The sequence below is a fragment of the Gossypium raimondii genome, chromosome 7 (genome assembly GCF_025698545.1).
Source record: "Gossypium raimondii isolate GPD5lz chromosome 7, ASM2569854v1, whole genome shotgun sequence".
Taxonomy (NCBI): Eukaryota; Viridiplantae; Streptophyta; class Magnoliopsida; order Malvales; family Malvaceae; genus Gossypium; species Gossypium raimondii.
In genome coordinates, this window is record NC_068571.1 from 3,696,359 (window position 1) to 3,768,447 (window position 72,089).

General features: G+C 32.7%; 6 protein-coding genes across 7 annotated transcripts; 2 read left to right on the top strand and 4 right to left on the bottom strand.

Annotated features, from left to right (window-relative positions):
• Window positions 1-7,558: 7,558 nt before the first annotated feature.
• On the bottom strand, window positions 7,559-10,064 carry LOC105766652 (auxin-induced protein AUX28). The gene is made up of 5 exons (XM_012586191.2): window positions 9,565-10,064; window positions 8,489-8,709; window positions 8,268-8,403; window positions 8,115-8,176; window positions 7,559-8,037 (listed from the first exon to the last, which is right to left on the bottom strand). The coding sequence occupies exons 1-5, from the start codon at window positions 9,867-9,869 to the stop codon at window positions 8,000-8,002; spliced, it is 762 nt and encodes a 253-aa protein (XP_012441645.1). The 5' UTR covers window positions 9,870-10,064; the 3' UTR covers window positions 7,559-7,999.
• An 11,864-nt stretch (window positions 10,065-21,928) lies between these two features.
• On the top strand, window positions 21,929-23,318 carry LOC105766644 (auxin-induced protein 22D). The gene is made up of 4 exons (XM_012586182.2): window positions 21,929-22,246; window positions 22,345-22,550; window positions 22,664-22,763; window positions 22,869-23,318. The coding sequence occupies exons 1-4, from the start codon at window positions 22,071-22,073 to the stop codon at window positions 22,939-22,941; spliced, it is 555 nt and encodes a 184-aa protein (XP_012441636.1). The 5' UTR covers window positions 21,929-22,070; the 3' UTR covers window positions 22,942-23,318.
• An 812-nt stretch (window positions 23,319-24,130) lies between these two features.
• Window positions 24,131-26,082, bottom strand: LOC105766636 (protein OSB2, chloroplastic). The gene is made up of 5 exons (XM_012586169.2): window positions 25,575-26,082; window positions 25,343-25,481; window positions 25,142-25,226; window positions 24,932-25,038; window positions 24,131-24,568 (listed from the first exon to the last, which is right to left on the bottom strand). The coding sequence occupies exons 1-5, from the start codon at window positions 25,946-25,948 to the stop codon at window positions 24,383-24,385; spliced, it is 891 nt and encodes a 296-aa protein (XP_012441623.1). The 5' UTR covers window positions 25,949-26,082; the 3' UTR covers window positions 24,131-24,382.
• A 5,534-nt stretch (window positions 26,083-31,616) lies between these two features.
• LOC105766628 (NADH dehydrogenase [ubiquinone] flavoprotein 2, mitochondrial) lies at window positions 31,617-34,796 on the top strand. The gene is made up of 10 exons (XM_012586158.2): window positions 31,617-31,749; window positions 31,856-31,888; window positions 32,027-32,092; window positions 32,427-32,543; window positions 33,423-33,500; window positions 33,593-33,698; window positions 33,815-33,861; window positions 33,997-34,074; window positions 34,190-34,255; window positions 34,390-34,796. Exons 1-10 carry the CDS (start codon window positions 31,684-31,686, stop codon window positions 34,495-34,497), a joined length of 765 nt encoding a protein of 254 aa, XP_012441612.1. The 5' UTR covers window positions 31,617-31,683; the 3' UTR covers window positions 34,498-34,796.
• Window positions 34,797-34,841: 45 nt separating this feature from the next.
• On the bottom strand, window positions 34,842-37,510 carry LOC105766618 (transcription factor UNE12). Of its 2 annotated transcripts, none has more exons than XM_012586147.2 (6): window positions 37,038-37,510; window positions 36,728-36,835; window positions 36,366-36,431; window positions 36,051-36,116; window positions 35,608-35,685; window positions 34,842-35,522 (listed from the first exon to the last, which is right to left on the bottom strand). In XM_012586147.2, the coding sequence occupies exons 1-6, from the start codon at window positions 37,368-37,370 to the stop codon at window positions 35,289-35,291; spliced, it is 885 nt and encodes a 294-aa protein (XP_012441601.1). In that variant the 5' UTR covers window positions 37,371-37,510; the 3' UTR covers window positions 34,842-35,288. The 2 variants fall into 2 exon arrangements, with proteins under 2 accessions (XP_012441601.1, XP_012441593.1); XM_012586139.2 differs by having other exon boundaries at window positions 36,728-36,850; window positions 37,038-37,506.
• A 1,833-nt stretch (window positions 37,511-39,343) lies between these two features.
• LOC105766603 (uncharacterized) lies at window positions 39,344-46,756 on the bottom strand. Its single transcript, XM_052633774.1, is given in 17 exon segments — window positions 39,344-39,784; window positions 39,901-40,172; window positions 40,589-40,801; window positions 41,288-41,545; window positions 41,659-41,826; window positions 42,283-42,348; window positions 42,436-42,455; window positions 42,561-42,620; window positions 43,072-43,132; window positions 43,227-43,280; window positions 43,343-43,447; window positions 43,843-43,900; window positions 43,982-44,099; window positions 44,172-44,210; window positions 44,342-44,411; window positions 45,008-45,110; window positions 46,326-46,756. Coding segments are annotated over 17 exon segments (1,896 nt in total). The 5' UTR covers window positions 46,415-46,756; the 3' UTR covers window positions 39,344-39,642.
• Window positions 46,757-72,089: the final 25,333 nt, after the last annotated feature.

The window sequence follows — 72,089 nt, forward strand, 5'->3', positions numbered from 1 at the left end:
ATTTGAGCCTTAACTTTATATGTCCATTCGATCCTTTCGCTAGCTCGTTGAAACCAGAAATGAATTGCTTGTTTGAATAAAAATAAATCAAATGAATAGAAAAAGAGAAATGGGAAACATTCAGGAATGATTATGGTTTTCTCCGAAATGGAGAAATGAAATAATTTGGAAATAAATGTAAGTTTCCAAAAATAGAAATGGAAATGAAAATGGAAATTTGCAATCCTATATAGGATTACTTAAAAAATTATGGAATAATGACTTTATGTTTTTGGACTGTTTTGAAGCCCAAAAATGAAAATAAATCATTTGGTCATAGCGAGCATATTGAGTTCTGACATATTGAACAAACTTTCTCGAAATTTTACTAGGGGTATAATTGTCAAAATTTTATTGAGGGGTAGAATCGTTAAAATTGTACTAGAGTAAAATTGGGATGAGAAAACTATTTAATATGTAACTATTAAAGTTTATTTTAGAAAATAGAAAAATTGAATCGGGTTGGATCATATTACAAAGTACTAGGTAAAAAAGGCTCAAGAAGTACTTGTAATTAGACTCGATGTGAGAGAGACCCAAAATGCCTCATAAAACTTGAAGGGTGCGGGAACCCTAGTAGAAATACAAGGGTGAATTGTTCTCCCCTCTCCTACTTTATGTAGAATGTTCTTTTTCTATTTGAAATAAACCTCTACAACTCTATAAGGGTTCTATCTTCTCTGTCTCTAAATAGATGCACCAGTAAAGTTATGAATAAAACTTTTGAGAGATTATTATTCTGCCGAAATATAAAGAGAATTTATTCTCAACTTATAAACATGTTTTTCAGAATAACAATTTTACTGGTTTCTATTAAAGAAGAGAGAATTTTCGTTTTCACCTAAAAAAAGAATTTTTTTTTCTAGTTCTGTGTTTTGATTCAAATTGTTTGAGCACACACTCAAAGTAATTTGTGGTACAAGAATAGCGGAGAAGACCGTTTGGTTGAAAGCCGAAAAACATCAAGGATCTGTTTATCCAAAAACACATTTACGTTTTCGGTCTAAGGTTTATTGCTATAAATATCACAGACCAGGTCGATTTTCAAAATTTTTATTTTGAGCTGTGCTAGAAAATCATTTTCAAATTGAATTTTTTTTTCCAACAAGAAAGACTTGGCAATTAGTGCGTTAAGACACTCTCACATTAAGGTAAAGAAGTGTTCATTAAAAGTATATTGCAAGCAATTCTGACTTATGCTATGTCATTTTTTTGTTACCAAAGTCGTTATGTAATGATATGGAACAAGTTATTTGTTGATTTTGGCGGCAAAAGCAGAAGGGGAAGAGGGGAATTCACTGGTGTGATTGGAAGAAGTTATGTGAGTCTAAGAAGGATGTAGGTTTGGGGTTTAAAGATTTATCCAAATTTAATTTAGCCCTTCTTGCAAAGTAGGGCTGACGTTTGATCAAATTTCTCGACTCTTTATTGGCAAGAACATTAAGAGAAAAATATTACTCAGATGGAAATTTTATGAGTTCTGGCTTATGAAATTACCCTTCATATACTTGGAAAAGTGTTTGGGCAACAGAGAAGCTTTTGCAAGAAGGCATGTGCTGGAGGGTGGGTATGGGCAACCTAATATCTATTTGGCAAGATGTATGGATTCCTAGACTGCAGAATCAGAGAATTTAGAGTACTATTAAAAATCAAAATATAGATAAAGTGGTTGATTTAATTCAACCGAACCTAAAACAGTGGAGGGAAAAGTATATTACCAGTATTTTTCAAATGAGGATCCAAAACGAATTTTGAATATTCCTTTGGCAAGGTACCCGTAGGAGGATAGGATGGTCTAGAGTGTTGAAGCAACAGGAGAATACAATGTAAGAAATGATTATAGAAGACTCTTGAAGGAGAATTCTAGCCCTAGTTTTGACACTAATGGAAATATAGAAAAATTCTTCCTAAAAAATCTATGGCAGATAAATCTACCAAGGAAAATCAAGATAACAAACTAGAGGGTATACAATAATTTCATTCCATCAAATAGCAATCTACATTATCGAAGGATAAAACTTGGCATTATGTTAGGGGTTCAAAGGGTTTAGGGGGATACACATAGTAATTACGACAGTGGATAAGATCGATGCTTACCAATGCTTTGATTTCTCAACAAAAGATTGTCATTTGTGCCATATGGGATATCTAGGGAGGTAAGAACAAGGCCCTGCATGAAGGAATACATCAGTCATCACATGGTACTGCAAGTTTCATCCAATCATACATAAGTGAGTTGGAAATGGTTAATAGGAAATTACTTGGTCAGAGGATTGGGGAGGAAAGATAGAGACCGCCGAAATCGCCTTTGATTAAAATCAAATTTGATGTTGCCTTCAACAAGCAGTTGAATAGATCAGGGTCGGGGGTTGTGTGTAGGAATTGTGTGGGGGAGGTACTAGGTTCGAAAATGGTTGTCAACAATTGTGTACAAACCCTTTTCGTGGTAGAGGTGTTAGAGTGTTTACAAGCAGTATTGACAGGGCTCGGTTTGGGTCTTAGACAGGTGATTATCGAAGGAGACGCTCTCAGTATCATCAGGAAAATACAAAATCAAAAGGAAGATGGGTCAATTTTGAGTTCTTGCATTTCATATATAAAATAGTTTAGTAAAGGTTTTGCGCAATGTATCTTCAAGAACAGATCAATGAAGGCAAATGTAACGGCTCATGTAGTAGCAAAAGGAGGATTACAGAGAAACGAATTGACTTACCTGGATGGAAGAGTATCGGGACCGAAGAAGTTTATAGTGGAATAAGACAGAAGAATATTATATCTACAGGGGTAGTAATTGGAAATGGAGGAAATGGTAAGGAGAATAAAGGTAATTGGAAGATCGATCAATGAGATGAGGAGTATAATCGTCAAAAAAGGGTCCTGGTTTCTAAAACAGATGTGTTGCCCAATGGAAGGGGAGATAACTCAATTCAATGGCTAGTTCTTGATAATTGATCTGCCACAAATTGATTTGGCAAATTAGGCTTTTTTGATACACTTAATGAGCTTTTTCTCGAGCAAAATGGAGTTTTCAGCTTAGTTTTTCGTTATTTTCGTATTTTTATATTTTTTGGGTAATAAGTGAAAATCTTTTGCTTTTGTCTGTTTTTTACCCAAATTGGTCGATAGTGCCATTGGGAGGTCTAATATGTGTTTGAGTAAGGTAGGGACATGTCGGAGGTCAAAAACGACATCTAGGGCAAATGTATCACGATATCCAACCCCTGGAATTGCGATACCTTCAACAGTATAGAAGACCAAAAAGACTCTTCAGTGGTATCGCGACATCCTCCTTGCGAATCGTGATATCCACCTCTCAAGGAAGACCCCAAGTTCAATACTACTCGAGATATCGCGATATCACATTTGTCAGAGGGACAAACTTGGACAAAAAGGGAAACCTTTGTCTACTCAACCCACCAATCATACAAGGCATGTGTAGGGGAAATTTTGGCATCAAAAAGTCATCAAAACACCCTTCAAAACAGCCAAAAATTGTTGAGGAGAAGAGAGACACATTTAGCTTAGTTTTAGGTTTAGTTTTTTTTTTTTAGTTTTTCTCTGCACTTTTCTAGGATTTTTATTTTTCTTTTCTTCTACCTTAGATTAGAGTTTATTTTTCTATATTTACTTCTTGGTCTTAATGTTAGTTAAGTTAGTTAACACTGTAGCTAAGGTTTATTTACATTTCCAGTTCCTATACCTTTTTTTCAAGACTCTTTAAGCTTTAGTTTAATTTATTTGAGTTTATTTCACTTCAAATATGTTAAAGCTTGTTCCTTTTATGTTTCTTGCTTTAGATTTCTTTGTTAAATGTTGTTGGTTTCATGCTATTTAAGTTTTCTCATATAAAAGTCTCAACTTTCACATTTTTCTTAAGCTTTGCTTTCATGGCTGTTTTGTTTTCTATTGTTATGTTTATTTTCTTGACTTTAAGCATATGTAGCTAAATCCTTAAGGAGGTTGGTTGGTGGAGATGTGGATAAACTAAAATCTTTGGACAAATGACTAAATCGTAACAAATTGGACTAATTTGAATCAAACTAAGAACTTAGGTAGTGATGCCCCTAAGGGAATATTAAGATAAAGTGAGACCGGAAGGTAATCTTGTCGCACACCTATTCGTTAGTCATAGATTAACCGGTGAGATCGGAAGATAAACCAGACTTAATTCATCTAAGTCAGTAAAATTGAGATCGGAAGATAAAATGGAGCCACTTGGTAATTTACGTGATTTATGTCCCTTGTCCAAAATTTGGTGAACCACATCGAAGTCAACCAACCTCTAAAGGTGAGCAAAATTCGATTCGACTCAAAAAAATCAAAAAAAAGTTTTGAATTTCGAGTTAAACAAATCGAGTTATTCGAATTAATTGAATTATTCGAGTCAGCTCAAATTTTTTTCGAATTCCGAGTTCGAATCAAGTTTAGTTTTCAAATTTGAATAACTCGAATAATTCAAATAAACTAAATACCAAACTATAATATTTTACATTTTTACCCCAAACTCTCAAACCTCTTTACTTTCCCCCAAAATTTTTACTCCCCTTCCATCCCACCCTACCCTCTTCTACTCCAAACTTATCCCCTCCCAATTTTTTTGAATATTCCCCCCATTTACCTCCCCCAAAATTTTACTCCCTCAACCCCAAAATTTTACTCCAAACTTATCCCCTCAAAACTTTTACGTCTTACTTTTTACCCCTAAATTAAAAATTAAAATCATCCAAAAAAATCTCTAAACCTAAATAGTAATACTTTTATTTATATATACTATTTATATTATTAAATTAAATTTCACATTTTGTACTATTTATATTATTGAATTGTTTAATCATATTAAACCTTTATAATTTTTGTTAAAATTGAATTATTAATGATGCTATAAAATATTTGTGTTAAAATTTTATGTTAGTATCAATTTCACATTTTATCTTTAAGATAACTTTTATTAAAAAATCACATTTTTTACATTTAATATCTTTTTAATTTCAAAATATATAGTGACAAGAATCGAAGATAATTAAAGCAACTAAGTAAGCAAAAAAGTTAACATGTATATAAAAGATTAATAAATAAATTATGAGGGGATGAAAGTTAATAACAAATTTAATTATAGTGAGCAAATTTGATTACGTTGGGTGACAGTGATTATAAGGACCCAAAATCATTTTTTTAATTTAACTCGAACAAATATATTCGATTCGAATCGATTCGAATTACATCTCACTCGACTCGATTCGATAAAATTTCAAATCCTGTTAGGATTGATCAAATATGATTCATTAACTCGATTAACTTGAAATTTTTTTCATTCGATCGAACGCTCACCCCTACCAACCCCCATTAGTCATTTGCTAGATAGTCTCTCTAGTTTACATTTCTTGCAATTTAGTCCCTAGAGTAGATTATTGAATTTTCTCTGCAAACGTATCTTTTATGAATCGCCGTAATATAAAATCATAATAGTAGTCATTTAGCCTCTATTGTGTATGCTAGTTATTGCTCAATCACCTCTTCTTTTAGGTTCGATTCTTGGAATACTCAAGTGTTTTATTATAACACTATAAATATTACAATTGACCTATATGCTTGCAGTAAAACCGAAATTTAAAAATTATTTCATAAATTAATTATTTTAATGCGCACGGCCGCAGCCGATCAATAGTATGGAAAATGGGGGTTCTTTTGTTTTCAGTTCTTTAATTTGCTGATTTCATTTGTTTATTGTTTTTTTTTGCTTATTCTATTTTGAATTATTGTTTCATTGTAAGGTCGTTTTGAATTTTTTGACCCATTAATAAAGATTCAACTTTATTTCAGAAAAAAGAAGAAGAAATAAAGGTCAAAATAATTTTTATTTTTAATTTTAATTTTAGGAATAAGTTGTTAAATAATTTTAAATTTTAAAACTTCAATTTTATAAATAATATATATCTAATAATTTTAAATTTTAGAAATAAAGTTTTAAATATTTTTTGATTTTTTAAATTTTAGAAATAAAAGTTATAAATCATTTTAGAAATAATATATCTAATATATTTTAATTTTAGAAATAAAGTTTTAATTTTTAAAACATTTAAAATTTTAATTTTAAATAACTTCTAGAGTTAATTTTTTAATTATATACAATACTTTTTAATTTTAGAAATAAAGTTTTAAATAATTTATTTTGGAATAAAATAAATTTTAAATAATATAAAAATATAGATTTAACTTATGAAAAAAATAAAAAAATAGTTCACTAATTTTTGCTTGTGATATGGATAATGTTGTAGGTAGAAGTGTGAAATATTTAAAATTATTACAAAATTAATTTTGAAGTCTTGACTTGAATGGAGTGGTGGTTAAAATTCTTATTAGACACCCATTTAGTACAGATTTGAACCGTGTTACCATCATTTCCTACCCCATTATTGTATAAAATAAATCAATTTTGTATATAAAATAATTTAACTATTATTAAGTTTATTTTATAGTAAACACAATTTAATTGCAATCTAGTAAATAACATATATAAACTTACACTTTAAACTTAGAAAAATTAATCATTTAATAATTATGATTATAAATTTATAACATTGCTTATATTTTTAATTTTTTAGTTAAATTCATTAATAAGTTGACATATTTATACTTTAATTGCAAAAAAATTCTACCCAGGGCTCGGTCTGTTTAAAAAATGGGCCATCTTTTTTGTCCAAGTCCATTTTTCGAACCTATATTTTTACCTAAATTCTTCCACTTTTTAAATGAGCCTTCAAGCCTAAGCGAGTGACTCGATCCATGATCAGGTCTAAACAAGAGACATATACTATTTTCCTTATCCCTTTTACTTCTTCTTCTTATAATTATAATTAAAATACTATTTTAATACAAATTAAAATGATAATCAAAATATATTCCGATATTATCCACTTAAATAAAAATAAATTTTAAAAGAACTAAATAAAATAACTTCAAACTTTCAATCTCAATAACTCCCATAACTAACCTCGTTATTATGAAATTGATTAATTTCCCTTTCTTTATTCAATCTTTAAACTAAGGGTGGGTTTGGATGGGCGATTGGGTGCGGTGCGGTGCGTTTAGTTTACTTTTTGTCTCATGCTACAGTGTCTAATCTCACCGCCACCGCTGTTTTTACACTAACCGCAGGTAAAGGCACCGCCCATCCAAACTCACCTAAATAATTAGAAGTCAAATATTATTTGCATTGGACACACATCAATTTTTTTTTCATTTTAATAATAATAATTTTTAAAAATTTCAGATGAAAGAAGCCAATGTGCATGAATAAATGCCCACCTTATATTGTTCCCTTCACATTACCAAATTAATAACTCTCTTTCCTACCTTTACCCTCATCAGTTCCTTCACTTCTCTCCATAAAAATAAAATACGAGCGTTATTGTGATTGTAGGAATATATGAATTCGAATGCGTTGAAGCGTATTATCCTCTTATTTATAGATTAAAATAAGACATTATATTTAAAAATATATTTGAATCAACAAAAGAAAAACTACAAACACATAGATTATTTATTTATAATTGTATATTAAGCAAAGTCGTAATCAATAATAACTAATACCAAAGCTTAAACACACAAATGAAGAAGCAAAGACAACATGCCAAGTTCTTGCCACAGACATACAGTAATATTTCATGTTCCTTTTTTTTTTTGTTTTATGTCTTGTCCATATTCCATAACAAAGTAGTCATCAAATACTTAATTACTATTATTTTATCTCACATTATAACTTTTATAATATTTAAGAACACAAAAACACCCTAATAGTAATAACAAAGCCAAACTGCTCCATCCATCCATGCATCCATCTGCTGGCTTTGCAATAATTTTTCATCACATCATGATGATGATGATGATGATGTGCATGCATGCAGCAGGCGACCCACAAGATCAAAAGAGCAGGTTGCTCTATTAACAACTCCTACCTCCTTCAGCTTCTCTTCTTGCATTTCTCCACAGCTTTTGGTGCTGCAATTATTAACATATAATTCTCTTTGTTATTTTATATATAGGTGCTTAATGATTAATTATATAAAAATACTAACCGAGTCCGATTGCTTCTGTTCCTTTCATTATGCGTAACCTTTTGCATGATTCGACGAACATCCTGATTATTTAAAAAATCACCAGATTATTTATATAATTTTAACAATTTTGGAATTTCGGAAAATTGAAGTTAATTAGGGTAAGGGGTATACTCCCAAGGGACGTCACCAACAAGCATCCAGTCACCATCCTTGTCCTCATAGGTAGGAACATAATCAGAGCCATTAAGGAGATCCATCAGCTTACTCTCATTCATGAAATCCTTAATTCCTTGAGATCCACAATTTCCTTCATTTTTCATCAAAAATAATTAATCCATCACTACCATACCAATAAATTAACACTTTATCCCAAAATTCGTATATTTACTAACCGATAGTAAAAGAACTGAACATTTTGGCTAAAGCATCGGAGAGTTGGTGGTAACTTGTGTACATCCTCAAGTCCACCTTACGGAGGTAAGGCGCACCGTCCATGCTCACCTTCACCAGCGCCGCCTTCTCGCCGCTCTCCTCGCTGCTGCTCTTCTGTGTGGTGGCGGCTAACATGTTCTTTCGGAATGATCGGACCGGTGGCCATCCCACAACTTGCGCTCTATAATCATTTAAGTATTTTTCTTGAATCAAAATATTGAAGGGTCTCTTTTTTAACCACTAAAACAACTTCATTATTGCTTTCATCTATTTCTAACATGATATGTCTATTCAAGTATCAATAATTGAGTTGTAACTTGTAATCCATTCTAGTATTCCTTTCTATTAATTGTGCTCCTAATTTTACAAGTTTGAACTTTCAACATATATATATATAGTCCTACAAATAGTTGTTTGTACTAATTTTGCATTGCTTTTTTTAAATCTATATAAAGGTAGCTATTTAACAAGTAGAAATAGGATAATTAATTGGATATATGGAATATACCGCTGCTTGAACGCATATCGTACAATTTCTTATTCCCAGAAAAGAATAATTTTAAACCACATCTTTCTTTGGGTTTCAATGGACAGTAGGGTGCGGTGTGTTTAATTTACTATTTGTCTCACGCTATAGTATCGCTACAATATCTAATCTCATTTTCACCACTGTTTTTATATTAACCACATGTAAATACACTGTCCATTTGTAACTTAGATGCTTGTATTAACCAACAGCACATCCCATTCCAAAATGAGAACATAATTAATATATATAATTAAAACCCAACATATCTTTATATATATATAATAAAATTGCCTAAGCTTACACAATGATATATATATACTTCAAAGATCCAAAGTTGTTGGTGATAATATTAACATCAAAGGGGTAATTGTGGAAACTACTTCTCGTCCTCCTTTTTCTCATATAATTATGTAAAATATGGTTGATTAATACCTAATAACCCTACATATTTCCCTAAACAAAACCCGAAGTTACTTTTAACAAAAACAAGAGCAAAAAGGAACTTACTTGGCAGGAGGCTTAGCAGGATCAATGGCAGAAAGGAGAAGATTCTTCTCCTGGTGCAAGCCTTTCACTTTCTCATCATTGGGATCGATCCCAGAGGTGTCTTGCTTGGAGGAAAGGTTAAGCTTCAAATCAACAGTTTCAGAGAAGCCTCTTTTCCTCACAACTTCACCGTCACCACCACCACCACCACCACCAGGCAACCCTAGCCTCAGCTCAGTCTCTTCAAACCCCATCTTCTCTTTGTCGCAACCTCCAACATGATCTCCTCCGCCTCCTTTCATCGTCATCTTTAAGCCAACTTCCATAGCTTCTTTCTCTAATTGTTTCCTTTTTTTTGCAGTTTGTTGTAGCCACGCTTTCTGGGTTTGATGATTTGAACTGAAAGGTGAAAAATAAAGAAGAAAAAGGTTTTGTTGTAATAAGCAAAGGATTGAGAGAGTGATGATAAGAATAGGAATAGGAATATAGGAAGGTTTAGAGGAATAGGAGAGAGTTGGAGGGGAGGCATAGGAGGGTATTTAATATAACGTAAGAGTGCATTATCGGTTTTTACTGTTGGTTGATGAAGCTGGGGATGTGGACACGTGGCAAGACCTGTGAGCTGGATTATCCTAACTTGTTGGGATAGGTGACGACAAGGTGAGGTTAGCATCCTATGATTGTGTTATTTCTGTGTGCAAAAAGAAAGAAAGAGGGAGTCGACAACCCTTGTTGGCTGCCGCTGCTCTCCCCATTTTAACTAGGGTTTTGTCCCACCCCTATTTAATTAAATTCCCCTTTCTTTTCTTTTATTAATAATTGGGAAATGAGATTAGTTTGTCAATCATAAGTAAAAAATTACTCCTTTAAATTTGATTATTTTTAGATATAATTTAGTTACTAAAAAAACTTTAAAAAACAATTTATTTTATAATTTAGATATCTTCATATTCGTTTTATGATCAATGAAGATAAACCTTTCAAGTTACGAGTTGTTTTTAAAACAATGTTATCTTTAAAGTTCAAACTCTCAGTTTTACCACAACACCCAATATCTAAATTAAAATAAATTAATATGTAAAAATTTATAGCTTTTTGACTTTTTCGGTAGGAATACATAGACAAACAATCTGTTTACTATATAATTGAGCACAATATAATAATAAAAAATATCGATTGAATCTTAGCTCAATTGGCATACTTAGTTCGAGTGCACTGAAGTGGATTATACTCCTATTCATGGGTTAGGGAGAGACTATGGGTAATTTTAGGCATTATGTCAAAAAGAACAGACATGATCAAAACCAAAATTAAGGATGAATTGCATACTTGGTATTCAAGTATAATATTGCACGTTGAAGCGAATATGGGTTTAACTTAATGGCAAGATTAAAGCTTTAAGAACTTTAAGATATTAAGTATTCACATATAATACTGTATGTTGAAGCCAATAATGCTAAGGTTAAAACCATGTAAATAAGTGATAGAACTGTAAAGTTTTTTATACAAAACTTAAAATCATAAATCAGGATCTGTCATGTCAAATTATTAATAATAAATGAAGAATAAGACTAAATGCGGAAGCGTATCTGAATCCATTGATATCTTGAAATCTTCGGATCTTGCGGTTTTAATCTTCCAAATTAACACATAAGTAATTTAGAGAAGGTGGCTCTCTTTTCTGAAGATGAGATATCAGAAAAGTTACATATGTGTAATTTGGTGACAATAGCCCTAATATATAACGTTTGTCCATTAACCTTAATTTCTAATCAGCCCATCATCAATAGAAATTAGTTACGAAAGTATCTACACATATTTGACTCATACTTTATTTATTAACTAAAGCCCAATAAATTTTAACCAAATTAGATCACTTCTAACTTGGACTAATATTTTATGATAGTAATAATAACATGTAATTATCTATAATGTGATGTCCATATTTTTCAACAATCAAAATTTGAGTCTCACTTTTATAAACTTCTCGATTTAAATTTAATTTTATGCATAAATGTATTAAATTCGTATTTAAGTTTATGAGTCTAATTACGTCAAACTTCATATTATATCCATGTACATCCAAGAATAGAAAAATTAGTGCATAGAGAGATGGAAAGAAAAAAAAGCATATGTTGGGGGTTGTGGGTAGTGTTTACAGTAATTAGACTGCCTTCCAAAATGAAATGCGGGCTCAAAAGGGGAAACCATGAACAATAATTTGACTATGGCATTGGCACTCACAAAATGGCTTAATTTTCCCATCTTTAATATATTGCAATCTGATACATATTATATTATATGATCGTGTTTGGTCAATACATGTTTCAAAATTGCATATACACATGGAGGCCACGATCCCGTTTCATAAAATCTCCCACCACCATTCTTTGGTACGTAGTTAAGATCTTTATAGTAAGAATAACGATATTGCCTAGGATCTTCTTTTCTTGGGGATGTTAAAAGATATTTCTAGTTTACTCAACCAAAAAATATTAGCAACTTGTTACTTACATTAGTTACTCAAACAATAGAATTTTAAGACCACTAGAGAATAATAACTACAACCTCGTACTGCTTAGGACCACTTGCACCTCACATACACTATTCCAGTAGGTCCGCTATCCATTATAACAGCTTGTCATGTCACACTATAAGATAAGTGGACCTCTCCTATATATACCCTCCCAACGAGGAAGAAAAGATCAACCTTTTAAGCCCTAAATTTACTCTGAGCAATCTCCCTCTCTTCCAACAATCAACCTGTCCACTTGTCTATTTCCAACTCTTCGCCTCTCTAGGTGAATCGGCCTCCTTAACATCACCATATACTCCTTATTCTCTCCTTCCTACCTCTTCCCTAGAAATAAAAACTGACCAGATCAGGACAAAAAAATTTAAGGTGTTAAGTTCCATTTTCATTCGTAGACTTTTTTCACATTTATTTATGTTTTATCGTGATTATAATCATCCGGATCATTATTTGTAATTGCAAAATAATATATTGATACTCTAGATGTTTCATTGGTCATTATAATTTAATAAATCTTTTTATTATTAATAGATGCGATGATTTAATTTATTTCATAATTATTGCGATATCTTCTATCAATAAATTTTAATTTTATATGTAATACTAAATAAATGAAATTAGGTTCTGATCATATATGCTCTTTTTTTGTCAAAATGCTTAGAACTACTCACAATCCCTCTCCAACGAAAGATAATGTACTTCAACGCACTCAAACTCACATCTTTCTGCATTGACAACAATATTATACCAATCAAACTAAAACTCAATCCACATATCGATACTCAATCGATTGATATGCTAAGTAAATCTTTATGCCGTGAACTTTAATAAAAGAGAAAAAGGAAAATCTTGATTAGTCCAAGAAAAAAGTTATTAATCTATGCAATCATTCATATCTTTCTAGATAGTAAGTAAAGTTCCATATCTTTTTGAATCGTCAACATAATATGGACCTTTTTTCCATCATAAATATCACCTTTTAACTTTTCTAACTTCTAACGTATAGTTATATAGTTTTTATGGGGGGAGAAGGTTGATATATTTAATGTATACATTATTAATGTATATATATATATAAGTGATTTTTCCCAAACAATCTCATTATAAGTTTTAATTATATCTGTTCTTTTTGACATAATTATTAGAACTATACATAGTTCTTCCCCAACAAATAAATAGGAGGATAATTCATTTGAGTACACTCGAACCCACATCCTCCTATATTAGGAACAATGCCCATGTCAATAGAGCTAAGACTCAATGGACATTATTAGTGAATAATATACGTCATTATAAAAAAAATTGTAGACTTTATTTTTAATGATGTGGTAACTCTGAATTTTTTTAACTTCATGCTCTTCATTAATTAAATCCTAATATAAATATAATGTATATAGTTATAAAAATTAATTAAATGAAATAACTTGAATTATAAAAATTTGTTTGGTTTTGTTATTGAAAATTAAGTGCATGCATGATTTTTTTAAAGTACATAATTCAAATTCACGTCCTCCCGTATTAACAATAATGTTAATGCCAATCAAGTTAAGGACTGAATTAAAATATTTTATTATTAATTTTAATTTTTTATTGAAAAATATTTGATAAAAATACTATTATTTAATTAAATTTGATGAATAACGGTTGGTTGAGAAAGTGGCAGCCAAGTGTAAGAAAAAAGCATGTGATAAGATTCATTGGAGGGGGAAAAATTTAGGGGGACCCACAAAGTGGCCATGTGAACTTGTTTGCTTATGGTTCTCTGTGTCGCCTTTGTCTCTAACCCTATCCCATGTGCGCCGCTACAGGGCATCCCACTTCCTTCTAAATATATATATATATATATATATATATAAAATTTAATTGAGCATTTTAAAAAAAAAAAATTCATCATATCCTTAAACATAACCCACCCTAATCAAGTCTTAATTAGTAAGTAATTATATACATATATTGCATAATAAATACCAATTTTCTTTTCTTTTCCCTTTTAATAGCTATTTATATTAACAGTTCATTTTAAAATCAATTAATTCAACTCAAACGACTCGATTAATTAACTCAACTCATAGCTTTTGGAATATGAGAAATTTTAAAAAAATCATAATTCGTTATTTTAAATTTATATTTTTGAAATTAAATCCGCTACTTTTTGATCTCAATAATTTACCTCCTTTACTAGTTTGTTTTTTAAACTGTAAATATGATTTCCATTTAGATTATGTATCATTAAAAAAAAAATATTGAACCCCATGTGTTGACCTGATGGTCAGGGTATTTATTGTCCCAGATGTAATCTTGGTTCGAGTCGCGCTAGTTGTGTTACTGTTAGGCACTAAAAAAAAGACATTCACATGACTAATATTACACGCGTGGAAGGACAAATAAGTAAATAAAAGAATATTAAATTTGGGGTAATAAGGTTTTCAATATTTTTATTTATTTATTTTAACAATGCTACATAATTTACAGTCTTATTAAATGAATTGATGGATTAAATTAAAAGAAATAAAATAAAAGAATTTCTAAAAATAAAATAAAAGGAACAAATTTCAAATATGCAAAGAATATAAAGAGATTAGGAGCAGAATTAAACCTAAATTTTAATATTATCATATTTAATCATGGATTTGACAAAATTTGTTGTCCCCCCTCCCTATTGAAAATGATCATATTGTTTATCCAAATTAAGAATATCTAAATGACTAAATCTAGTTTTTGAGTACATGAAGATTTTAGGTATGAAAATTTGACACTAAGTTTGCCTACAAAGAATCAAAGGTAGGTTCCAACTTTGTGTCCATCTAAAAACAGTATTAAGTAAATTTGTTTTTTTATACTATACTTAAAACAATTTATAGTCCCTCTGACCCTTAAATAGGAGGATAATATGCTTCAGCGTACTCAAATTTAAGGGTAATCAAAATTCGGGTCGAGTTGAATTTCACAATTCGAATAACATATTGGTATAAATACCATTTTGGTCCTTGTCAACTTTGAAAATAAGCAAATTAGTCTCTCTCTCAACAAAAATTCAAAATAATTTTAGAATTCAAAATATTTATAAAAATTTATATTTTATATTTTTAAAATATATAAAAATTCTAAAAATACATAAAAAGTTAAAGTTTTAAAATTTTTCTAAAATAATAATTTTGGACCTAATTAATGATTCAAATTTATCATACTCAAATATCTTTTTTTTTACTTTTAAAAATTTTAAATATATATGATTTCAAATTTATATGCTCTAACATGGAATTAGTTATACTGTAACAATATTTTTATTTGACATATTTAATTTTTTAATATAACTCGAACAATTTCACTCGACTCGATACAAAAAAATTTCAATTGAGTTAAGATGATAAAATAGGACTCGTGAACTCAATTCACTCAAAATTTTTTCACTCAATTCGGTCGAACGCTCACCCCTACTCAAACCCAGTTCCTCCTGCATTGACAACAATACCTGTGCCAATCAAACTAAGACTCCACCAACTTTTTTTTACTTTTTTAAATACAATTATAATATAAAATTAAATCAATATTGAAAAAATAGATCCTTCCATAACATACTTCATGTAAATTTTTTTAAAAAAGAATATAAAATATAGATCATGATTGATCATCATCATTATAATCCAATGATCATTTCTTCTTCTTCTTCTTTTTAGATAAAATAATAATTCCATCATTATTGACCAAAGATACTGTTATTTTATTCCCTATTGGCGGTGGTTATGTTCATCGAGATTTTAAAAAAAAAGGTCAAATGGTAAGGGTTGAGGGTTCAGAAAGAACTGAAAAATGGTCAAAAACTGATACATGAAAGAATCTTATAGCTCCTCCATACCCTTCTATGCCGGAACTTTTATGCTTTTAATATCTATATTTTATTACCCTTAATTAATGTAATCTCAGTTCAATGCTTTTAAGAACAGATCCATTCCCATATTATTATTTTTTAATAATATGTGAATCTTTTTATATAAAAAGAAAAACTAGTGATTGTGGTTGCACTTATGACCCATGCAATCATCTCACCTTAAGATGCTACTTTTAATGAAGATTTAAAACATTAAATTATTCCGCGGGTTGAGTATTAGTTCGATTGGTATGAGTATTGTTGTTAATACAAGAGGACATGGGTTTGAATATGTTAAAGTGCATTTTCATCCTATTTATGGGTTAGGGAAAATCTAGGGTAATTTACCAATAAAAGCCATTTTTTTTCAAAATTTATCGAAATGGGCCAACTATTTAATATTTACCGGAATGGTCCATTTTCTGCGAAATCGCGTCCATGTCAGCGCAACTTGCTGACGTGGACACAAATCGCGCCCTCGAGGACACGATTTGCTGACGTGGCATGAACAATTTATGTTTTTTAGCTTGGAAAACTTTGAAAGGCCATAACTTTTGGCTCGGTTGTCCGATTGAGACGATTTTTTTTTATTTCGAATAAATTTTCGAGATCTACGGGCTGGCAAATAGCCGAAGGCGGTTTGCCGCAATTTTCGTCGAAAAAGATCCTTTTTGCCCTTAAATTTCGATTTTTTTGGTTTAAATTTGAATTTTGAAACATTCAAATCATTATTTTCCTTATTTATTTGAAGTAAACACCGGATTTTTTTTTACAGAATTGTTGTATAATTTTTTCTGATTTGACACGTGTATGGAATAGGTCCGATAAATCGTTAGAACGTAAGTAATATAATTAAAGATAATAACAATATTTTTATAATATGTCAATTAATTAGTATAGTTTAGTTGGTTAAGATGCTTGCTCTTTTCCCTTAGTACCTTGGTTCAATTCTTGTTAGTAATAATTTTGAATCTTTTTTGTACTTGTTGCATTTATTTTTTTAATCAATTAACTGGGCCCATTTCGGTAAATTTTAAAAAAATAGGGCTTTTTTTGGTATTTTACCCAGTTAATTGATTAAAAAAATAAATGCAACAAGTACAAAAAAGATTCAAATAAATGCAACAATTCTGTAAAAAAAGATCCGGTGTTTACTTCAAATAAATAAGGAAAATAATGATTTGAATGTTTCAAAATTTAATTTTAAACCGAAAAAATCAAAATTTAGGGGCAAAAAAGGATCTTTTTCGATGAAAACTACGACAAACCGCCTTCAGCTATTTGCCAGCGCGCAGATCTCGAAAAGTTATTCGAAATAAAAAAAATCGTCTCAATCGGACAACCGAGCCAAAAGTTATGGCCTTTCAAAGTTTTCCAAGCTAAAAAACATAAACTGTTCATGCCACGTCAGCAAATTGCGTCCTCGAGGGCGCAATTTCCTTCCACGTCAGCAAGTCGCACTGACGTGGACGCGATTTCCTGGCGTGTACCCTGACATCGCGCTGACGTGGACGCGATTTTGTGGAAAATGGACCATTTCGGTAAATAATTAAATAATTGGCCCATTTCGGTAAATTTTGAAAAAAAAAGGGCTTTTATTGGTAAATTACCCGAAGAGCTATGGGTAGTTCTAGGGATTGTGTAAAAAAAAATAGATATAATCAAAATCTATAATAAGATTGTTAAAAAAATATTATTTGATATTGTTTAAACCCCCTCTCTCCCCTCTAAAAAATATTATTTGACATTCTTTAACGTAATAATCAAGATTATTGGTGTGAGTTTTTCATTGTTTCCGTGTTATTTGATGGTGGTAATATGATTATATGGAATCAAAAGTGCAGGGGCGAAGTTAGAAAATTTTTTGAGGCGGAATTAAATTGCATATTTTTACGATAGAAAAAATATAATTTTTAATATCATATTTATTTATAATTTTTAAAGGATTAAATCAATTTTTTATCATTTTTGGAAAGGCTAAAGTGTAATTTTACCATTACTAATTTAAAATTTTATAAATTATAAAAGAGACTAAATGGAAAGTTTTCTATTTTAAGGGAGGCAGGGCTCTTGCCAACTCCCTCGGCTTCACCACTTCAGGGATGGAGTCAGGGAAAATGAAAAGTTTAACTTTTAGTTTATACTTTGGTCTCTCAAAATGATAAAAAAAAATTTGATTTAGTCCTTTAAAAATTATAATAATATAAGCTAGTAAAATGGTGAAATTACGTTTTTGCTATCGTAAAAATATACAACATAATTTCAGCCCCAACAAAATTTTCTCACTTCATCCCTGAGTGGAATTGCTCCTAACCTTTTTGGCTCGGTTTAGGTTTTTTAACTTTTATTGGGAATTTTCTATTTCTAGTGCTCTCTTTCTTTTCTTTTTCTTGTTTTTTTTTTGTATTTTTAATGTTCATTTTACAGTTTCGAAGTTCATGATTGCTCCTCTCAACAATATTGTCTTTAAAATTCGAACTCTATTCTCTCTTTAAAAATATAATGTAACTTATAACTGTACTCAATACTTATCGATTGTAACCCTCTAATAAAAGTTGGGGTTTGATTTAGCAAAGTAGATTAGAACAAGTATAGTGTTTAATATATAGCTATGTATATGGGCAGAATCAAATGATTACAATGGGCTAGATGCTATATGATAAGGTTTGGGGTTTTGATATTGAAGTTATGGGGAAATTGTTTCAAATGCAATGCATTTCCACTCACAACATCAAGTGTCACATTCACTATTTTAAGATTAATCATGCTCAATCTCCCAACAACAACAATTGAAAGTTTTGTTTGGATCAATCTTTTTTTCTCTCTCCTCTTCAAATAACACAATTTATCGAAAGAAAATAAAATAAAAAAGTAATCATGTGAAACTAGATTAGATATTTAAATTTTAATATTAAATTATACTGACTAATTTGAACAAGCCCTTGGACTTATCATTAGCAAGGTCCTCGATCAAGTTGAGGGGCTTCTGCTATCACATTGATACCCTCTGAACCACTGTGTACGATCTTGGCAATCTGATCTACAATCTGATTAATTTCTTTGGGAACATATGATACCACTCAATATTTGTTATCTTTTAGCTAGCAATTGATGAATGTGTAGTACTGAGGTCGAAAAATTCTGATTCCTTGTTTGCAATCTAATTAAACGTGCTTTTTATTATCATTATTATTATTTGCATGTAACCGTGCAATTGGTGCTTTGGGACAAAACCCTAAAGTTATGTTACCATTAATTAATTAATCAATAAATCCAATATTTGACTAAATCTTAATTTCTTAGAACTTAGAGTCATAATGGGAAACAGCAGAAATAAGGAAGGGTTTCAAGAAAAACGAAAAACAATGGATGCTGAAATTTGTGGCAATGCTTATGGCCAAGTAATCCAATTTTTATTTTCTTGGTGAGAGGGGGGAAATGAGAAAAAGACCAACTATTTTAAAACGGATTTTTTAAATAAAGTTTTGGGTTTAAATAATATAAAAAGAGACAACAATGTTAGAAAAGTTGTACCTTTTATTTTTAAGTGTTTAATTCAGCCCGACTATGAATTTAATCGAAACCCAATATGATTATTGAATACCAAAATTTTTTGAGGGATTGAGATATGTAAGAGGAAAACACCAAGAAAGTAGTAATGAGATCGATATGGGAATGGGTAGTGGCGGATATCCTGTCTCACCTTTAGGTAGCCAAAAGGGACCATGCAGATTAAACTCGTCGATAAGGGGCCAAAACCATAAAACCCCATGGATGGAAGAGCTGTGAAAGTGCAAGATTGGGCCCAATCTTAGCAAGAGAATGGCCCAGTTTATGCTATTATTAGGGGGGTTGGGGAGGGGGGTTGTACTCATGACAATTAATAAATTTAGTACCCACATTCACGTGTGATTGATACCAAGTCAAGGTTTTGAATTTGAATCTACATTTTGGGTTTTGTTTTTTGATGACTTTAGTGTCCTATAATTGAATTTGAATGGGTGCTACCAGCTAAGGGTACTTTTTTTTTTATAGAAAGGATGGCTAATGGTTTGGTTTGATCAGCCATAAACTTGTACTTTTTGCTTTTAAAATGATCTTATCCTAAACTATTATTTGAACCCAATTCTCTTCTTGAATGATTGTTTGATAAAAAGAGCTTGCAAAAGAAATTTTGATTTTGGTTAGTCATATAAGAAAAGGTTTTTACCTTTTGTTGTGGGCTAATTTCCATGGGTTACTGGTTAAGTTTGTATATATATCCAAATAATTACGAAGTATTTTTATACTAAAATTGATGAATCAAGCTATTTGAATTAAAACTTATACATGACAACCGTACATGGACTTGAAGACTCATTCATATAATTATACATGATGAATCTTGAATTTGGATATTTTTAACATAAGACCTTCGCTTTTACTAGCTTTACCAAGACCTCATTGCTATCACCTCCATAAATATTAAATATGTCCATTTATTATTTATTAGTTATTTTTTATAATTTTCATATGCATTTAACATATAAATAATGTATGAATATTTTAGGGTTTGTTGGGTAATAATATTATAACGTCTTTGATTTAAAAAAAAAGAGGTTAAATATATAATAAAACAATAAATTTAAAATATGGAGATGGGTGAGACAAAACAATCAAATGCTATAGTTACTTCAAAAAAAAAGGCCATCCTACCATGCTTTAAAAGGGACCGGTTCAAAATCCATTGAGCTATTCCAAGTTTATCATCATACATGTAAATGATGGCATGAGATGGTTGATGGGCATGGGAAGCAAAGGCCGAACCCATTAATTACAAGGGAACAATAGGTGGGGAAGTTGATCTTGATGGGGTTATTGGGCTTCTTCTCCATCTGAGAGTCCAATTTTTGCTTTTCAGAGCTTTACTTTCCGGCCACCACGTGTGGACGTAGGCCCACAGGCTTTTTACTATCAGCATCAGCATTTAAAACACCACACGTGTGTTTCCTCCCATTAACCATTTTTATTGCATAAAAAGCTGCTTGGTTGGGGTGGAAATGGTTGTGGACCCATTTTTCTTTGGTCCTTTTCAAGTGCAATTCTAAGATAGTAAGTGTCTCAAACTGCAAATCGAAATTATGGTTTGCTCCAAATTCAAAACGTGGCACCTCCACTTGTCCATTGCGGCTCACAAATCTGAGTTGTATTTTGATGGGTGTTTGTGGGTATAGTTTGGTTAGGTTAAAGCAACTGTGTCTCGGTTTACATTGGCACCGCCAAATAAAGCTGCCCCTATTACCCAACAAAGCTTGGCTGGCAATGCCCAGTCCCATGGCTGAATTTGTGGAACCCTTTCCCACTAAGAGAAGGGGAAGCTAGCAAGAAAGTGAAAAAACGATGGGTAATATGCATTTTAGTACCTAAACTTAGCTTCAATGTTCAATTTAGTATCCATTTGGCCAAGTTCAAATATCTGATTGGACACTAAATTAAAATATGAAGCCAAAAAAGATGATGAAACAGAAACAAAGAGGTACCCCATTTGCCACATGCCATGTGTCGCAAGCAAATTAAAAAGAAAGGGTCCCACATGTAATTCTAGCCACAGCAATCATGGATGTCCACGTGGGACCCCTTTTTTATTCACATGCGGATGTTCTCGTGATCCAACGCTCCAGGATTCACTCTCAAAACCACCCCATCTACACCGTCCATTTTGGTCCACAGTCTTCAATACCATCGGCTGTGCTTGTCCTTCCTTTGTCCCCCTTAATCAGGGCACCCAAACTCAACGCTGTCCCAACATGTGAAAGACAACCATATCTGTTGCTGTCTAGGATCCATCCATCCAACCCACGCGCCTCTTAACGGAGCAAAAACCCCTTTTGATTGGTCATCGATGAAGCGCGTACGACACCGCGTGCGTGGGGCTCTATTATTTCTCATCAATGAAACGCATGCAAGAGGAGCTTAGATTATCGTCGCTATAAAACTAGTTAGCTGCCTTCGCATATCTCTCATCATCAACAACTCCAACTCACGGTTTTGGCAAACAAAGAAATATAAAGGAACCCCACTGTAAGTCTGTAACCAATATCCCCAAGCCTTTTTCGTTTCAAACAATTATATCATTGTAAGTTAGCAATGGAGAATGATCTCAACCTCAAGGCAACAGAACTGAGATTGGGATTACCTGGCAGTGATGAGCCCGAGAGACAAATGACCCCTAGGCCTAACAAGAGAACCTTATCTGACATTGTTTCTGAGGGATCAAGGTCGACCACAGAGGAAGATCATCAAGACAATGCTCCTCCTGCCAAGTATGTCTACATATATATATAATTGTGTTTTAGAAACGTTTAGCCAAAGCAAAAGTTTAGATTGTAATGGTTGGGTGAATGTATATGAATGAATGCAGGGTACAAATTGTAGGATGGCCACCAGTCCGATCATACCGGAAAAATTGTTTACAAGGCAAGAAAGATGAGGTTGAAGGCGGGACAGGAATGTATGTCAAAGTAAGCGTTGACGGAGCTCCTTATCTCAGAAAGATTGATCTCAAGGTTTATAGAAGCTACCCTCAACTCCTCTTGGCTTTGGAAAACATGTTCAAGCTTACCATTGGTAAGATTTCAAAAAATCCCCAACTGTTGTTTTCCCTTGACAAATCAATTGAAATCAACCCCATGATAAAAAGCTGTAGTCTGATTGGTTTTTTTTTATCTGCAATTTTAAAGGTGCATACTCAGAGAGGGAAGGCTACAATGGATCTAACTATGCTCCAACATATGAAGACAGAGATGGTGACTGGATGCTTGTTGGAGATGTTCCCTGGGAGTAAGTTCCTCTTCCAAACCTTTTTCTCTTGAACTATATATACATATACCCTTTGTTCTTTCCAAAGTAAACTCATTAATTTTGTTAATTTCCTTGTGTTTACAGAATGTTCATCTCCTCTTGCAAGAGGCTGAGAATCATGAAAGGGTCAGAAGCCAGGGGGTTGGGGTGCGTATGAGACGCCCAAAAAAAGAACAAACAAGGAGATTTTCTTTGGCTTGGATAATCCAAATTCCACAAGGAAGATGAAGCCTGCTCTTCCTGAGAAGTGAGAGATGCCATTTGCTAGAGGAAAAATTCAGAGACTGCATCCTTTTCAATCCAACCATGGCTGGCTTTTAGCCTCCATTATTTCAAATACATGTACTTCTTTATAAACAGCATATACCACAAAACCAAAAGGCAGAAAAACAATGTAGAAATACTTGAGAGACCCAACTGTACAAAGGAAATACTATTTGCTTTACAATTTTTTCCCCTGGTTAAGCATATATGTAACAAGATGATTAAATGAAATGAAATAAACTATTAAGGTTTAATTGGTTTACTTCTAAACAGTTGTGTTTCATTTGAAAATTTTGTTTCTTCTGTTATAACAAGATTTTACAGCAGCAAGAGATCCAGTTATTTTGGACTTTGGAGAAGGGAAGAAAGAAAGGCAACCCCTTCTTTCACCCCAAACAAAAAGAGAAACCCATTGATTAGTCAAAAGAAGAGAATATTTCTAGAACACTTGCCAAGTGCCAACACAGGGATTGGAATTCTGTGTTAAGCATAGAATTTTCAAAGATCACACAATACAGATGCTCCCACTAGAGTAAACAAATCCTAGCTAGATGATATGGGATTAGAATTTTCATGCAATAAACACCAACAAAGAACTTGAAGGTGCTGATAGACAAGTGGAAAAATGAGGTGTTGTTTTCCATTTGCAATGAGAGCCTCAGAAAAAGTAACTAAACTAATAACACAGGCAGGACAAGTAGCTAGAGCAACCCAGAAATTCTCTTCTCTATGTAATGGTAACTCTAATTTAACTTGACTTACACCAAACAGCATTCAATTTTTCAAAATCGAAAAGAAAATTAAGATAAAACTCATGAAGCAATGGTCAACGCTCATTAGGTCAGTCGCCTACATACAAATTGGATGAAAGAACACAAGATTTAATCACAGATCGCAGTTGAGATCAAATGGACAAAAAATGGCAACAGAATGCAGTCGAGTTCTGAGATCTATCATCCAGATATGAGGAGAGGAAAAGGTTAAGTTACTCTTTATACTATTCAATTTAGATAAAACTATTTTGATATGTACTGGTGTTCATTCATAACATGCTTGCCACATTATCAGAATAATAAACCAGGTTAAAGCATTCAAATTGATTTGTGAATCATCAATATCTTCATGGTAATTAATGACATTTCAGATGTTCAAAAAAGGTCAAACAAAGCTTATAAAACTAAAACTTGTAGAAGAAGCAATATTTTACAGAACAGACAAAGTGCTATACATCTGAAGCATACTGAGACTTACAAAAACTTTTGCATACAAAATGCAGGGACCTTGCCAAGCGCAATCAACTTATAGAAACATCATAAACACACTGATATAAACCATTAAAAAGGCAGGAGATTGTCACTGGCCATCGAAGAAAACATCCTTTCATCCTCATCTTGCAGAGAGCTCATTCTAGAATCTAGTATCTCCAACTGGGATCTCACCCAATGGGGAGTATTCCTACCTTCAATCCATAGAGCTTCTCCAGTATCCTTGTGCTTAAAATCTGGATATCTTGGGTTCCTCTGTACATGGAGGAAACAACATCGAGTTAAACAGCTAACACAAAGTGCTCACAAATTTTCAATAGTAAATCATTTAATTCTGTTGTTCAATCGTGCCACAAGCATAAAAGTAGTAACTCATCTACCTATCCCAATAGAAATATAATATTTTTCAGCCAGGAAAGCAAACTCTTGTTCTGATTCAAAAGCAAAATCTAATATGATCTTCTTGATGCATGTAAAGCATTGGCAATTCAATGACTAAAGCTAACTCTTAAATCTCCTTCAATTTTAAAGGTCAAACAAGTAAATACAAACGCATACAACCACATCAAATATGATTGCAAAGCACTTCCAATTTCAACAATGAGATTAAACATCTACCTTGTTTTTCCTATTATCCCACCATTCAGTAGGATTGGCGAAAAAAGCTTGCCATAGTTCCATAGCAGACCCCACATAATTCTCACCATTATAGCCAACTTTCCTATCTGCAACAATAAATCCAAGTTAGAGACTACGAATATAAGAAAACAAAGTCACATTGCTATTTATCCAAAAAAGTATTTCAGTCATTCAAGAAATATGACTTACTACTTGACATCCCACTAAAGCCACGATCATTAGAAGCCATTGAAGGAGAGTTCCTTTCGACAAAATTTATTTGTTGGACAACTATCTATAATGTGAAACCAAATATAAGTAAAACAATAAGAATATATAGTTCAATTCTTCAATGAGCCAAGGAAAAAAAAAAGGGGGGGGGGGGGAGGGGTTATAGTGATTTTAAGTTACCTTGTAATAAGTCTGCTGTTTGCCATCATCACTTTCAACCGTATCCGAAACCAGACGACCGCATACATATATCTGTTGTCCTTTCTCCACATGCTGATACGCAGTATTGGCCAGCTCGTCCCAGAATGTCAAATTAATCCTAACAATAAAAGAGAAAATATGGGTAACAAAAGGTACAATTTTGGGGATAAATTTTCATATTACCCTAGAAAGGCAAGTAAAGAAAATTTACCAAGTAGTGTCGGTGGGGGATTTTTTGACGGCTAGTCGTGTCCAGGCGAGGACTTTACCAGAAGGCAAGTGCTTGATTTCAACGGGGGAGCCGACATTGCCGATTAGGTGCACCGTATTACAAAGGTCCTTGCTCCACGGGATTTCAGAGGGTTTTGGGTACGATACTTGAAGGTTGTGGGTTTGGTCTCTGTAATCGACGGAGCATTTTAGCGTTCGGAAGGGAAGACGCTGTCGTTTAGCGAGAACAGAAGATGAGTTCAGGGGAGTCGGAGATGGGAAGAAAGCCAGGGTTTTGGTGTTTGGTTTAGGGTTTTGCGAGACGACGGTGAACAACATGTTTCGGCTTGATACTAGGGTTTGCCCAAACGCCATAGCGGCTCTTTCTCCTTTTTGGCGCCAAGAAGGCTAAAAGCAAGCAGAAAGGGTAGAAAAGAGAAATGCGTTCGGCTTCTTTGCCGGCCACTGTAATTTGGATTTTCAGAATGTTAAAGCGGCACATGAAATAAAGCGGTAAATTACTGCCAAGGTCATTCAACTATTATTACGTTTACACTTTGATCAACTAATTTTAAAGTAATCGTAATTCAATACCGTACCATTGGATATACCATTCTTATCTTGATATTGATACACCGATATATTTCAATGTACCGTTTTCAAGTTTATAAACGTTTTAAAATATTTTCACGCATATATTTTTATTTTTTGATAAATTATATATTTAAATATTTTTCATATATATTTATACTCAAATTTTTAGTTTCTTATTAAATTATAAATTATTTTTATAAAATATATATTATATATACATGCAAATATATCTCAATTACATTCATATAAATATATTTATATATAAATATAAATTTTAAAAGTATTAAATAGGTTTAATAATTTAATTTAATTTAATTTAATAGGTTCGGATTTTAAATATGATTATAGAAAAGTTAAAATGGTTAAAATGAAAAATTTTAAATCTGTTTTAAAATATCAAAATTTTGTAGCAACCGTTATGGGTCGGTACGCACAGGTACAAGCCAATATTAATCAAAATGAGCCGAAACACACCAAAATTTTGACCAAAACAGTACATAAACTACTTGGTATTGGTTTAAGACTGAAACAATACATACTGACCGGTACGACCAGTACAGGTACGGTACCAACTAGCATGCTAAATTTCAAAAAATTATAAGTTGATTACTAAATTATTCGAAATTTCTCATTTAAGTTATTGGGCTGTTAAAGTTGCTAATGGATGTTTGATGGTGGTTAACTTACTATTCATCATGGGGTAAATTATACTCAAAATCACTCAATTATTAGAAATTTTACACTTTAGTCACTTAACTTTAGAAAAGTTACAAGTTGGTCCTTAAACTATTCAAATGTTTTAGAGTTTTAGGGACCTCCTTCACAATTGTATTCCAATGATCTTGTCATCATCTAGCCTCCTCCTCCTACAAAGAAACACATCGAAATGGAGTTTTACTTAATCTTTCAACTTTATGGTTTAATTTTCTATGAAATATCCAAAAACTCTGTTGATTCAATATAACGATCCGGAAGTTAGTGGTATTAGAAAATTTGATTTCAAGACTCTGTTTTCGTAAACCGATACCGTAAATATTTTTATTAAATATTTATGGAGTTATATTAGAAATGAATTGAATTTTGGATAAGTAATTTTATCAAATTAGTGTTTAATTAAAGTACAGTGACTAATTTATAAAAGTGGTAAAGGTTAAATTACTATACATTTTAAGTGAAAACTTAGATTAAGGACCAATGTGATAATTATACCATAATGGAATTAGTGGGCGGTAAATGATTAATGTATATATATGTATATTTTATAATATAAAAAGATTAAAATTAAATTATTAAAAAATATATGTATGAAAAGTGGGAAAAAGAGAAAACCTCCGCCTAGGGGTTTTAAAGTATAAATCTTCAATTGATTAGTGCAATTTAGTCTTTTTCTTATAATTTTTATGTTTTTTAAATCTTCAGAGCTTAATCTAGCTGACTCGTGTGTTAATTTTTGTAACTTTTGAAGTTTTTGAAAGATGTCATTGATGAATTCTTGAAGTTTTAGGTACTAAATTGATAGATTGTAAGCTTAACAGGGACTAAATTGTGAAGTTAATTTATAGTTTTGTGTAATAGGAACTAAAATGCACAAATTTTGAAATTTTGGTAGAAATGAGAAATGGGAGGTCCATTTAGGACTATAATAAAATCAGCTTGCAAATTTGAGTTCTAGATTTAAAGTTATGTTAGTCCCGGTTTTAGGGACTAAATTGAATAAAATGAAAAAGTTTCTTAAAGTAGCAATTGAATGTGAAATTATTTGTATATGGATGATTTGGTATGTTTGTGTTAATCTGTAGCTAACATCGACTCAAATTCCTCGAAAAAAAAGGAAAAGATAAAGCCATCAATGAATAGCTCAAAGTTTATGGTTTGTATTTCTATAATCTAAACCATTTCAATTGCTGCATTTATGAACTGTGTTGCATGGTAAGATCATAAGGTACGTTGTAAATGATAAAACGAGCTTATTTGAATTGATTTGGATTGATTGCTAGTTATAAAGACTAAAATGAATAGTTTTGAAAATATTGTATATTATTATAAATGTGCAATTGAATCTGTATTGTGATGAAATAAGTTGTTACATATGTGGAATTGAGAAATTTATTATAAATGAAATAGAAATAAGGGTGGAAGGCGGATGCCAGATTATAAGTCCGAAATGTGAATTTGATATTGCACAATTTAATCGATTCGATTGATATATGGAAAAATGTATAGGCTGCAATTGTGATAGCTCGATTAAAGATAATAAAAAATTAATTATATAATCAAGTGATGCATTTGGATTTGTAGATTGACATGTTAACTTGCATTCAACTTGCATTCGAATTTTCGGTTTGTTGGTTCATTAGTTCATTGTATTATATGATTTATATTATGTTCTAATGTTTGAATATAGCAATACCATTGAGTTGTACTTAGCGTACAGTTTTGTTTTCCATTCGCAGGTTAGGTTTTGAATGTGTATGCTTGTCAATATTAGCATTCAACCGCAATCCCGGATTCAGCGAGTTGGTGATGTTTCTTGTAGTTTAATGACATGTACCTAAAAGAGTCATTTGTTTATATTCTACTAAACTTGGAGGATGAATTGGTGTTTGATGCATTTTATATATATGTTTAGTGTAATCTTGATAATGGTATAAATCATATGTATGCGTAATGAAGTTCTTGAAGCGTGAATTAGATAAGTATGCATAATGGCTTGAATGGTTGATAGTTGAAAAGTTAACATTATATTGTTAGATGGTACGCTATGAATAGGTGAATTGGTATGAATATATCTAATAATAGTTAATACCTTGATAATGTAAATATGATTTGAGTAATGGTTGGAAAGTTTATTAGGTGTGCGCAAGTTAGCATTGTGACATGTATGTATTGTTGATGTTTATTTTAAAATGGTATGGTTGAATATGTTGTGTCATGCCATAGAATGTTTGAATGGTATTTGAATTGGTAAGTATTGGAGAATGAATGTGAATCATCTATGCATGTTTTAGTAGTGTTTTGAATTGTCTAATACATGTAATTCATGTTTAACTTACGCATGAAATAATAAATTGAATGTTGGGATAACTTTGAGTGCACTGTAGTACATTTTTGGCTAAAACAATTTGTGACATCGTGATGTCGTTCGAATGTCGTCATAATGAGGCAACCACGTTGTGACACTAATCTTAGGTTGTCGGGATGAAATTGGACAATGAGTCACGTCGTGATGAGGAACTCACTCATGCCACGTTGTTGGCCTTGTATTTGAAATATTTTCATTTTAGTCCTTCTTCAAATTTGAATTAGCTTTAGAGCTCTTGTAAGCTCGTACTAGGCCCGAAAATGATTGTATTTCATGTTGATTATATAATTGATTGATTGATTATCAATAAATTGCATATTTCAAACACAATTTGATTGTGGTTGCTTCAGCGACCGAGTTAAGTAACAAGGTGTTACATTTAAACTCAAAGCCCTAACAGAGAAGCTCTCTGATCTCTATTAGCATCATAAGATGGACGTCTAATTCTATTATGTTCCTCTTTTCAACTATATTTTCTCCTTGACCTTTTTGGATTAAACCTTCGTCGCCTAAAACTTATTGACTAACTCATATACGAATCTGGTACATTTGAGTTTCTTTTTTTAATATTTTGATTCTTTTTTCTCTCATTTATTCTATCTCTTTGCTCCTGTACGTTATGTTTAGGGTTTTTTGAAACATGATACTTTCTTCCTTTTTTATTTACTTTCTTTAATCTTTTTTGTTTGTTTTGATTGTGGTTTCGATGCTATTTGGTTACTGGTTCAAGGTAAGAGTGTGTGAACAACTTAACTGTGGATTTTATTAGGTTTTGGTTTTGGCTTAACGAAGATGGTAAGTGCATTAAGAATGAAGGGTGGTTGGAGTTGGTTGGGTTAGAGGTGAAACATGGGTTGACAATGGCTTTGCTAGAGCTTAGGGCTTGAGTTATTGACATTGTTTGGATTATTGTGCTAAAGAGTAATGGTGCAAAGATTGAGAGACCATGGTGTGAACTTAATAATAGTTCAATTACCAACTTGTAACTTTTTGGAAATGAGTGACCAAAATTTAAACTTACAATAATTAAGTGACCAAATGATAAATTTACTTGTACCTACATTAGACATTCACTAGCAACTTAGTAGGCTAGTAATCAACTTGTAACTTTCGGATAGTTCAGTGACTAATTTGTAACTTTTTAAAATTGAGTGACTAAAGTGTAAACTTACTAGTCATTGAGTGATATTGATTGTCACTTACTCAAATAAAGTTAAGAATTGCGTGGAGAAATTTGAAGCAAGCCCAAATTGAACCTATTTTTCTAAGGTCCAATAAATGGGTGCGATTAATAGGGTAGAACAAATCACGCTCTAAGAAAAAAAAAAACCCATTGGACCAGAGTTTTTCCTTTATCTTTCAACTTTATGGTTTAATTTTCTTTGAAATATCTAGAAACCTCGTTGATTTAAACTCAAAGCCCTAATGAATAAGCTATTTGATTTCCATCCACCGTCATCGGATGGTTGTCTTACTCTAACATGTTCCTCTTCTCAGCGATACTTTCTCTTTGACCTTTTAGATTGAGCATTTGTCTCTTGAAACTCTTCGACTAACTTCTAATTGAATCTAGTACGTTTGAGTTTTCTTTTTTAAATATTTTGATTCTTTTTTCTCTCATTTTATTTTGTCCTTTTGCTCATATAAGACTTGTTTGAGGGCTTTTTGAAACATGTGACTTTTTTCAAATTTTTATTTGCTTTTTTGGGTTCTTTTTTGTTTACTTTGATCATGGTTTTGGTGCTATTTGATTATTGGTTTAAGATAAAGTGTGTGAATAGCTTAGTTGTGAATTTTATTGGGCCTTGGTTTTGGCTTAAAAGGAAACGATGAGTGTGTTAAGAATAAAGGGTGGTCAAGTTGGTTGGACCAGAGGTGAAACATGGGTTGACAGTGGCTTTGCTAAGGTTTTGGGCTTGATTTGTTGACATTGTTTAGGTTATCGAGTTAAAGAATAATGGTGCAAAGTCTGAGTGACCATACTGTGAACTTAATAATAGTTTAATGATTAATTTGTAACTTTTTTTAAATTAAATGACCAAAATATAAACTTACTAATAATTGAGTGTTCAAATTATAAATTTAAATGCCCTATATTTGACCTCCATTAGCAACTTAATGGGCCAGTGATTAAATTGTAATTTTTTAAAATATAAATTTACTAAGTGTAGGTTACCCAAAATAAAGTTAAGAACTACGTGGAGAAATTTGAATCAGGCCCAATCCAAGACCAAACTGAGGCCCAATAAGTGGGCGCAGTCAATGGGAGACGAGCAAATCACGCTCCCCGTACACCCAGAAAAGCGCACTTGTAAGCTATATAAGCTATTGGTTTAAATGTTTGTTCTTTCCGTCTTTCATCATCTTCTTCTTCCCAAAATCTCTCATTATCGAGTTTAACCAAGGAAGGGTCTTAAAAACTCCTGCCTTTGAAATGCTTTGTCGACTTGCGTCACAGCGTCTTATCGAGGTCCGTCAAGCTTTCCGTCTATCTTCTCAGGTATTCATCTAACTTTTCTCTTCCATTTTCCCGCTCTCAACCAAACACTTCTCCATCTCATTTTTTCGCTCTTTTATTTTATTTTATTTATTTCCCTGTTCCACAGGTGTATCGATCCTTCTCCACTGCCTTGAACTATGTATGTTCTAATCCTCCCAGCAATATATATATTTAAGTTGCATAATGTACTGAAAATTCCTGGGATTTTCCTCCATAAGTAATACTACTAGAAAAGACGGTTGATTGAATGAATTTGGCGCAATCTTTTTTGCTGTAGCACATTGATGGCCCAGATAACAATCCCGACCTTCCATGGGAATTTTCTGAGGCAAACAAAGCAAAGGTTAGTAAATGTATGACTAGATTCTTAAAATTTGAGGAATTCCGATTCTTAAAATTTGAGGAATTCCGATTCTTAAAATTTGAGGAATTCCTATATTTTCCCAGAAGTGTAATATAGTGAAGTCAAATGCCATTAATTTGCTTTCTCTACTAAAATGATCTTAAAGATTCACATTTCATGTACTGTTGTTGAAAATTGGTTTGTAACACCATTGCTTTTCTGTATTTTATGTAATCTGAATCAGTTTTTAATTTTACTTTTAGTAGCTTTGTAAATTGTAACGGTTTTTAATCCAAATTTAATTCTAAACCTAATCCTAATTTATTATTCATAGGTCAAGGGGATATTGTCTCATTATCCATCTAACTACAAGCAATCTGCTGTAATACCTCTGTTAGATCTTGCACAGCAGCAGCATGGAGGGTGGCTTCCTGTATCAGCCATGAATGCAGTATGTGGCATGAATGCTGTTAACTTGAATTCATTTGATGACATGCATTAATATTCCTGAACTGGTAATTTTCAAATGCTTAGAGATCTAGTGATATATAGTTTATATTAAGAGACCTATAGTTTTGTTAGATATGGAAACTAACCAAATTTGGAGGCAAATTCAAGTGACATTAAATGTTTTCCTTGCTATTTGGTTTCTGGTTCAGTAAAATGCTGTTTTTAATCCAAAATGCATCACCAACTCGTATTTTGTGATGTATGTTGCATTTTGGTTTGTAGGATATGGCTGACATGCAACTAATATCTAAAAAGGGATTATTAGAGCGTTCACCACAACAGCAAGTTCCTTATGTTTGTCCCACAATGTTACCATATGCTTGGCTACTCTTATCATTGTTTCAGACAAATTCCATGCTAGGGACTCTATGAAATGTATCACACTGTTGTTGATTTACATATAAGACTTATAAAAGAGGAAAAGCCTTAGCAACTACAGGACTGGAAACCAGATAATTACTTCTAGAACTATTTGATCCGGTGTTCAATTTGATTGTAAGAATGAAATGCAGAATTATACAATTGTAATAATGGCCTTGTCAATAGCTATTTTTCCTTTATCTGAAATCACATAAGAGAGGTGGCTAGATCTGTTTACCCCTGAAACAATTTACTTAGTACTTGGGTGATTCATGTAATAAAAGGATATTTCTTCATTATGCATCACTCAGTTGTTAGTCTCTGCCTGAAATGAAACTTTTGTTATGATAATTGAAATCCATGAAATTTTCATTTAGCTAATATTGAATGGTGCAGTCCTTTTATAAAGCAGAAGCTAAATAAATTATACTTACAATGAAACATGTAATGAATTGTGCAGGTGGCAAAGGTTGTGGGAGCTGCTCCTATTCGCGTGTATGAGGTTGCAACTTTTTATTCAATGTTCAACAGGTCAAAGGTTAGAATTTATGTGTATGTTTTGCACCTTGGGACCTCTTTTCAATGATCAAAGTTGCAAAACCTATATAAATTTATTCAATGGCTTTTCAGGTTGGCAAGTATCATCTATTGGTTTGTGGCACAACACCATGTATGATATGTGGTTCACGAGAAATTGAAGGAGCCTTATTGAAACACTTGGGGGTTGAGCGCAATGGTAAGTGTTGTAAACATAGTGCTTGCAGTTTATACACACATCATGTAAAACTCATGTCAGAGTTTGAAGTTTTAGATTGTATTGAATATGAAGTATCTATTGTTTTTATCATTCAGAGGTAACAAAGGACGGTTTATTCTCGGTTGGAGAAATGGAATGTATGGTAAGTCTTTCCCTTTACATGTTTACTTCTTTTTTTCTCCATAATGCCAAATTTTATTAGAAAATCTATTTATGCTAACCTTTTTTTCCTTAATCACTCTCACAAATTTAACAGCTTTGTAAATGTTTTCTGCAGGGATGTTGTGTAAATGCTCCTATGATTGCAGTTGCTGATTACACCAATGGATCTGAAGGATATACGTATAATTACTATGTGGGTTTCTGTAGAGTTCTTTTCAACTTGCCTGATTAACCATAACTAGGCAGTGTGCTCAATTGATAACCTACTGGATTTTTAATATGTGCATTGCCATATTTAAACAATGCAGGAAGATGTTACTACGCAACGAGTTGTTGAGATAGTTGAGATGTTAAGAAAAGGAGAGAAGCCACCGGTAAGCAACTAGATCAGAAAATTGCTTGGTTTTCCTCACAGTACTTTGGGGGTTTTTCGAGTTTATCATTTTTTTGTTTGCATAATGATGCTTATGCCACTAATGTTTGTTCTAATCTGACTTCTATATATCAGGTTGGCACCCAAAATCCTAAACGTATCATGAGTGGACCTGAAGGAGGAAATACCACTTTGCTAAGTGATCCAAAACCTCCCCCTTGCCGAGATCTTGATGCCTGCTAAAGTATGGAGTTTTCATGTTCCTGTTGAATTTTTTAAGCTCAAGCAGCCATTTTTTTTTTTGTTTTTTATCTGCCAATGTAACATCTGGTGGATTTTCCTTGGAATTTCAACTTGGTATAAATTATTAGATCACGAAAATGTCTCTGTACCGGATGATTGATGTCACTGTTTTGCATAAAAATTCTTTGATGGAAACAAAGCCATAATTGTGGCATTGGAAATACCTTAATCTTCTTTTAAGCTCACAAAATGCCAGCATGTTGTGTGATAAATTTGAACACAAACTGTTTGACAGCAAAAACAATGCTAAAACCGAGTCGTCACCGTCACCCAGCCCCGGTCTATTTTTCCCCACGTCCAATTATGGTTATGTAGAAATTAAAAAGGAAGTCAAATTACATTCTGGAAAAGCACCATCAAGTATAAGTTGGACCATTGTAAGAAGCATTTTTGAAATGGCCAACCAAAAATCAGAGCCACACTAGGAAAGTGCTTCCATCATCATCCACTACCCCTCACCATTTTGATACAAAAAAGAAGACATAGCCAGTGAGCTTTGACCATATAAGGGCCTGCTTGTATTTTCTTAAGGGATTGACATTAGACCCTGTTTTGACCCCCCAAAAAAGAAAAGTTGAAAAGAAAGGCAAAAAGGCAAGAGCTATTGGCATCTGACTTTGATTGCAATTTGAACCCACAACACAACTTATTTTTGTTAGGGGAGTTAGAATCTGACAAATAAAATGTGGGGATCCCTATGCTTACCTTTTTCTTTTGTTTTTTTCTCAGGTTTATGAAGTGGGATCTGTTTCAGGCTTAACAATAGAGGAAGAAGTATCTGGTGGTTGTGTGTGGTAAATGGCCTTGGCCAGTGAGACAGGCATGATACAAAGAGCCTTTGATTGAAGGAATTGCATGGCAGCTCCAACATTTTCTTCCATGAGTTTAGCTACATGTCGCTCTGTGCCATCATTTGACCACTTCTCCCATGCTGGTTGGCTTCTTCCACTCTCACCTCTTTCATCCTGGTGTAGAATACAGGAACCTCAATTGCCTAAACGAATACCAAAATATATAAGAAAATATGTCCATACATATACAATTCATTACCTCAATTGAGGATAGTGGGATGTCTATCACAAAGGGTGCCACTGCAGCAGCTCCCCCCAACCTACTCATGGTCAAAACCTGTTCAATAATCACATAGATAAGTTCTTCAAATGAGAATGGCCATTTATTTCTCTTCATTTCCTTAAAAGGGATAACATTCTTGACTCGAATCCCTTGAAGAACTAGTAAAAGACCTCCACAGGAAAATTTCAGTGATGCTTTAGCAGTATTTAGCTAAAGAGAAAAAAGGAATATGCGAATACGAATCCACCAACACGGACCCGAAAATATTGACAGAGGAAAACTTCTGAAAGTACAAGGCATATTCAACTGATAAGGTATCAAAGACTGATCCCATAAACATGAGCAGCAACACAATATTCGGTAAAGCAGAAATATGAATAGGAAATGTGAGAGAAAACAGGTAAAAGAGTTAATGATACCTTGACTTGGAGCCTCAGGAACTTCACATAATCTACAATTTCATCAAGCATCGCTGCTCTATCAGTCTACACAAAGAAACATACATGACCTTAAATGGAGTAAGATGCATTATACATGGTTTTCTTCCAAGACATAAAATCTACCATTAAAGTCACCCATGTTTCAAAAAGATTGCAACTTAACCAAGTTAAACAACGATAGTCAACTGTAAAGTTATTACAATACGAGGAATTAGGACATTAACCCATTCAATATTTGCACACAGTTAGAGTAACAGAAGTAAATTTACGACGCGATAAGCATAAGGAACTGACCTTGTTAACACTAGGAACAAGTTCCTGCAACCCCCTGATTCTTTCAGCAATTCTCTCCCTCCGCAACTGTGGTTTAGTTCAGCATGGTTAGTCACAATCGCAACCATTTGTTGAGCAGATTCACTTCACTTTTGCAATTTCATGGCATAAGAAGTAGGCAATCAAATGCAACTTCACCACCTACTAGATTCCCTCCTACTAAAAGATGCTATATATGAACGGGGCTTTACATCATATCATTTTATTGCTATATATGACTTTATCTCGGCTAACATTCATGATACTCCTAACTTTAATGCCCTTTGATATTTTTTGTTATTCCAGTGTTTGCTATGATAGTTTATAATAAATTTAATCTTTACCCGTTCAGCAATGCTGTGTGGATCCGTGGCCTGTCCTCTTCTAGCGCGCACTCTTGGACGCATGGCCGGTGGATGTGCTGCTGCTGCAGCAACTGCTCCTGCCATTGGCTGCCCATGGAAAACCTGGAAAGTTATATATATATATATATATGTATATGTCACCACCACCAATGATAAAATTTAAAGAATATATGATAGCACTATGGGCTATGGCTCGTAAATATTTGAGACCACAACCTGTTGTTTAGATGATGAGTATGATGGTGATTAGTAGAATAAGTTGACAATATAAATTACCATTGTTTCTTACGTTTTTTACAGAAGCAGTTCTGCCATCAACCACCCCCTCGCGGAAGCGCTTGCCGCGACCGGAAGCTTCCTCTTGCTTCAAAAACCCGCCTTCGCCTTGCTCCAAGCTTAATCCCAACGGAAAAACCTGTCCGTGAAAGGCACCGCCTCCACCGCCGCCGATTCGTCCGAGATGGCCTGCTCCATCAGCGGAGTTGAGGTGCAGAAACATTGGCGCTCCAGCCAAGCCACCGTCGGATCCCGCTAAGCCCGTGTCAGTATGCGCAAATTGTGGCAGCCCAAGGATTTGGTCGAGGAAACCATCGGCGGGAGCCTCGTTGGGGTTACTAGCCATAAGGAAGTGGGAGAGATAGCAAAGCAAGTGAGTTGAAAAATGAGTCGAACTGGCGAGTTAGTGCTACCACACCTACATATATGCGAGCCAGAGAGAGAGAGAGAGAGAGGGGTTTTATGGTGGATGAAAATGCAACTCTTTACGTAAAAGGGAATGGAGTTGGATCAGAATTACGTGGGAAACCATTTCTTTTATTTTTTTGGTCTCCCGTTTGTGATTTGTCACCATGTCGATGTCTCTATAGTCTGTGGTCAGAAAACGGCGGCGATTCTTTTAAAATTTTGTAATATTAATAAATTCCGGCCAACTAATTACCGTTGTGATTCGTGCGTTGTCTGATGAGTGGGAAGCAAGACTCTGCTTTGCTTGCTTTCTTGGTTATCCATTTGCATTTAAATTTTATTAAGTTTTATGAATTTTCTTTAAAAATATTTTAATATTTTTGTATACATTCTTTAGGTATGATACTTTTGGTACGTAGTGGTATTAAATCAGTTTTTAAATGAATACATTTTAAAAGTATTTTGTTTTAGTTAAATGGTAAATAAATAATATGTTTAACTCTATTGCAATTTTATTTTATTTGATTTTTAATAGTAAAAGGATTAATTTGATTTAATTTTTATAATAGAGATTAATTTGATTTAATAGTATAAGGGTTAAATTGATACATAGGACGAGGAATTTTTTTAGTAAGTGGAAGTTTGATAAGTGCCTAAATTCTCAATTATTTGTAATTTTGTTCTTAATTATATTATTTATTATGTATTTAGGGAATAATTAGAGAAAAGTGAGGTTCAAGTTTATTTTTGAAAAGTTTCTACGGTTCGGATTTTCAACACATTGTAGATTCAATATTTTGGCCATAACTTGAGCTACAAATGTTCGTTTTGGGTCCATAAGTGGTGGATTTAATCGTTATACTTTAATATTATTATTTTTAGTCTTTATATTTTTTTAAAATTTAAAATTTCAATTCTGACCAAACGATAGTTGTCAAATTCAAGTTCTACTATTTTCAAAATCTAATGCGGCAAATATATTATCACATGTATAATGTTATATTAGCTTTTTACTTATATGTATCACTCAAAAAAATCAAATGAATTGAACTATCATCATTTGTATCAAGACATAAATTTCATATGAACTAAATTGTAATCTTACGCATAGTACACATACCAAATGAATTTAATCATTATTGTTTAGGTCAAAACAAACATTCAAAAGTTGAAAAGTACATAACTAAAATAAACTAAATTAAAGTGCAAAGATTAAATCCATAATTTACACATAATATAAGGACTAATAGAAGAATTTGACCAAATATACACAACATATATTAGTTTATGGGGCAATATTTGGTAGACTACGAGTGAAACTTTTAGACTCTACAAACAGGGTTAGTATGATGACAAGTGTCCTATAAAATATAATAAAATATTAAAAGAAATAAGATACATGACAACTTTTTACTTTGCTTGTAGAGCTAAAAAAAGTACACCGTCAAGTGTACCAAATATTAACTATTATTTTAATATATACTAGTGATTTTATCATACGCATATGCATGTGAAAACTACATATTTAAAATGCAAAAGGACATTTATAAGAATATAACTTATTTTAAATAAGGCTAATTTAGTAATTTTTCAATCATTAATTAATCTATGACACTAACTCAATCAACTATAAAAGTCCCAAGAATGTGGGTGAAAACTGATAAAGTAGAGTTTTCGATTTATTTAAAATGTAAAAATACAAAAGTACCCTTATAAGAATAAAATTTATTTTGAATATGTAATAATATTAATAAAATCCCCATGCAGCCTCTGCATTCCCTAAAAATGTTCTTTTTTTTTTTTTGTAAAATCTAAACGATTTCTCGTGTGTTTGTATATATATGGTAATGAAATTTAACCCCATACAGCGAAGAAGATTGTTCTATGCAAACCAAGAGGGGAAACTGAAGCTATTAAATAATTGACATTTTAAACAAATTAAAAGATTATATATTAATACAAATGATTTTGTGTTAAAAATGTTACAGTAAAAAGATACTATAAAGTTTGCCTGCCTGCCTCATCATCTTCTCATTCTTTCCCAGACTTTGATTTGACAAATCGCAGGTCAGACCAGCCGGCTGGAACCTATCCAGAACAAAAAACCGATTGGCGGCCTTTCATACGTTAATGAAAGATATGTAAAAAGCTCGCCGGAGATGATTGTTCAAAAGCAGACTACCAAACCAAATGGCATAGACATCTCTCTATTAATCTGATCTTGGTCTATTTGAACCACCTTTCTGATGGTTGTACAGCGGTAAAAGCCACTGTGACCCGTGTTTCCGTCTTCCATAACACCGGCAATAAAGTATCCCCAATGCTGCCATACAAGCAATGGGAATTGCCCACCTGCCAAAATAAATATAAACATTTACGAATCAAAAATTGGTCACACTCTATTAAGAATGAACCGGCAACTGCTATACAAGAACAAGCAAGTGCAAAGTGTTTATGTTATATTTTACCTGTCCAAATCAAGGATGGGGCTGTAAACAATAGTTTCCCAAGCGGATACGATGAAGTGCCACACAGGATTGTAGTAAAGAGACTCCGCTGACCAGAACATCCTCGTATATGTCTCTAAGAATATAAATAGTATCCATGCTGCCATTTCGACCAAAATAAATTTTATGATGAACCGACCAATCACCACCATGACAAGGGAGAAGGCCACCAACCAATTGAAGAGCCTTTGATTGTATTCCTTGATAAACAGAGAACGCGACTTTCCCAGCATCTGCAATATTATGGTACATTCGAGGAAAACATATTAAGTAGCAAAGACACAAGACAATACAAATTGTTGCAATTTCATTACAGAGCACCATAAACGTATCTTTTCCATCTTAATAGGCAATTTCAAATTATCTGTTACCCTTCTCACCCACACAATTCCTTCAAAATCAGGGTGTTGAGTTTAATTGATATTATTTTGGTCTCCATTCTTCAACAGGGACAAAGAACATGACCTTACTGATCACTGATCCAAGCATTAAACTGACTCGAGCTCATTTTGAAATGTTCTCGTAACACTCCTAGTCAATAATATTGAATGATCCTTCCATCTTTCCCATTAAATATTGCAACAGAAGGAAAGTAACATTTCATAAGAAAAAGGAAACCGAAAATAAAACTGCAAGGTCTCCTCTTTACCTTCATTATTCGTTGCTCGTAATTGGCTTTCGAAGGCCCAACACACTCCTGCTCAAAGCTTTGGTTACATTGCTGTAAACCTGCATCAAATTTTGCCATAGTAGGAAGTCTAAGAACTTGAAGCTGGTCCATTCTGTCCTCACATTTGGTATATAGTGCCTCACACAGCCTTGTGGACTGATATTCATTCGTCATAATGACATTCTTAAATACCTAAACAAAATTTTTAGCATTAACAACATGAGAACTACAAAAGCTTGTAGTAGGACGTACTACTTTTAATATCCAGATGGACATTTATATAAGATAAAAAAGAATACGGCTGGCATGATAAATAGTTAACCACAAAAATGCCTTCGTAAAATTTCTGCCTGCTTGAAGAGTAGGCAATTGATCAAACAGCTGAAATCCGATAAACCCCTATGTGGATTTCCCATCCAAAAAGGAACCTTGGAAAACTTCATAGAAGGTAAAAGTGATAAGAACTAGACAAACTTCTAATACGACTGCCAATTTAAGTTTCCCACTAATTTTCTTACAAAAAATTTCCTTGCCCTACCACTAAGCAAGATTTTGAAATGTTATGGAACCAAGAAATTGAATACCCCAGGTAAGAAAAAATGTGAATGTATGAATTGATAAATTATCATTTATAAAAAAGAAAAGAAAAGGTGAATGCCCCCTCAAAGTAGTCAGTACCTCCTTCATTTCTTCATCCAGTTGGTCAGCAGATTTCTTTGCATGGTGACGGCCAAAATGTTGTTCCTCAAAAGCCTTCATTGCTTCCTCTCGGGACCTTTCATGTGCATCTTGTAAGGATTGCTCTGGCATAGGTAATCTTAATTTTCCCATCCTTTCACTGTATAGCTTCAAACATCGCTCAAGGATACCTTTATTGAAAACCTCTACGAGAGAGCCTGTTGATGGGATCTCCCCTTTATTCAAAGCATCGAGTATCTATAAGATTAAAAATAAAAATGCATATTAATAACACTAAGTTGGACATCAATTAAACATGATCTCTAACAATGACTAATTTAAGAATTCTCAGAATTTGAGCATAAACTAACCTGCTCGAGGAAAGAAACAAATTCCTTTCCGTTTAAATACTTTCCCTGCACGATCTTTGGGCGTATAATACTAGCCACAAGCTCTTTCAATTGCCCTCTTTTCTTAACATACATGGGATCAAGGTCGTCATCCTTCAGGTCACAAAGCTTTGTTCGCATGAGATGAGGCTGTAATTCGAATTTCAAGCAATTAGATACTAAATGTTTACATTTTACAATAATTTTATCTGCCTTGCAAAAATAAATAAATAATAATCATCCATTTGCCAACAAATAACATAGAGCTACAGGAAAAGGTGTATCTGCGTTCCATCATCATTAATCTCACTAAAAGCACACACAAACGACTTTGCTTTTCGTATACCACTACATAAAACAAAATATAAATGCTAAAAAACATTTACATCATATACGCATCAAACATTTACATCATTTACACACAAACGACTTTGCTTTTCGTATACCACTACACACAAACGACTTTGCTTTTCGTATACCACTACATATACGCATCAAACATCCATTTATTTTTCTGTTCAGAATGACAACAGCAAGTGGAAATGAGAGAAAAGGGAAAGAGCCAAGGTAATAATTGAGCAAAACAAACATATTTGAAACTCATACTTGTGGTAAGCTAAATGCCGTGCTGTTATCCCCCATTACAGCTAATGAGTCCCGAATCTGGTTAACCTGAAAAAGTTCCAGGATCTGTCAAATTCTAATCCAAGAAAATGTTAGTCTAGATAGAGCCTACAAGAACAGTCACAGAAGGAATACCTGATCAATATTTTTGTCCCCTGAAAATACAAAAGACACACCATCATAAGATCATCAGAAAAGTAAAGCAAGATTAACATAAATAAGCATCGGTCCAACAATGAAGCAAGACTGAGTAAACTAACCATCACTGTTAGGGACATGCCTAAGTGCCTCATCCACCATTTCTTTCACTGATTTTCCTTCTGTATAAAACCCATAAAAATGTCAGTGAATTGCCTCTATATAGTGTGGCAGAAGCAATAGCCTAATTGGAGCAACACACTTCAACTCCAAAATGAAAGCATTGAGTTCAAATTTGCTCTCCTTAACAAACAAAAAATTCAAACTAAATAGAGAAAACAAAAGAGGAAAGAGATGCGCCAAGAAAGGAATGTCTCTCAAACCACAGCATTCTAAAAAAAGATTAGAAGTATAAGAATGGATCAAAATGAAAGTTTAACCAGAAATGTATACAAGCACATAAAATCAATAGGAATCTGATATAGAACAGAAGCTAGAAAGGGATAACTCCGATGCAGATATAATATTACATGCAGTGGCAGTGCTATCATGTCCAAGGTCCATTGACATTTAAAGTAGCAGGCCCTTATGACACTTCATAAAACATATGCTGGAAATCAATTATGAACTTACGCAGAAAATCACGCTGGATAAGCCACAAAAGTTTTGCAGGTTCAAAAGCAATGTCTTGTCCCTAAAAGAATGCAGTTATTTGTTAACTTCCACAATAAAATAGCTTCATTGCAGAAGCATAAATATGAAAAATATTTTAGGGAGCAATAAAATACCTTCACTCTGTTCTCCATGTAATATTAGTCAAGCAAACCACAAGAAAGGTTAGTGTCTATATTAACAGGAACTAAAAAGTAAAATACACCAAGCTTGCTCAGTGCATATAATAAATTGGTATTACTTTCAATTTAGTACATGGAAGAAGCACAAACCTTCCATAAAATTCTTCAGCAAGCTCAACAGCAAATGACAGCCGAGATATGTCAGCTTCACGAATCTAATGACAGAATGCACAAACAAGAGCATCAATAAAGAATCAACCCGTTGAAGGCTGCTGCCAATTCTGTGTTTCAACACTTTTGAACCTCAAGTCCACAACCTAATGCATGGACTGCAATTCTATATGAAGACTTTAAATGCTAAAATTCCCAGCATCACTTTTATAAGTGTATAGTATGAGAAGCACTTGGAAAATAACAGGATAGCACTTTAATTTTAGCCGAGATGCAGATTTGCAAAATTTCTTATGAAAACTGTTTTTTGAAAACATTTAGCCTCATGGAATTTAACTTGAATTATAAGGGTTAAAACACTATCATTTCAGCTTCTAATATCTCAACTTTCCAAATAAGAGCATTTGAAAACAAGGAAAATTATAGAAAATTAACTAACCGTCTCAGGCAGGTTGTAAATTAGTACAGAGCTCATAACAGTTGCCAATGCAAAAATCCTGCATCAACAGGAACCAGAAAGGTAATATAACTAAATGTATACCATATAAAGAAAGTTGAAGTACATATGTTGGATTTACCTATCGTCGTATACATTTGACTTCCCAACACTTTCAAAACCCTCGGTGTCAAGGTAGAAAACAGAAGTTCTTACTCCATCAATATCCACTTCTAGCGGGGTTCCCCAAACCCAAATCCCTAATACAGACGAGTGTAAACATCAATTGTGTAACCATTGTGCATAATTGTAATATCACTGCTGTCTCTTACCCTTTGTTTTTGTGTCACGCATGTGTCCAACACCAAATCCTGAGGGATAAACAGGAAAAAGCATACACAACAAGTCATCAAATAGATCCCATTCAAAATAATAAGAATATGTTGAAAGTCACAACAAGGTCTATGAAACAACAAAGTAGCATATGGTAGTGAGAATCCACCTTCATCACAAGACAGTGAAAGAAGTTGATTTAGCAGAAAAGATTTGCCAGAACGGTAGGGACCAATGACCTGAATATAAAAATCCAAGAAAGATTGAAAATGTGTGGGGGAACAAAGACCAAAGGAATTATTCTAGAAAAACAAATTAGGTAGAATTTCAAGTTAGATGTGTTATGTAACAGGAACAAACTAATTACTGTCAACTAGTTTTCACCCAGAATAAAGCATTCGAGACCATTGAAGAAATCAGTACATATTGTATGGTTTGTATCTTATATGTAGCAAATATTTCCATTATGATAGCCATAAATTATCAAAACTAATGATTTGCTGCATCAAATTTCTCAAATTTACCTCCCATCAAGATTTCAACACTCATACTCAGGATAAAATTCCCAACACTCATGCTAGCATTTCCATAACATTAGCAAACCTTTTTTTTCGTTCTTTTCTTACTTTCTTGAGTTGGAAAAGGGAAATGCACCAACTTTAGCACTTCACTTTTTGAGTCCCAATGATATTAAGAGCCTTTCTTATTTCTTTGTTGGGACATGCTTAGCAATTCATATTTTAAGCCTAATTGATATTTGGAGTAAGGTGACCGGAAGAAACCCAATAAACTGCAAATCCATACTAGATGTCTGGGAACGGAATCGAAAACTTACAGCAACAGCTGAAATAGGGGTAGTTATTCTGCTGATGGCTTCCAAGCCTTCCCTTGAAAGACGAAGCTTTGTATGACCAGGATCAGGCTCCACAATAGGAAATCTGTATGTATTAATTTATATAAAAGAGAGAGAGAGAGAGAGAGACCAGCATCAGATTTAGTAAAGACAAATTGGAATATGTGAAGTTATTAGAAAGGCATAAACAACTAGCAGGCAAAAGCTAAATTCAAATCAAACAGCTAGCTGTTGCGTTTAATTTACAACTGAAAAAAAATTCCTACAAAAGCACAAATATTTTTAGCTAATATTCAGCATATGCCCAAAAAAAGGGCCGCAAGTCCACAGTAAGTTTTATAGAAAAAAGCAACTTCTTATGCATAAGAACAATGCTTTTTGAAAGAGCTAGAAACCAAGCATCTAATGACGATATTTTTCATTCAGCAGAATGGATTACAAACGCTCCTCTATATTAAAGCAGCAAAGCACATTATTTAGACATGACGCAAACCAAGCAAGATCATATGGATTTCATTCTATAGCTTCACTTCTTTAGTTGCACTACTACAGCACAAATTCTATAATCTATAAAGGCTGCATTAGTTTCCAAAATAAATTTGCCTCTTAATTCCTTATGCTTCCCGTATATAGCAGCAAAACATTAAAATAAGCTTCGGAGTGTCGGCATAAACCAGCATTAATCATTTATAAGAACTTACAAGCAATAGGTGATCTAAAGACTCAAAGAACTAACTGCTCATTAGTTCCATCAAACAACTGGCACTCACAAGAACATCACGCAGAGCAGGAACCCTTAACTGTAACAAGAATTCCAGAATCCCAATACTAAAAGAATCGCTTCATTGAAGGATTAATACCATGATCTATCTAACTAAGCAATTGCATATCAAATTTGAATCAAGCTTTAACCTTTTCAAGATTTGTTTTTGTCATTTAACATGAAGTTGCCAATACTTAACATCCCATATAACATCAAGCCTAAACAGAAAGTCAACAGATTGCCTCTCAGAATATTATTTCGTGTTCAATCCTAATGGTATTAGACCAAATCAGGAACACATCCAAGAATATATAAAAAAAAAAAAAAAACTATTCGGCGGCATTAGCTACAACTAAATCAACAATGTGCCAACGAGATCTTTAAAAAAATGCAAACGAAAGTGTCTCGTTTTAAAGCTAATAAATAAACAAAACATATCCTAGTCAACTCTTTAACTACTCCCAGCAATAAAATCAAATTCAATACAGCATCAAAGTTTAAATACAAACAAAATAAACAAAAACAAAGGGAACTTACGGTTGATGAAAATTATCAATTGAGGAAGACCCAGATACCAAAGAGAAGAGAAGAATCGAAAAAACAAAGATCCAATAAGAAATCTCCATTGTTAGCAAAGATCGCTATTTTCCCAATGCAGATAGAAGAACTATACGAATAAGGCAAACATGAAAAGAAAGAAAGAAAAATTTAAAGGAAAGAAATAAAAAGGAAACGGCAAGAATGGGATCTAACAAGACCCTGTAGAAGGGTGTACGTTAAGCATCGTAAACCCGCATGAGAGGAAATTTCAGGGAGAAAAACTACATATGAAACCCAAAAGAAACAAAAATGAAGAAACAGGACATGAAATTTGGAGTGTAGAGCAGGGGATCCGAGCCTTCACGGATCAGAGATTTTTTTTCAAATTTTTCTTGTTATTTTCTATGTTGGGGAAGTGGAAGGGTGTGGTAAATAGGGTTAAAATGAAAGAAGAAGGGTGGAATCTATAAATTAACGGTGATGTTAACCGTCAAGTTGAGAACACTCGGAGGTCAAATGTATACGTGTCTTGTTTTTATTGGTAAGTTGACTAAAGTACTTCTCTCAATTTTTCTTTACAAATCTCATTAAAAATATTAAAAATTTATATTAATTTTTACAAATATATTTATTGCATGAATAGTAAATATGCTATAATATAATATTATTCTAATAAATTATGATATTGATAAATTAGTAACATTGCTTAATTCTATAATACTGCATGTTGAATGCCATTAAAATGGTTCCAACAATTAGTTAGCTATGATAAATCGTTTGTGGATTGTTTCATCTTTGAAGCTGATGCAGATATATTTAATATATACTAAAAAGATTTTTGTATGTATATATATTAAGGTAAATTCATTGAATTATAAGTAGAAGAACATATCTTATACTCAATCTAATCTGATGGTTACAGTCGGAGATCAAAGAAGAAAAATGTTTCATGAAAAAACATTTGGTGCGAGTGGTGCAAACAAATAAGGTTATATAGCAATGATTTCAACAATTCAATAACTTAAATGAAAACTTTTGAATAGTTCAATGACTATTTTGTCACTTTTTAAAGTTAAGTGACCAAAACATAAACATACTAATAGTTTGATGACCTTGGGTGTATTTACCCTATATATTAAGATGATTGGTATATATTTAATATATTCTGATTTTCTAAATTGATACAATCCATCTCAACCCTTAAATAGGAGAATAAACGCGCTTTAGTACAGTCGAACCCACGTCTTCCTACATTATCAACAGTACAAATATTAACCGAACTAAAACTCAATTGGTAAAATTACATACTACTTTAAAACTGATTCTAAACATAACTTTTATATTATTGATTATTCAGTAAATTAAACTATTTCCATATAGTTATTCCCAACCTCGTTATCTCATAATATATAAGCAAGGTGATTTTTTGGGATCATATGGCAATGATATTTTTTGGCTCTGTTTAGCACGAATCAATTGGCGTGAATGGAATTTCTCAATCACCCTCTCAGTTTTTCAAGCATAAAAAAACTAGGTCTCTCTCCTTTATGGCAAATTTAACAACAACAACAACAAAAAAAACAATTATTGTACCAAATCACAACTTGCCACGTAAGATATTTTACTAACAGGACTAAAGATTGGATAAAACGGGCCATCATTTAATAGTTTAAATACCGATTATGACAAAAAAAATTAAGTATTAATCTAAAAAATTAATATAATTTGGGTAATAAATTGAAATAAGTAGTATAATTTAAGTACCATTTTCTTGTTTAAGCCTATTATTTTTATATGCGTGCATATTATTTAAATAGGTTTGCACATAAAGATGGATTGTTTTGCATAGTTTCATAATATTGTTATAATCAAGGTAAGGCAGTGGGGATGTGTGGTTCACCTTATTTGGCATAATGTTATTTAAACCGAAAGACGAACTCTATCGAATATAGAATTTATTTTTAAAAAAATAATTCAACTATATTTTGATAGAATATCAATGCAAAAGTAATCTCTATTTTGCTCAATCCCTTAGTCTTTATTTATAGAGAAACTAGTAAGAGTCTCAATCGAAGAAGGTATAACCGAATAATAATATTTAAATAGAAAAAACACACTCCCACTAGGAGTGCTTATAAAGGCAGCTGCAAATAGCAACTCCTTGTTACGGGACTCAGGCAAGAGCCTAGTTTGGGCTTTGTCATATATTGGGTTCAATTATGTGTTATCTAGTCTTTTAAACCAACTCATATAATTTATCCAACTCAATAAATATTTTTCTTATGCCTAAAATATTAATTATTCGTTTAATTAATTAAATTATTTTCTCAGCCTAATTCTAATCTCATTAAAGTCAAAATGACTTTACCATACTAGAATCTATGAGGAAATTAATTTTATTAACTTATTTTTATGGAACTTTGATGATTTGAATTAATTTAATTTTCACATCGAACTCCAATTATTTAATTATGAATTAATTAATTTAATGCAAACCATCAATGTTATCTTGAGCTAATGGAGGGACCGATTGGACAAATATAATTAGGGCTCAAATAATTTGCAAATTAAGCTCTGATTCTTTATCTATTAATTATAAAATTCGTTAGTCATGTAATCATTCCACTAAAGTACCATGATTGAGCTCTCTCCATTATATACCATTATGAGAGCTACTTATGAAGTGTTGGTCCAATGACCTTGCCATATATGTTCTACCCTCATAAGATATCATTAATCTCTTTAGAATGAAATCTGTTTTTTTCAATATGATCTTATTTTTATCTCATGGTAATTATTACATATTTTTTCATGAAAAATTTAATTACTAACACATCGTAATTAAATTATTTGTCTTAAGACAAATGACCCGTGATCGTGTTACTTTTCCATATATATCATCTACCGCCGATCAAGGTATATCATTTACCCTTATTTGTGCTATGAATTTCGCTATTGTAAGTGAAGTCATGTCATGCAAAAGTCGTATACCCAACATACCAACTCTCAACTCTATTATCAATTGGACTTAGGCTTTTAATACATCAAAATATACAAGTCACACAAAAATAGTCTGTCACTTACTCAGGATTGATATAAGCCACTCTATGAATGTCACAAGTGAATAAATTCATAAATCGATCTAGGATTCATTTTACTTGGGTTCTGTCTAATATACTGTCAATCTAAACAATCACATATATGTCTTTATCTTCTGGGATTCATCCGTTTTAATGTCCAAGACAAGGTATTTCCCTAATTGAATTTAAGAAACAACATAATAGTCTTTTAATCAACTTGCTCAATTTAAAATTAGACCATGGACTATTTAGATTATCAACATAATAATCACAGTGGAAAATTAAAATTTTGAAAATTAAGTTGATTTGTGATATTTATAGTAATAAACTTTTTTCTGAAAAATACTTGTGCCATGTGTGAGACGGATCCTAAACGTTCATGACTTTCAACCGAATGGCCTTCTTCGCTATTCTCGTACCATGAATCGCTTCGAGTGTGGGCTCAAACAATTATGAACCAAACACAGAACCAAAAACGATTTATTACTTTTAGTAGAAAAGTAATTTTCTCTCAATTGAAATCGATAAAATTATCATTTCCAAAAAAAAATATATATTCTAAGAAAATAAATACTCACTACTTTCTAGCGAATAACAATATATGAAACTCGTGTGTAAAAACTTATGTAAATAGCTCTACCATGGACATTTATTTATAGGAAAAGATGGAAGAATCTGATTGAATTAGTAAAACATAAATAATATTTATTTAATAGAAAACAATATTTTACTCTAATTAGAATGGGGTGGGCGGCACACCCCAAATTATGTGTTTTCTAGATTTTTAACCCAACACTTTATAATTTAATCCAACCTAATACATGTTTTCTATTTCTTAAAATAAATTTTATTTAATTAATTGATTTAATTAGATAAATTAATTTTCCAATTAAATAATTTTTCAATCCAATTTTAATACCGTTAAATCATGACAACTTTACCGTAAAAGCATATATGAGGAAATAAATTTATTTTCCATATTCAACGGATTCACAATAACTAATTAATTTAATTCCATTTTCAAACTTCAATTATTTAATTAAATAATAATTCAAAAATTTAAAGTAATTCTCAAGCCATTTCTATACTTAGTGAGAAAACATATTTATTTGTGAATATGGCCCATTTTTCTAACTTCATTTTATTCATTTCTGTTCATTTGATTATATATGCAATCCATTTCTAGTTTCAACAAGCTAGCAGAGGGACCACTTGAATATATATAATTAGGGCTTAAATAATTTATAATCAAGTTTCAAGTTTTCACCTATTAATTATTAACTTATTTAGTCATATAGTATCATGAGGGAGCTCTCCCTAGTTACAAACCATTACGAAAGCTACTCAATCAGTGATTGTCCAATGACTTTGTCATTAGAGTGTTACCCTCATAGGATATCATTAATCCCTTTGAGATAAATCCGTTCTTCCAATATGATCCTATTTTATCTCATGGTAACCATTATATTTTCCTTCATGAAAAGTCAATTACTATCAAATAGTAATTGAGTCATTTATCACAAAGACAAACGACCCATGACCATGTTTATCTGTCATCTACCATGTAATGTCGACGATAGGATATCATTTTACCCATTAATTAAGCTATGAATTACATTATTGTTATTGATGCTGCATACTGCAAAAGTCGTATACCCAACGCACCAGCTTTCAATTTCTTATCTATTTGAACTCAAACTTTTACTTAAATCAAAGTATAGAAGTTACACATACATAGCCTATTATCCACTCAGGATTAAGGCATGTCACATTGTGAACGTCACAAGTGAATAAATTTACAAAAAGCTTTAGGATCTATTCTACTTGTTTCATGTTAGATGTAACACCCCTTACCCGAGACCGTTGCCGGAGTCGAGCATGAGGCATTACTTGACTTAATTTAAAAGTTCGGGGCATAAATTTACTTTTAAAAGTTATTTCACTGTTCATAATAAGGTTGTCCACCTATGCAGCAGTCACTAAATTAATTATAACTCAAGCTACGAAACTCGAAATTTAGATCCGTAAATTTTCCCTCAAATTATACTCATATATATTTTCACCATAAAATTTTCAGAATTTTTGGTTCAGCCAATTAGTACAGTTTATTAGTTAAAGTCTCCCCTATTTCACTGACCGACTATCCTGACCTCTTGTCACTAAAATTCAATTATCTCTTTGTACAGACTTCATATAGTGCTTCCACTTATTTCTACTGAAAATAGACTCATTAAGGAATCTATACATATAAATCATAAATCATAATTATTTTTCTTTAATTTTGATGATTTTCCAAAGTCAAAACAGGGACTTCAAAACATTCTTACCCTGTTTCACTAAAATTCAAATATCTAAAATATATATCTCTTTTGCTTACTCTTTTCTTTCATGTAAACATAGACTCATTCAGCTTTAATTTCATATCTCATTCAGCTTCTAATTCAATTTATACTATTTTTGGTGATTTTTCAAAGTTACAATAATGCTACTGTCCAATATTTGTTCCATTGCAATTTTTTTTTAAAAATTCAATATAACCCTTTATAATTATCTAACCTTCCCTGCAAATTTTAAATCACAACCAATTTCAATATTTCAGCTACTTCATTTAAATACTAATGAAGTTCAACCAATCAACCATTTCAAACTAAAAACATGTATATTTCAATGTCTAACACAACCATCACATTCAAATTTACTTTGCATACTTAGTCATTCATTCTATTACTTTTTACTTCAATTCCCTATACATGCCATATAAATCCAAAAAGTTGTTTAACAAAATCTACCGGAGTAAATCTGGATAGTGTGATTCTTGATGCAGACCCGATCCTCTGAACGTATATATGTCAATCTATAAGAAACAATAAACACACAAGTAAGCTTATAGAAAGCTTAGTAAGTTCATAGGCACAAAACATAAATCTTACCAAACATTTATACACTTATACATTATACACCATTACTAAGTTTACCTGTCAACCACAATCTTTAGTGAGTTCCTTGGTATAAACTCACTACTACTTATTCTTTTACCATAATTCCTTTGGGCCCATTTGTCACTTACCATCCTTGATCAAAATTAAGGAACGGTTACGGAAAATTGAGTACTTCACTTCCACTTTGCCATAGTATAATTATGGTATTACATATGATCACTTATCACTTGTCCCTGATTAGATAAGTGTAGCTAAGCTACCACTTATCACTTGTCACTTGTCATTGATCAGATAAGTGTAGCTAAAGCTACCACTTATCACTTGTCCCTAATCAAATAAGTGTAGCTAAAGCTACCACTTATCACTTGTCACTGATCAGAAGTACTCAAATCCGGCGTTCCGCTCAATTTGATTATTTATTCAGTTTTCGCAGTTTTATTTTATTCTCATTTCAACAATAAATATATATTTCATCATACATTATATAATTCTTGAAATTAACATTTAATCATTAAATTTCAGCCATATGAACTTACCTGGGTCGATTTGCTGAATTTGCAAAAGTTTAGGGACTAATCAGCTACTTTTTCTTTTCCTCGACTTGTTTCGGGTTCTCGATCTAAAATGAAAATTTATTCATTCATCAACATCTAATTCTATTCTAATTCATTTAACAATTTAGGCCCTTTAATTTTTAAAATTACACTTTTACCCCAAACTTTACAGTTTTTACAATTTGGTCCCTACTAATTAACCTCTCAATTGATCTAATTTTTCTCAATTAACACCTTGTCCAACTATTTTAGACTACTATATAGCCTTTGATATTCAAAACCGGAACACCAAACCCTAATTCCAAACTTTTTCACAATTAGGTGTATAATTAATGTAATTATAATTTTCGGTTTAAAATATTATTATATTTATTTTAATTCATAAATAAAAACCCTAAAAAATAAATAATAAGGATATAAGTATCCCGTTTTTCTTTGTTTTTTGGTCTAGCAGCCGTCAAAGAAAATTCACTCTCAAAACTGTTTTGGGGATTTCTTCCGTTCGTAGTCAACTGGGTGGATCACGTAAAGGTCGGAGTCTCGATAGATTGCGGCTTAGTTCGACTGTAGATTAGACTACACATTGTTGAGAAGTTGATGTCTACTTAGAACAGCATTAGGTAATTTCGTAACCCTTTTCACCCCGATTCGTTCCTCACACATGGATCCGTGGTTAGGGTCGCCGATTATTATTTTTTTCACTGCGCCGTAGGGGTGCCGGCGATCCAACAGTGGTATCAGAGCCACTTGTGTGACACGGACTCTGGTTTAAAAACTTGGGTGATGCAATTGTATGAGATGCATGCTTCAATTTTATTAAATTTCTGACTGTTTAAATCGTTTAACAGTAACCTGATAATCGTTCCTTTTGACAAATGATTAATTGTTAATCATGGTGTTATGGCCTAATCGGTTTTATGTTATTACTGTTAAGTGTTAATAGGTCTATGATGGTGCGACGGTGGTGTTGACAGTTTCCAGTAAGAGTTAACTGGTTAGCGGAACAAGGGTTGTTCCGGTATGAAACCTCAGGGATTAAAATCCCTAAAACACGATTTTGTCTGTAACAGTTATCAAATCGTGAGGTTTGAATGGGGTATGCGATTCGGCCCGCTCCCTCCACCGCCTCAACCCCCATCTTCTTAAAGTATGTTTTTTTTAATAAATAAAACTTGATGGGCCATAAAAGTTGAAAGGATATGTTTTAATACACCTTAACAAAAGTGTTTATTTATGTATGCTATTTTTGATATGCACGGTGTTTGAAATGCATAGTTATAGCCCGACAGCCCATTTGATAAAAGGTTGTAATTTTATAAATACGGCCTGCGTGTCGTGCCTTGCTACTATTCTCTTGTATTTCTCCTCATCTTACTCCCTCGTATGTAAAACGAGTTTCTACATATTGTAATCTGCAAGAGTTGCTGTGGGCTAGCCGAGAAGAAAGATGGGCCAACAAGTGTGGATTGATAGCTTGAAAATCGGCTTACACATTTAGGTTTCCTTTTGGTTCACCCATTGGCTTGGGTTGTGCCACCTTAGTTTATGAGCTATAACTATCGCATTTATTTATTGCTTTATTCATGTATGAGATGCTATGGATGTCAAAAGTATGCCAAATTTTAAGCATGTTAAAATTTGATAATATTGAACCACATTAATTGATGAGATCAATTAAATGGCTAAATGGACTAAAGTAAATCATAATTGGAAAGATGGAATGATCTTAATAAAATCCCTCTATTAAAATATTAAGTCAACATAGCCTTCCAATTTTGCCCTCGTTAAGGCCTCGATCAATACTCTGTAGGTTCTGCTAAAGCGAAGTACTAGTATTTATCTTGGTTAAACGCAAAGAATAAACAAGTGATATTTACTGCTTAAAATTGGTTAATGACTTAACTAGGTTATTCTAATAGGATTAGAAACCTAGAGGCGAGTAATTTGGATAAATCATAAGATGATTAGAACAAGAGTTGTTTACCAAATTTTAGGAATTACATATGATGTAATTAGCAAAGTGTTGCTTACCTAGATAACCGTAATCTTGAGAGTAAAGCCAAAGCTGACTTAAGAGGAGGTGAAATATGGATCATTAACCCACTTGAAATACTTTTCGAGAAAGTCTTTCCGAAACTAATCTATGAGGGTATTAGTTTTGTAATAAAATAGTGGGAACATCATTTAATTAAGTCCTTTTAATGATTGATATAAATTTGATAAATTTTTACACGCATAATTTCATTGTTGTAGATATATTATGGCTGCAAACACAAATACACTATCATTACGATCGGTCCTTGAGAAGGACAAGTTGAATGGTTTAAATTTTCTTGACTGGTTTCGTAACTTGAGGATTGTCCTCAAACAAGAACGAAAATTATATGTCATTGAACAACCAGTTCCTAACGAACCACCCGCTAATTCCTCGAGGGCTGATAGAGATGCTTACAGGAAGCATCTCGATGACATGGTAGACGTTGGATGTCTTATGCTTGCCACTATGAATCCTGAGCTTCAGAAGCAACATGAGGACATGGTTGCTTATGAAATGATTGAGCACCTAAAAGAACTTTATCAGGGGCAAGCACGGCAAGAGAGGTTCGATATCTCTAAGGCCCTATTCCAATGTAAGCTGGCTGAAGGAAGCCCAGTGGGACCTCATGTCCTTAAGATGATTGGCTATATTGAAAGCCTGTCTAAGCTTGGGTTTCCATTGAGCCAAGAGTTGGCCACTGATGTTATTCTGCAATCGTTGCCGGATAGATATAGCCAGTTTGTCCTCAATTTCAATATGAATGAAATTGATAAGACTCTGCCACAGTTGCTCGGTATGTTACGAACTGCTGAAGGTAACATGAAAAAGGTTGGACCCAAGCCTATACTGATGGTCCGTAATAATAAGGGCAATGAAAAGGCCAAAGTTCAGACAAAGCCCAAGGGAAAAGGTAGGCCCAAGCCTGGAAAAGTTAAGGCTACATTGAAACCTAAAGGAGGGATGGCTAAGGAAGGAAATTGTTTTCATTGTGGTATGACTGGACATTGGAAGCGGAACTGCCCTATCTATCTTGAGGAAGTCAAGAAGGCCAAAATAAGCGGAACGTCTGCTTCAGGTATTTATGTTATTGATATTAATTTATCAACTACTACTTCATGGGTATTAGATACTGGTTGTGGTTCTTACATTTGTACTTCTATACAGGGACTGCAAAGGAGTAAGAATTTGGCTAGAGGAGATGTGGACCTACGAGTTGGAAATGGAGCAAAAGTTGATGCATTAGCTGTAGGAACACATAATTTATCTTTGCCTAGTGGACTTGGTTTATGTTTAGAGGATTGTTATTATGTGCCCAGTTTGACTAAAAACATTATTTCAATTTCTTGTTTAGACAAAATTGGTTTTGAGATAATTATTAAGAATAATTGTTGTTCCTTTTATCTCAATAATGTTTACTATGGTTTGGCATAATTGATTAATGGCCTCTATATTTTAGATCAAACAAATCTCATCTACAACATAAATACTAAAAGACCAAAAATAAATTACTCAAATCAAACTTATCTATGGCATTGTCGTTTGGGCCACATAAGTGAGGAACGCATATCCAAGCTCCATAAAGATGGTCTCTTGGATTCATTTGTTTTTGAACAAATTGATGTATGTGAATCTTGCTTATTGGGAAAAATGACTAAATCTCCTTTTACTGGTAAAAGTGAACGAGCTAGTGATTTATTGGGCTTAATACATTCTGATGATTTCAGTAGATATGAGTATGTCTATCTCATGCGTCATAAGTCTGAATCCCTTGAAAAGTTCAAGGAATTCAAAAATGAAGTACAAAATCAACTAGGAAAAACTATCAAGACACTTCGATCTGATCGAGGTGGGGAGTATATGAGCTTAGAGTTTGATGATCTTTTGAAGCAATGTGGGATTGTCTCACAACTTACTCCTCCTGGTACTCCTCAATTGAATGGAGTTTCTGAAAGAAGAAATCGAACTTTGTTAGACATGGTTCGATCCATGATGAGTCATGCTGATCTGCCGACTTCCTTTTGGGGACATGCACTTGAGACAGCTGCTTTCACACTAAATCGTGTTCCATCTAAATCGGTTCAAAAGACACCATATGATATGTGGACTGGAAAACGTCCCAGTATTTCTTTTATGAAAATTTAGGGTTGCGAAGCTTATGTTAAACGTCAGACGTCTACTAAGCTTGAACCCAAATTTGAAAAATGTGTTTTTGTGGGTATCCAAAAGAAACCAAAGGATATTATTTCTTTAATCCCACTGAGAACAAAATACTTGTTGCTCGGACTGGTGTCTTCCTAGAGAGAGAATTTGTTTCTAGAAAAGGAAGTGAGAAAAAGATTGAACTTGATGAAGTTTAAGAATCGCAGAATACCACTGAACTAGAGATAGAACAACAGCAAGTTCCACAAGGGATTGAGGAACAAGTAATTGCTGTAGAAACACAACCACCGCATAGATCTTTAAGAGAACACCAAGCACCCGATAGATATGGATTTCTCATTACAACGCATGGTGACGTTCTACTTATAGATCAAGATGAGCCTAGGACTTATCAAGAAGCGGTGACGAGCCCAGACTCTAAGAAATGGCTTGAAGCCATGAGATCTGAGATGGATTCCATGTATGAAAACCAAGTATGGACTTTGGTTGACCCACCCAAAGGGGTTAAGCCCATAGGGTGCAAGTGGGTTTTCAAAAAGAAAACAGACATGGATGGTAATGTACAAACATACAAGGGGCGATTAGTCGCTAAAGGGTTTCGCCAAGTTCATGGTGTTGACTATGATGAAACTTTTTCTCCTGTAGCTATGTTTAAATCCATCAGGATCTTGCTTGCTATAGCTGCATTTCATGACTATAAAATCTGGCAGATGGATGTCAAAATAGCTTTCCTTAATGGGAAACTTGAAGAGGATGTGTACATGACACAACCTGAAGGTTTTGACAATCCAAAGGATGCTGGAAAGGTATTTAAGCTACAAAGATCCATTTATGGATTAAAGCAAGCTTCTCGAAGTTGGAATCTTCGTTTTAATGATGCAATCAAAGAGTTTGGTTTTATCAAAAATGAAGATGAGCCATGTGTTTACAAGAAAGTTAGTGGGAGCACTATTACATTCTTGGTACTGTATGTGGATGACATACTTATCATAGGAAATGACATACCTACCCTGCAGTCTATTAAGACTTGGTTAGGAAGTTGTTTTTCCATGAAGGACTTGGGCGAAGCCACTTACATCTTAGGAGTAAAGATCTATAGAGATAGATCAAGACGACTATTAGGTCTAAGCCAAAGTACATACATAGATAAAGTACTGAAAAGGTTCAGTATGGAAGAATCTAAGAGAGGATTCCTACCTATGAGACATGATATTTCACTCTCGAAGGAAATGTGTCCTTCAACTCCACAAGAGAGAGAACACATGAGTAAAATTCCATATGCTTCCGCTATTGGATCTATCATGTATGCCATGTTATGTACCCGTCCAGATGTCTCATATGCCTTAAGTATGACGAGTAGATACCAAGTAGATCCCGGTGAATGTCACTGGACCACAGTCAAGAATATCCTTAAGTACTTGAGAAGGACTAAGGATACTTTTCTAATATATGGAGGTGAGGAAGAGTTAAGTGTAAAGGTTACACGATGCGACTTCCAAACCGATAAGGACGATTCTCGATCACAATCGGGTTTTGTGTTTTGCCTTAATGGTGGTGCTTTGTGAGTGGAAGAGTTCAAAGCAAAGTACGATGAGCGATTCTACAACAAAGGTCGAGTATATTGCAGCCAAAGAGGCAAAGAAAAAGCGATTTGGATCAAAAGTTTATTACTAAACTAGGGGTTGTGCCTAGCATATCGGATGCTATAGAACTCCGATGTGCTAACAATGGAGCCAATGCACAAGCTAAAGAACCTAGATCTCACAAGCGATCCAAACATATACTTAGGCGCTATCATCTTATTCGAGAAATTATCGATCGAGGGGATGTAGAGATATGCAGAGTACCTACAGATGATAACATTGCTGATCCCTTGACTAAGCCTCTGACACAGCAGAAGCATGATCGTCACACTAAGTCACTTGGTATTAGATATATAAGTGATTGGTCTTAGTGCTAGTGGGAGATTGTTAGAGTATGCCCAAAGATCAATCATGAGATGGTTGTAATAACATACTTGATTTATCATGTTTATTAATATAAGGCGTTACCATTATTATTTCAGTTTCTTTTCTGTGTGTATAAATAAATTGTTTTCTAATAATGTCCTAAGAATAATATGATTATTCTTAAAAGATCCTTAGTCAAGTATTATTGTTGGATAGGACAACAATAATGCATTAAGACTAACATGTAGTTGATTGATGATAAAGAGTTATCATTAATATGGAATATCGAATCGATGCATGAATATGTGTGTTAGAGAACAACATATTGGATGGCCCATTATGAGTATGTTTCTTGGATTATTATGTAATTGTCACGACATTACTCATAGTGATTAATATGTATATGATCCTCGGACTTGAGATCATCATAATCCCAACATCGTGAGTAGTATATTTTGATACAGATCAAACGTACACAGTAATCGGTTGTTCTATAAATCTTTGGTGTTGGATATACCACAATCGATGTAGAGGGATATGGTTGGTCGATATAGAATAAGTCCTCCTACATAATGGGAGTAATATCTTAGGCCACTTGATTAAGTGAGACTAGAAATGCATGGCCATGCTCAAATAAGTTGATATGAGATGTCATACTTATTTGTATATCGTAATCTGCTTAAAATATCAAGGAACATGGAATGGACTATACAAGTGTGACTATTCCATGACTTGTGTCCAATCCGAGATAAAGGACTTAAGGATTATTGCATAAAGGTTAATCATAAAAGGTTATGTCGAATCATGATCTCTTGTGACTTAGGTAGCAATGATGCATTGTTAGATGCCACTCATTGTTTGTAACATTAGAATCGTTCTAGTATTACTGCTAACGTTACAAGAACCTACAGGGTCACACCCTATAGTTAAAATGAACGGAATAAACCATAGTTGGTATTGTTTTTAGGTGTCACTTGAATTAAATTAATTATAGAATTAATTTAATTGATTTCAACACATTATGTACAAGGTTGTTGTACACATAATGAGGTTAGCATATGAATTCAAATAAATATATGGTTTATCAAATTATATTATAATTAATGTAATTATAATTTTCGGTTTAAAATATTATTATATTTATTTTATTTCATAAATAAAAACCCTAAAAAATAAATAATAAGGATATAAGTATCCTGTTTTTCTTTGTTTTTTTGGTCTAGTAGCCGTCAAAGAAAATTCACTCTCAAAACTGTTTTGGGGATTTCTTCCATTCGTAGTCAACTGGGTGGATCACGTAGAGGTCAAGTCTCGATAGATTGCGGCTTAGTTCGATCAGAGATCGACTACGTTGTTGAGAAGTTGTTGTCTACTCAGAACAACATTAGGTAGTTTCGTAACCCTTTTCACCCTGATTCGTTCCTCACACATGGATCCGTGGTTAGGGTCGCCGATTATTATTTTTTTCGCTGCGCCGTAGGGGTGCCGGCGATCCAACACTGCTCACACTTGCTGCAGGGCTATCGAATACCCTGAAATCAGATTGTCTTGGTCTATCTCTACCCGATCTTCACGACACTCATGTAGTTCGACTAATTTCTTCTCTAGATTTGTTCACTGGCAAATCTGAAAATGACTTAGAAGCGCTTCTTTTGAATGACTCTTTACTTTTCCGATCCCGCTGCATTTTTCTGTTATATACTTTTTCGAGCTTTTGAGCACAGTCTGACAGAACAACGAACTCTCGTATTTCATTGCCCCCAATTATCATTCTAATTTCATCATTTAACCCTTCTTCAAACCTGATACACATTTCTTCTTCAGTGGGTACAATGTCTCGAGCATATTTGCTGAGGTAGACAAATTCTCTTTCGTATTCAGCCACTGATTTATTTCCCTGCCGTAGGTCGAGGAATTCCCTTTTCTTTTTATCCAAATACCGTCTGCCTACATATTTCTTCTTAAATTCATTTTGGAAAAATTCCCAAGAAATTTTCTCTGCCGGAACCACAACCTCGATCGTCTCCCACCAACTATAAGCTTCTTCTTTCAACAGGGACACAGCACATCTCAAATAACCATCTGGTGAGCAAGACATTTCTTCGAAAATTCTTATCAAACTCTGTAACCAATATTCAGCTTTGACGGGATCATCAGTCCTTCCCCAAAATTCTTCAGCTCCAAGTTTCCTCAGCCTTTCCAACGGAGAACGTTTACTAGATTCAGTTGTTGTAGGAGGTAGAGGAGCAACCGGGGGTACCACCGATGGAGCAGTAGGGGGAGGAGGTGGCTGAGCCTGATTTCTTTCTTGCATCATTTCAGTATACCACTAAGTCATAATCCCATAAATCATATTCTTTAATTCTTGCTCTCGCATTTGGAAATCGGAACATCACTGCTTGTTCTTTGTTAAGAATTATGTATTCTACTGTTAACTTCTTCTTGCTCAGTACGTTCAGGTATATCTGTTAGCTCTATAATCGGAGAGTATCTATAAAAATAACAAAGATTAGATCGGATCATACACATCACACTATCACAGATTTATACGGCATGTATTTCTAAACACTTTACACTTCACACATATTTTGAGAACCGGCTAAAACGGGCTCTGATACCAATAAAATGTAACACCCCTTACCCAAGACCATTTCCGGAGTCGAGCATGCGTTACTTGACTTAATTTAAAAGTTCGGGGCATAAAATTTACTTTTAAAAGTTATTTCACTGTTCATAATAAGGCTGTCCACCTGCGCAACAGTCACTAAATAAATTATAACTCAAGATACAAAACTTTAAATTTAGATCCGTAAATTTTCTCTCAAACTAGACTCATATATATTTCTACCATAAAATTTTTAGAATTATTGGTTCAGTCAATTAGTACAGTTTATTAGTTAAATTCTCCCCTATTTCACTGACTGACTATCCTGACCTCTTGTCACTAAAATTCAATTATCTCTTTGTACAAACTTCATATGGTGCTTCCACTTATTTCTACTAAAAATAGACTCATTAAGGAATCTATACATATAAATTATAAATCATTATTATTTTATTCAATTTTTATGATTTTCCAAATTCGAACAGGGGACTTCAAAACATTCTTACCCTATTTCACTAAAATTCAAATATCTAAAATATATATATCTCTTTTGCTTACTATTTTTCTTTCATGTGAACATAGACTCATTCAGATTTAACTTCATATCTCATTCAGCTTCTAATTCAATTTACACCATTTTGGTGATTTTTCAAAGTTACAACAATGCTATTGTCCAATATCTGCTCCATTGCAATTTTATTATTATTTTTAAAAAATTCAATATAACTCCTTTATAATTATCTAACCTTCCCGCAAATTTTAAATCACAACCAATTTCAATATTTCAACTACTTCATTTAAATACTAATGAAGTTCAACCAATCAACCATTTCAAACTAAAAACATGTATATTTCAATGTCTAACACAATCATCACATTCAAATTTACTTTGCATACTTAGCCATTCATTCTATTACTTTTTACTTCAATTCCCTATACATGCCATATAAATCCAAAAAGTTGTTTAACAAAATCTACCGGAGTAAATCTGGATAGTGTGATTCTTGATGTAGACCCGATCCTCCGAACGTATATATATGTCAATCTAAAGAAACAATAAACACACAAGTAAGCTTATAGAAAGCTTAGTAAGTTCATAGGCACAAAACATAAATCTTACCAAACATTTATACACTTATACATTATACACCATTACTAAGTGTACCTGTCAACCACAATCTTTGGTGAGTTCCTTGGTATAAACTCACTACTACTTATTCTTTTACCATAATTCCTTTGGGCCCATTTGTCACTTACCATCCTTGATCAAAATTAAGGAACGGTTACGGAAAATTGAGTACTTCACTTCCACTTTGCCATAGTATAACTATGGTTTTACGTATGATCACTTATCACTTGTCCCTGATCAGATAAGTGTAGCTAAGCTACCACTTATCACTTGTCACTTGTCATTGATCAGATAAGTGTAGCTAAAGCTACCACTTATCACTTGTCCCTAATCAGATAAGTGTAGCTAAAGCTACCACTAATCACTTGTCACTGATCAGAAGTACTCAAATCCGGCGTTCCGCTCAATTTGATTATTTATTCAGTTTTCGCATTTTTATTTTATTCTCATTTCAACAATAAATATATATTTCATCATACATAATATAATTCATAAAATTAACATTTAATCATTAAATTTCAGCCATATGAACTTACCTGTGTCGATTTGCTGAATTTGCAAAAGTTTAGGGACTAATCAACTACTTTTTCTTTTCCTCGACTTGCTTCAGGTTCTCGATCTAAAATGCAAATTTATTCATTCATCAGCATCTAATTCTATTCTAATTCATTTCACAATTTAGGCCCTTTAATTTTCGAAATTACACTTTTACCCCAAACTTTATAGTTTTTACAATTTGGTCCCTACTCAATTAACCTCTCAATTGATCTAATTTTTCTCAATTAACACCTTGGCCAACTATTTTAGATTGCTATATAGCCTTTGATATTCAAAACAGCAACACCAAACCCTAATTCCAAACGTTTTCACAATTAGGTCCCTAAAATCAATTTCTATCAAAATTACTTAATAAAATCATCATATAGTAAAATTAAAGCTTTAATTCCATGTTCATTCATCATAAAAATATAGCAATCATCAATGATAACTTTCTAAATCAGCCATGAAATCAATAACTAATTAAATAATTAGTTGGACCTAATTGTAAAAGTATTAAAATCACAAAAATTAGAACAAATAATCGAGAATTAAACTTACATGAGTCAAATATATGAAAAACCAGCTTGTTTCAGACCTCCTATGGCGTTTTTGCTGATAAATTGTGAAGAGATCTCTAGATTTTTCACTTTTGTCTTTGTTTTATATATTTAATTTGTCAAGTTTCCAATTCTGCCCTTGTTTCTCCTTAATTTTTTGCTGATTTTTCTTACCCAACCGTCCAGCCCATATACTTTAGGCCTAATTTCCTTTTAAATCCCTCCTCATTAGTCACTTAAGCTATTTAATCACAATTTAACAATTAATTGACTATCCAAATGTTAAAATTTTCTGACGAAATTTTAATACCAACTCAATGACACTCTATAAATATTTCTAAAGATACTTATGGGTCGGTTTAAAATCTTCGAGGTCTCGATACATCGTTTTCAATTTTAATTATTTTAATATTTATTACTAGTACACTATTCGTTATTTCAAAAATTTTCCTAACTTCACATTTAACTTATTCTCACTAAATTAACAATATTTTCTACTCATTTGTCAGATTTAGTGATCTCGAATTATCATTCTGACACCACTAAAAATTCAGGCCATTACATTAGATGTATAGTCAGTCCAGTCAATCACCTCTATATCTCTATCTTCTAGGATCCATCCGCTCGGGTACCTAAAATATTTGACTTGATAGACAACATATTAGTCTTGCAATCAGTTTGCTCATTTCTGGTTAGATTAAAGACATATTTAGGTTCATCTATTAATACAAGTTGTATTTTTGTATTACGATCCAACTACGTAATACCGCTTAGTATTAATTAAACATTAGATAACTAGTGAGACAAAATTTGCTTCTATTTTGCTTTGTGTGCAAAAAAAAATTGAGGATAATATATAAAGAATATTAATGTAAATAATGAATATTATTAAACCAATTTTTTCAAAAAATACACGTGTACATAGACGAAAATACTACACTTAGGGTACCAGATTTAACAATAACTCAACCATGTAATGCAACTTAGTATTAGTTAAACGTTAGATAATCAATGAGCCAATATTTCTTTCATTTTGCTTTGTATACAAAAACCGTTTAAGACATTATTCAAAAGATATTTAATGATAATGATGGAATTTTATTAGACCAATTTGTTGAAAAAATTACAAGTATACGGACAATGTAACTACACTAAAGACACCAGATCCCAATAGTCTCTCACTTGCTCTAGTGAAGTAGATTATTCATATTTCACATTCTCATAGCCTCTACATGTTTCTCAAAACTCCTAACCACTAGAGTTTTGGTAAACAAATCCGCAAGGTTGCGCTCTCATGCAACTTTGACTACATCCACTATTCCACCTGCTACGCCTCCCATATCTTATGATATTTTTTATCCACGTGTCTTGTCCGCCTGTGGTTCTGGTCTCTTTGGTGTTGGCTACTATTGTCGCACAATTATCACGATACAATGGGATAGTTTCTCTATACCAAGAACAAGTTCGAGATATGTAAGGAACTTCCAAAGCGATATTGCTTTTTTTGTTGCCTCAAAAGCAACCACGTATTCGGCCTCAATAGTGGAGTCGGCAATACACCCTTGCTTGACACTTCTCTGCACTACGACTCTACCGCCTAGGACAAAAACACTATGGTTACAATCGAAAAGTGATTTTAGAATAAGTGTTTTTGAAAAGTATGGTAGAGAAGTACTTTGAAAAAGTGTGGTTTGTTAATTTTTAATGTTCTTTATTGCTATCAAAAATTACGGTTGAAAGCTAAAAGCTCATTTTCAGACATGATGGTAGAAAGTAAAAAATCAGTTAAGATATATGATATTTAAATAATTTAATATAATGATATATGAAATATAAATTTTAAATATCTTTTAAGTAATTAATATAGAATAAAAATATATTTTGCAGTAGTCTGCTACCCTAGCAAGCCTTTGTCTGCCGCCACTAGCAAGAGTTTTTAGGTTTTCGTAAAGTTTTGTTTTTCTTGTTACTCTACTTTTGTTATCTGTGGCATGCTATGGGTCGCCTCTATTATGAATTGCATATCTACAATCACTTATCAAGTAGTGCTTAATGGAGGTAATAAGGAATTTTTCGCCCAACAAGGGGACTTCGACAGGGTGATACTTTGAGCCCGTTTCTTTTCCTAATATGTGGTCTTCTAAAACGAGTAAAGGCAAGCAGAAATGGTCCGCAGGCAAACCATTTACTATTTGCGGATGATTGTATTCTTTTTGGAGAAACGACGAGGAAAGGAGCTTTAGCACTTAAGGAGTTTCTTAGTGAGTATAAGAGTTGTTCAGGCCAATGTGTGAAATTTTCCAAATCAACTGTATTTTTCAGCAAAAATACGCTTGAAGAAGAAAGACGGCTAATAGTCAATTTACTAGGAGTTCGAAGTTCAGATGAGCCAGAAAGATACTTGGGTTTGCCAAATATGATAGGTAGGAAAAAGAAACAATCTTTTCAGGCTTTAAAGGACAAATTGAAATAGCAGGTTGAAAATTGGAGTACTCGTTTTTTATCGCTAGGAGGAAAAGAAATATTCATTAAGGCAATATTGCAAGCCATACCGACATACTCAATGGCTTGTTTTCTACTCCCAAAGTCATTATGCGAAGAACTGGAGAGTATTGTTGCGAGATTTTGGTGGCAAAAGAGTCGTGGAAAAAAAGGGAATTCATTGGTGTTCCTGGAAAAATCTTTGTCTTTTAAAGGAAAACGGCGGGTTGGGTTTCCGAAATTTTAATCAGTCTAATATCGCGTTGTTAGCAAAACAGGGTTGGCGTTTGTTTAATAATCTAAATTCACTTTTAGCCAAAGTTTTTAAAGCCAAATACTACCCAAGGTCCAGTTTTTTAAATTCACAGTTGGGAAACTTACCATATCTTACCTGGAGAAGCATTTGGGCAGCAAAAGGACTCCTTTTGAACGGTCTCATCTGGAGAGTCGGGAGAGGAGATGCAATATCTATCTGGAATGACCGTTGGATACCAGGGATGGAACCGGAGATGTGGCAAAACAGACGTGACAATGGTGAGTTAGTTAAGGTTTCTGATCTCATTGATAACATTAACAAGAAGTGGAAGACAGAGGTAATTGTGAATACCTTTCAAAGGGAAACCGCTCAAAAAATTTTGCAGATTCCTCTCTCGAGAACGGACTGTAATGACACGAAAGTGTGGAAAGGGGAACCCTCTGAAGAATTTACAGTTAGAAGTGCCTATAAACTATTACAAGAAGCTAACTTGGATTCTAGTAATTATTTATTACAGGCAGATGCTAAAGATTTCTACAGGAAATTATGGAATCTACAGTTACCAACAAAAATCCTAATTTTCATATGGCGAATATCTTGGAACTACATCCCTTCACTTGTTAATCTCAGATCTAAGAGAGTGACCACTATTGCAAGGTGTCCACGTGGTTGTTCTGCAGAAGAGGATAGCTTTCATGTGTTTAGGCAATGCCCTGTAAGCATGGATGCATGGATCAGTCTCAATTTGGCATGGGTAACAGAACATACAGACCAGAGTGCATGGACATGGCTCACCTGGGTATTCAGTAGAGGAACAAAGGAGCAGATCCGCATTTTTTGTTACGCATTATGGGTTACATGGAACTCGAGAAATCAGATGCTCCATGAGAAGAAGATTTCATCAGAAAGGGATCTAGCTTTTAAAGTGCAGAATTTTTTTAATAGAGCTTGAAGGTGTACGAGAAAGAAAACTTACAACCACAGCTGTTAGATCTGAACACGGAGAGGAGGAGCTATGGGAGTCTATACAGTTTGATGCAGCTTTCGATATCAACAACTCCAGATCCGCATCAGGAATGGTAGTCAGGGGTCAGAATGGGGAAATCGCAGCCTCCAAGTCTACTCTTCACTCCAACGTTTCCTCTCCATATGTAGCAGAAGCATTAGCATGTTTAGAAGCAACTAACTTAGGCATCAGTATGGGTTTGAACTCAGTCACGGTAATGGGAGATTCGAAAACAATAATCAAAAAGTGCAAAATGGGAGTTAGAGATAAATCGGTTCTAGGTGCGATTATAGTCGATATTCAGAACAATAAAACCCGATTTCAAAGAATTGTTTTTCGATACATACAAAGAGCAGAGAATGTTAAAGCGCATGACCTGGCAAAGGAGGCACTAAGAAAAGGGGAGGGAAGTTACCTGGTGGAAGAGACGAGAGAAACTCTGGATGCAGGAGGAAGATGGCCAAGAAATCCTGATTGAAAGGGTTTGATAGGAAGGAAGTGAAACGACAAGTGATAGCTAAAGCAGATGATTTCTTGGAAAAGGCTATCAGTTGAAAAGTCTGGTGCTTTGGAAATGATAAATTGGAAAATAATGGAGGCCAGGCTGGATGACTTGACTGGGAAATGATGTTTTGATTTCTGTTTTTTCTTTTTCTTTTTAGGCTTTTTATTTGTTTTGCTTATGTGGGCTTGTAGCCTATGCTTTATTTTATTTGGTTCAGCCCAGCACTGCTGGAGATTTGTTTCGAATTTTGATTTTTATGCAATTAATAATAGCCCAGTCAACTATTCAAAAAAATATATATAGAATATAAAACTAATGATATATAAAATATTTTAAAAACAAATATAATAATAAATAAGATATAAATAATTTAATATAATGATATATAAAATATAAATTAATCTATTTTTTTTATATATCTTTTAAATACTTAATATAAATAAAGGAATTTTAATCGTTTTCACTTATAAATACAAAAGCCAAAAACACTTAAATCAATTTTTTACTGCACTTTTGACTCCAAAAATCAAGTGTTCTTCGTTACTTCAATGGTGAAAAAAACCACTATTGACTTGAAAGTGCTTTTCGAGAAGGCACCTTGATAACGTTTGATACTTTTGTAAGGTAAATGTACTTAAGAGCTCCCTTTATTATAGGAACTTGTCAAATTAGTCCCTCTACTATTAATTGGATCAATGTAGTCCTATTATTAAAAGGAATCAAATTAGGTCAAATAAGAATAGAATTAACTGTTTAAAAATATTATTTATTTTCACTAACAAGTAAATTGTTTGTTAAAGAAGACTTAATAACAAAATGTGGTGTCTCTATTTTATATCATTTTAGAAGCAAAAAAATTAATCTGACAGTGACTTGCAAAGTCAATTGAGAAAAGTCCAACCATGGTGTGATTATTTTAAATATAAATTTAAATATTTTATTATGATTACATTTTTAAAATTAATATTTGACATAAAAAGAGAAAAAATATTAATTCAAGATTTACATTGAGAGACATGAGTTGATTGTTTAATCGATTCAACTAATTTTAACATTAAAAGAAGGAAAAATTTGTTTTTAAAAAGAAAAAACGCCATATTTAATAACCGATTTAACAAAATTCAAATTATCATCACATTTCTTAATTTTTGACGTGGCTTAATTAACGATTAAATTTTAAAAAATTAATCTCACAAAACAATAATTTGAAAAACATAATCAACCTATCTTATATTTATATTGGAAATACTTTTTATTTTTATCATTTTTCTTATACATTTTACTGTTCGGTTTGTAGTTGTCCTTATTAATAATGTTATCTTCAAAGCTTAAATAAATATAATATTTTGAATAATGATAAAACGTATAAGGTTACATCACTTTTTAGATCTGAATTTGTCAATTAATTTTATATTGGGACTTGAATATTTTTTATCCAAGTTAAATTTTAAATTTGACAATTGATTCGACATTATAATCTAAATCTTTATCCAAATTAGTCCCTGAACTTGAGAATGATAAAATGATAAAAAAATTTAAGATTTTAATTAAAAGAAAGACTTGATAAACTCGATTCTGAATATTAAAACTTTACCATTACCATTGTCAATTATCCTTGAACTATGATAAATTGAATCCATTGAAGGGTTGGATTATTTAATCAAATTTCAAAAGTTTGTTTAGAAAATTTTGAAAAATATAATATCTAAAATATAGATTTGAGTAATCGATTGAATCTTAGTTCAGTTGGCATCAGTATGTTGTTAGTACAAGAGGATGTGAGTTAGAGTGCGCTGATGTGCATTATGCTCTTATTTAAGAGTTGGGGAGAAATTATGGGTAGTTTTACACATTGTATTAAAAAAAATAAAGACTAAGAACCGTTATGTAAATGAAAAAAAAAATAGATTTGAGTAAAAAAAATCCGATTCAATAATGAGTGGGCTTGAATTTCAATATTTAAGGTCTTACTCAACCTACTTGAATATTTTCTATTTTTTAAAATATTTTATTTTATTTTTATACATTATGTATTTTATATTATATAAAATTTAAATATATAATACTATAATGTAAATATTAAGAATATATATATTATATATATATAATATAACAACCTACATAAATTAAATGTGCGATAAGTGGCACGTCTCTTTTTCTGTTTTTTTTTAATGAATTTTTTAAAGTCAACTCGATAAATTATTTTTGTATATTTGAATGAATAATAATTTTTTTAAAATTAATACCAAAATTTATTTATTTATTTAATATTATATTTGATCTACAAAATATAAATCTATCCCATAAAAATACTATTATTATAAATTTTATTATAAAAATAGTAAAATAAATAATTACTAAAAGAAAAATGTTAGTAGTCACCAAAATTAATTAGGGATATCAATGAGGGGCCAATTAGAGAGTATAATCATAATGTGATAAATCTGATTGCATGTATGACACGAGACACAAATATTAAAATTGTGTCAAGTACTTAGATACATATTTAATTAAATAAAAATTAATTAGATAATTTATTCATTTTATTTAACTTCAATGTTTATTTATTATCTATTTTAAATTTTGATTTTAACATAACAAAATTAAAATTATTTACCACATTTCTAAAAATAATTTTTAAATTACGTAATTTATCTAATCATTATTTTAAGATATTTCTAAAATAATTAATATATTTAATTAAATAAAAATTAATTATATAATTTATCCATTTGATTTAACTTAAATTATTTATAATACCCGATACTTGACCCAACCCCCAGGTCCAAGTTATAAGGTGTCACATTCGTTGCCGGAGCAACTACGATCAAATTTGATATGAATTCTCATTAAAAAGCATGCAACCATAAGAATTATACGCAAACGATACAATACACAATTATTCTTAGGTTTTATACGAGCTTACGAAAGCCTTAAAGCTAACCCTAGATCGAATTAGGACTAAATTGTAAAAACTTCAAAATACATGGTTGATGTCGTGACATCATCACTTCGATGTTGTGATGTCGCCATACAATTTGTCACATCACGACATCAAGCTACTAATTATTTTGGCCTTGTTGAGATGACAGGTTTCCTCGTCTTGCTATGACATTATAGGTTATTTCTTGTTGCGACATGGTACGTTTGACTTCACGACATCACATATTGTTTCTACAATTTCTCATTATTTAACAACCTGTAATTTTCCAAATCAATTCTAAATACATTCATATTACGTTCATCCAATATATTCAATAACTAGCATCAGGTTATACACATCAAAACCTCAACCAAAACTAAGCTTACACCTTATATACTATAAGCTAACTACCTATTGCATTTCATGCCAAATCATGCACATTTCTAACTATTCCATCAAGATCATTAGTATTATAACATATCACACGAAACCAAATTTAATTCTCTTTACAAGACATTCAATTAACCAAGCTTATACATTAACCTTTACAACTATAAGTGCATATAAACATAGTTAAATATCAAAAAGACTCAACCTAGGTACATGCTAAACTTTGAACATAATAGGAATTGTACGAACTTTGTTGAGTCGGGGATCATCGCCTATTGCTAGCACTCTCGCGGATCAACTATATCGGCGCACAAAGAAAACAAACCGTACGCTAAGTGAAGTCGCTCAATGGTAAATCCATGAATTAAGACATAATAACATATGCATTAGTAAATTGTCACGAGGTATATAATGCCAATGATAAAACAATTCAACTTATGTATTAGCAACCTATCTTTAAATCATTTACAAAGTTCAATATATTTAATTCTATTTTCATTTAACATTTATTTATATATATAGCCTAACCCACCATTCAATCGTTTCCTAGAGTTTGTGACTCTTTCGTATTCATTCGATCCCCAGGGCTCGTTATCAACTTATTCATATAAAAATTCCTTATTTATCATAGCACACATATAAGCACAAT

Bases quoted from the DNA above. Each gene is read 5' to 3' on its own strand.
- LOC105766652 (XM_012586191.2), bottom strand. From the start codon at position 9,869: ATGGAAGTTGGCTTAAAGATGACGATGAAAGGAGGCGGAGGAGATCAT. The intron at 8,177-8,267 runs GTATACCCCTTA...TTAAATAATCAG, and splicing joins GTTGGTGACGTCCCTTGGGA to GATGTTCGTCGAATCATGCA. The intron at 8,038-8,114 runs GTTAGTATTTTT...TAATAATTGCAG, and splicing joins AACAGAAGCAATCGGACTCG to CACCAAAAGCTGTGGAGAAA.
- LOC105766644 (XM_012586182.2), top strand. From the start codon at position 22,071: ATGGAGAATGATCTCAACCTCAAGGCAACAGAACTGAGATTGGGATTA. The intron at 22,247-22,344 runs GTATGTCTACAT...GAATGAATGCAG, and splicing joins GACAATGCTCCTCCTGCCAA to GGTACAAATTGTAGGATGGC. The intron at 22,764-22,868 runs GTAAGTTCCTCT...TTGTGTTTACAG, and splicing joins GTTGGAGATGTTCCCTGGGA to AATGTTCATCTCCTCTTGCA.
- LOC105766628 (XM_012586158.2), top strand. From the start codon at position 31,684: ATGCTTTGTCGACTTGCGTCACAGCGTCTTATCGAGGTCCGTCAAGCT. The intron at 33,501-33,592 runs GTTAGAATTTAT...ATGGCTTTTCAG, and splicing joins CAATGTTCAACAGGTCAAAG to GTTGGCAAGTATCATCTATT. The intron at 34,075-34,189 runs GTGGGTTTCTGT...TAAACAATGCAG, and splicing joins GATATACGTATAATTACTAT to GAAGATGTTACTACGCAACG.
- LOC105766618 (XM_012586139.2), bottom strand. From the start codon at position 37,370: ATGGCTAGTAACCCCAACGAGGCTCCCGCCGATGGTTTCCTCGACCAA. The intron at 36,851-37,037 runs GTAAGAAACAAT...ATAACTTTCCAG, and splicing joins GAACTGCTTCTGTAAAAAAC to GTTTTCCATGGGCAGCCAAT. The intron at 36,432-36,727 runs GTAAAGATTAAA...ACTAAACCACAG, and splicing joins CACACAGCATTGCTGAACGG to TTGCGGAGGGAGAGAATTGC.
- LOC105766636 (XM_012586169.2), bottom strand. From the start codon at position 25,948: ATGGCGTTTGGGCAAACCCTAGTATCAAGCCGAAACATGTTGTTCACC. The intron at 25,482-25,574 runs GTAAATTTTCTT...TTTTATTGTTAG, and splicing joins TCCCCCACCGACACTACTTG to GATTAATTTGACATTCTGGG. The intron at 25,227-25,342 runs GTAACTTAAAAT...TTCACATTATAG, and splicing joins AACAGCAGACTTATTACAAG to ATAGTTGTCCAACAAATAAA.